Source organism: Populus alba, chromosome 6 (assembly GCF_005239225.2).
Source record: "Populus alba chromosome 6, ASM523922v2, whole genome shotgun sequence".
Lineage (NCBI taxonomy): Eukaryota > Viridiplantae > Streptophyta > Magnoliopsida > Malpighiales > Salicaceae > Populus > Populus alba.
This window is the reverse complement of record NC_133289.1, coordinates 24,711,228-24,783,316: the sequence shown is the minus strand read 5'-3', so window position 1 is coordinate 24,783,316 and position 72,089 is coordinate 24,711,228. Positions and strand designations below refer to the sequence as shown.

Sequence of the window (72,089 nt, the reverse complement as noted above, 5' to 3'; positions counted from 1 at the left end):
CGTTTTCATTGTCATTGAATTGTCGGAATGCCTAATATGCACGGTGCTCAATCTCAACAGGGAGATGACAAGGTTTTCCATAAACTAGCCTATAAGGAGGCATTCCTAAAGAGGTCTTGTAAGTAGTGCGATATGCCCACAAAGCATCAACTAGTCGTAGGGACCAATCTTTACGGTTTGGATTGACTGTTTTCTCTAAAATGTTTTTGATCTCCTTATTTGCCAACTCAGCTTGGCCACTAGTCTGTGGGTGATAGGGAGTACTGACCTTGTGAATTACACCATATTTTCTCATCAAAATCCCAACGGGCTTGTTACAAAAATGTTTCCCCCCATCACTAATCATAGCCTGGGGAATGCCAAAACGAGAGAAAATATTTTCTTTCAAGAATTTGACCACAACTCGATGGTCATTAGTTCGAGATGCAATGGCCTCCACCCATTTAGACATATAATCAACAGCTACAAGGATGAATTGGTAACCAAATGAACTTGGAAAAGGTCCCATGAAATCAATCCCCCAACAATCAAATATTTCTAAAACAAGAATGGGGTTAAGGGGCATCATGTTACGGCTAGTGAGGTTACCTAGTCGTTGGCATCGGTCACATGCAACACAGAAGCCATGGACATCTTTGAACATAATGGGCCAATAAGAACCACACTGCAAGATCTTGGCAGTGGTTTTCTTGGAAGAGAAATTCCCACCACAGGCTAATGCATGACAAAAATTAATGACACTTGGAATTTCATGATCAAGGATGCACCGCCTAACAATTTGGTCAGGGCAATATTTAAATAGGTAGGGGTCATCCCAAAAAAAAAGTACGCACGTTGCGCAAGAATTTTTGTTTATCAAATTTAGACCAATGAGAAGGAATCTGACTTGTGGCTAGGTAATTTGCTATGTCAGCATACCATGGAGAGCCAATGTAGGAAACAGTACCTGCACAAAATAAATTTTCATCAGCAAAGAATTAATTTATTGGAGATTCATCAGTTATGGTCTCATAGCTTGAAAGACGGGACAAATGATCAGCCACTACATTCTCTACTCCCTTTTATCTCGAATTTCAAGGTTAAACTCTTGGAGTAGGAGGATCCATCGAATCAAACATGGCTTGGCATCCTGTTTTGTGAGCAAGTATTTCAATGCTGCATGATCAGTGAAAACAATAACAAGAGATCCAACCAAATAAGACCTAAACTTGTCTAATGCAAAGACCACAACTAAGAGTTATTTTTCGGTTGTAGTGTAATTCAATTGAGCATCATTCAAAGTCTTGCTAGCATAATAAATGACATGAGGCTTCTTATCTTTTCTTTGCCTTAAAACAGCCCCTACCGCAAAATCACTAGCATCACACATCAGTTCAAATGGTAAAGACCAATCAGGAGCTTGCATGATTGGTGCAATGGTCAACAACCCTTTAAGCTTTTCAAAAGCTTCTTGACATTTTGATGTCCAATCAAATTGGACATCTTGTGACAACAAGTTACACAATCGTTTGGCAATGGTACTAAAAGAATGAATGAATCTTCGATAGAAACCAGCGTGTCCTAAAAAGGATCTCACATCTTTCACAATCCTAGGGGTAGGTAATTTTTGAATGACTTCAACTTTTGACTTATCCACCTCTATCTCTTTTGAAGAGACAATGTGACCTAAGACAATGCCATGTGTCACCATAAAATGACACTTCTCCCAATTAAGTACAAGATTGCTCTCTTCACATCTTTCAAGAACTTTTTCTAAATGCATTAGACACAACTCATAAGAATCCCCATAAACTGAAAAATCATCCATGAAAACTTCCAAAACATTTTCCACCATGTCACTAAAGATACTCATCATACACCTTTGAAAAGTGGCTGGTGCATTACACAAGCCAAAAGGCATTCTTCTATAAGTATAGGTACCAAAAGGACAAGTGAAAGTGGTTTTTTCTTGGTCTTCTAAAGAAATCTCAATTTGGTTGTAACCTGAGTATCCATCAAGAAAACAATACAAAGCTCTTCCGGCTACTCTTTCAAGCACTTGGTCTAAAAATGGAAGCGGAAAATGGTCCTTCCTAGTCACCATGTTCAACTTACGATAATCAATGCACATACGCCATCCAGTTTGGATTCTAGTTGGTACTAGCTCATTATTTTCATTTTTCACAACAGTGACTCCAGATTTTTTTGGGACAACTTGGGTTGGACTAACCCATTTTGAGTTTGCAATGGGGTAAATGATACCCGCATCAAGTAGCTTAAGCACTTCACCTCTCACTACTTCCTTCATGTTTGGGTTCAATCGTCTTTGCATTTGCCTCACAGATTTAGCCTCTTCTTCAAGATAAATTCTGTGTACATAAAAGAGGGCTAATTCCTTTCAAGTCAGTGATTGTCCAACCAATTGCTTTCTTGTGTTTTCTCACCACTCTCAAAAAGTTATTGTTCCTGCTCTATGCTAAGTTTTGATGAAATCACAATAGGATATGATTCATCTTCCCCTAGAAATGCATACTTAAGATCACTCGATAAAGGCTTCCTTTCTAGTTTATAAGGTTGGATAAGAGATGACTCAACTTTCACTTGGGGTGAAATCAAAGGCTCAAACGATGGGGTCCATTAACCTATTGATATAATAAGCATTGGATATAGATAAGTCTCAAGTTCTCTTACTTCCTCATCAACACATTCCAAAGAACAAAATATTTCATCATGAATTGAAGTTCTCTCCAATGGATCCTTGATCCACACGCTCTCAAAGTGTTCTTGACAAACTGTTTAGATCAAATCTACCTCTCTAATGTCCTCATGTTCACCAATTTGTTTGGAGACATTGAAAATGTTCATCTCCACAATCATATTCCCAAAAGACAATTTCATCACCCCATTCCTACAGTTAATTAAAGCATTGGATGTAGCTAGGAAAGGTCTACCTAAGATGACTGGGATGGGAGCATTAGAACCTTGAATAGGTGCGGTGTCTAACACTACAAAATCAACAGGAAAGTAGAATTTATCTACTTGGACCAACACATCCTCAACAATACCCCTTGGAATCTTGATTGACCTATCAGCTAATTGAAAGGTGATTCGAGTAGGCTTGATTTCTCCTAAACCTAACTGTTCGTAAATAGAGTAGGGTATCAAATTCACACTTGCTCCTAAATCCAACAAAGCTTGGTCTATCTTATGACTTCCAATAATGCATGAAATGGTAGGACAACCAGGATCCTTGTATTTGGGAGGGGTCTTAAACTGGATGATGGCACTAGCATGCTTAGTTAGAAAGGCTCTTTCTTTCACATTCAATCTCCTTTTGACTGTGCATAAGTCCTTAAGGAACTTTGCATAAGATGGGACTTGTTTAATTGCATCAAGGAGTGGAATGTTGACTTTCACTTGTTTGAACAATTCATAGATTTCCGAGTTTATAAGATCATGTTTAGGTTTCCCTAACCTCAGTGGAAATGGTGCTCTAGGAACAAATTCTAAATCACTCACTTTGACTCCAATTTTTCTTGAATCATCTCCTTTCTCACTCAACTCTTTCTCATTTATCTCGCCTTCTTTTTCACTCAAACTCTCATTTGTCACTTGTGTTTTGATTCCCTTTTCACTTTCCTTAGATTTCTCCTCCACAATACCTCTAGGAATCCCAAAACCTATAGTTTTGTCAACGATCTTTCCACTTCTAAGGGTGGTGATGGCTTGGACTTGTTCATGGTTTGAAGGTTCACTAAGTGAGGATTCACTCATGTGTACCTGACCTCTAGGATTTGGCATTGGTTGAGCTGGGATCTTTCCCTTCTCTTGAATGCTTAGTGATTGAGTCAACTTGGTTAGTTGACTTCGAATGTCATCTAAGGTCCTATTGGTCTGGTCTTGAAATTTGTAAGCTTGGTTGTTGATTCCTCCTTGTGTTTACATGAATTGTTGAAGAGTATCCTCTAGGGATCTCTTATGAGGTGGTTGGTACGTGTTATGTGTGGGAGAATGAAATGGTTGGGTTGGAGGTTGAAATGTTCGAGGTCTGAAGAGCCTCATTTCTCCATCAAATTTGGATGGTTCCTCCATCCAGGATTATAGGTCTCAGAGTAGGGATTGCCTACTTTGGTTTGAAAATGGCTTTCTAACATTACTCGAATCAGCAGTTTGGCCATATAAACTTCCTTGAAGGCTGGAATGGTAGGACACTCAGTTGTCCTATGCCTTTGCTCTCACAAACAACACAACTTTCCTCTTGTTGTTCACTAATGACACTTTTTTTAATCTCAAGAGACTCTACTTTTCGGCTAGCCATGAAGCTAATCTACGCATTGAGATCATTTGTCTCTTTTAATTGGAACTTCCACTTGATTGAGGAATGGTGTTTCTAGACTCAACATGAAGTGGGAGAGAAGTCTCTCCATTGCTTTTGTGTTTTAGCCAATTGATCAAAAAATCGTAAAAGGCTTCACTTGGTTCTTTGTTCAAAAAAAATCACGGCATTACACCATTTGTTGATACTAACGTTTTAAAATCTGCGGTGAGAGAGTCGTAGAAGAAACTCACATAACCTCTCACTTCTCAAAAACCGACATATGGTGGAGGGCATGCATTTAACATAGTCTTTGAAACTTTTCCCAAGCTTGGTGAAAATGACTCATTTGGACTACAAGAAAAATTCATCATTTGACGTTGTAAGGCTGCCATCCTATGAGTGGGGAAGTATTTTTTAAAAAATTCAGCTTGCATTTCTCTCCATGTACCTATAGACCTAGGACGCAAGGAGTTTAGCCAAAGCTTGGCTATATCCTTTAAGAGAGAATGGGAACAATTTAAGCCGAATAGTTTCCTCGGCTGCATGTTCTATCAATAAAAGTATTACATACCTCTTCAAAGTCCTTAATGTGTATATATGGGATTTTCAGAATCCATACCATGAAAATGTGGGAAGAAGTTGAATCATTCCCGGTTTAAAATTGAAAGCGTGTTGGTTAAGATGCAAAGATAATACACGAAGGTGTACGATTTGTCTAGCCGGGTGAAGAAATACTCTCTAAGAGTTCAAAAAATTAGGTTGATCATTGAATTGTGGAGGTCCATTACCTTGAACACTCCCTTCACCCTCTACATCTTCAACATTAGCGCATAATAAATAATAATAATAATAATAAATAACAACTATATGAATACGAAAGGAAAGGAAAAAAAAATTGCAAATAAAAGTAAATGAAACGTAAAAGATAAAGTAATAGCTCAAAATAAAAATACAACAAATTAAGAAATTCACTCTCCAACTAATAAGCAATATTAACAACAATAAACATTAAAGATAAGTATAACAAGCATGAATAAAGAGGCGGTAATACCAACCAAGCACTTCAACAATAAAATATAAGAGAAATAATAACAACAAAATAAATAAACAAGAGGCGTAATATCGGCCAAGAACTTTCAGACAATAAATATAAGAGAATAATAACAACAAAATAAAATAAACAAGAGGCGGTAAAACTAGCCTTATAATATAAAAAATAAATATTAGAAACTAACTAGAATAGATAATAAAACAAAAATGGTTGAACCAACCAAAATCCAACAATTAATAGTCCAAACCACAGTCCAATATCAAAAAGTTGAGGTCAATTGTTTTTTTTTTAGGCGGTAAAACCAGCCATTTGATTTTTTTTCATTTTCCAATAATCAAATATAAATTTGTTACCTTTGCTTGCTAGCTCCCCGGCAATGGCGCCAAAATTGCTTGACCGCTTTTTATGATCGACTTGTTTTAACTCGCAAGTGCACGAGTGTGCGATGTAGCAATTAACTCGGTAAGATCGAGGTAATATCCACAGAGAGCTAGATCTGGAAATTAAGCTAGGTAACAAAAAAACTCGAGAGAAATTAAAATTAACAATAACTTGGTTGAAAAATAATTGATGGATTTGTTTTCAAAGATGAAAAAGTGTAAATAGATTTTAAATTACAAGAAAAAGTAAGTCTTGGTCCAAATCAATTTTAATGGTGATGTATTGGTGATTTCTTCAACATATATAAGATAACTCAACCTAATATCAACGATGGTGATATTAGATCGGAAGATATTACAATGAAGTTTAAAAAGATGAAGATTGATTATTGCTTAAGAATGAATAGGTACTTTCATATTAAGTAAGACATGGAATCAAAGCAATCTCTATACCAAAAACTAAGGTTTGTGCATAAAAATTCAAGATTATAACATTACCTAAATGATTTCTAAAATTTCTTTGCAATAATAAAACATTCATGAAGAAAATAGAAGATAAACATTAAGATTCATTCATATCTTAAAGAACTCACCTCAATCACCATCATCCTTGATTTGGATCCAAGAAAGAGATTTAGCCAACCATGATATATATATAAGAACACTTTATAAACATGAAATAACTTGAATCAAACTGAAATAATGAGTTTTACAAACTAAAGAACCGAAATCTATAAAGAAGAACACAACACAATTTCAGTAAAAATTCGGACACAAATCTGACACTAACTTTGGACAGCAATTAGACCCTCTTAGAAGCCTCTTTTGGAGATGGCTATTAACACATATTTATAGGCCATTCGGTTATATTTCCATAGAATTAAAGAACAGCTCATTTGGACATCGGAGTAAAACGTTATGGGCAAAACACCAAAAGGTGTTCTGAAAAATCAAATTAGGCCAGCTTGGAGAACACTTTGGTGCACGTTTTTCTTCCTCCTTTATGAGCTGTCTCTTTCTTCTTTTTGACCCAAAATAATGTACAATGTCCCTCCAGCTTTCCATCCATGTGCTTGCCCTCTTGGATCAATGAATTGCCAAATAATCAAATGTTATTTGTTGTGTGGACATGTAAGATCATGGATTATGCTTGGGCTGATTTGGAGGCTGATTTGGGGCTGATTTGGGGCTGAATTTGAGCATCAAATAAGTATACAAATGTACCTATTATTTGGGCTAAGAATTGACATTGAAACTTGAGTGTTTGATGGTTGAAGTTTGACACAACATAAAGGCAAGTTTGGGCTTGAAATAGATTCATATGATATTCTTTTTTAGAATTGGAATAGAATTGATTTTGGGGGAAAATTTAGAGCACTTATTTGAACCAAGATTTGCTTCAATCTTCAACTAAATTTCTCTTCTCTTTGTTCCGAATTCTCTGAAATAATTCATTTAAGCTCCAAAAACCTATCGAAACATTAAAAAGAACTTCATTACTAAAAAGCACATCACTTATTATAAAAACCCAAATAAAAACAATAAATACATATGTAAAATAAAAGACTTAATGATACTTTTGATGCACAATCAACCAGAACCATAATCCTATGTGTAGCTAGGTCAATCTGGAATTCCATTTGGCGATTCCATTCAACCAAAGCTAAAAGCTTCATGTTGTGGTTAACCTAAGATTCCTTTTGGCAAACTCCTTTAACCAAAAAATATGTTCCTTCTTCAAGATGATAGGGTTTGAATTGAAGACTCTTCTTCGTTGATCTTCTTATTTCTTTGAGACTTTCCTAATTTTAGGGTTCATCTCATCTTTCTCCCGTTCCAGGGTCAAAACCATGATTCTTCGTTGTTCTTCAAATCAATAATTCTTTCTTTGTCCCCAATCTTTTTGGACTAACAAGAATTTTTCCTGCGACAAATCAAAAATATATGCAATGATTCGACATTAGATGACATGCATGCATCCTCACCTGATTTGAAATATAGGTCCCCCCCTCTTCAATATTCCATCATCACAGGGTGCCTTTATTTGTTATTCAAAGCTTTCTTTATTCTTTTAATGCACTGGCTCATTCGTGTGCTAGCCTTCCACTCGGATGTAAGTGCAGTGCCTATCATGGGTTGTCTATGACGATTACTGCTCTCGTTACTTCTCAAGCTTGACCATACTTCCAAGTGTGGTGTTGCTCGATTTATCCTGAAGGAGTTGAACAAATCATTCATCTCTCAGATCCTTTCAAGAATTGTCCTTTGATTGGTTGTGCGTGTTTTGCCATCACTCGTCAAGAGGTTTTCTAGTGTTTAACATCATTTTAGATTTCCAATCAGTCATGGACTTGCCCCCAGTTGAAACAATACTCCTCAAGTATATGTTATCATTAGTCTTATTGGAAACTATCCAATCATTCAGACATGCATCTCATAGCTTGTAGTACAAAGACTCATGGTTGTATGCTCAGTGTTCTTCTCAATAGATTCCCTTTAACTCTTCTAACCAGATTGTGAAAAAAAATGTCTCGGCCTCATCAATGATGCTGCTTTTATCACCCATACTCATGCGGTGAAGTGCTCATCTGGCTTCAAAACAAATTATCCCACAGTCAGTCTTAGGGGTGGGTGCCTTTCCGACATTCATTCAATGCAGTTATGTGATAACATCTGTCGATAACCATGTTTCAAAGGATGACAATATGAGATTGTTCTTCAAGTGCAGCATTGTTCCACAGTAAGTCTTGGTGGTGTGTATCTTTTCGCCATTCAATTACATTCATTCATGTATCCTCATCGATCGCTAGCCATTTTCAAAAGATGATGATATGAAAATGTCCTTTAGGTACATGTTTGTTTCTCCATTGCTGACAGGGTTCACTAGAGCATGGGCTATTTTGGAACGACATTGCCCCCAGTATGATCTAAATGTGCTCCTTCATTGAATATCTGTCTTTGAACATCATTGTCTTCAGTTCACTAATTCATCATTTAATCATCTCTCATTGCCTCATAGCTTATCTGTATACTGCTTGTTTTTCCTTTTCAGGGTTCACTGTATTGTCCTCAACTTCTCAAGGATTGTCGAGGACTTTAATGTCATTTCTATCAAGAATTTTAGAGACTCAATCGATGTTCTTTTATATCTGATAATCTTTCTTGTTTTGGAATCAACTCTCATATTTCAAAGATCATGTTTTTTCAAAGTCTAGTTGTTGAAATGAAATCAGAGAGATGTTAGTTTTGAAAAGATCTTTTGAAAAAAAACAAGCTTTTTGATCAAAGATCCAACACATGGTATTTGCAATATACACTCCTTTGATTGTCATGCATTTTGAAAACAAAAATTGACCCAATGTATGATTAAAATGGCTTTTTCCATGGTTCTTTGTGTTAATTTGGATCCTTGATATTGGGTATATCATTTGATGGTCTGTGATGAGGTGATCTTTTTTTTTCTATGAATTTCAAAAAAGAAGATGCTTAAGTCAAAACTCAGGCTTTATCGAGAAAGGTTGTTTCTCTTTTTATCACTTATTTTATCAACATGGATAATAACCAATAGCTTAATTCATGAAGTCACGACCCTTATGAAAAAGCTCTTCAAGTTTTGAGAGCGCCATTTATTGATTCAAATTGCTTGCTTGATTAAAAAGGGCTTTTAAAAGCATGTAACGCAGGCTATGATTTATGGCTATGAAAGAAAGGAATTTCAAATGCTCAAAAGGTGTTTGAGGGTTTCAAAGACCTAGGATCAACAATAACTGTTCACCAACTCTTTTTCTATTATTGTCTTTGTAAAGGAAACGACATATAACCTTGTTAACCCCAAAGATCAGACTTCTCTTAACATAAGTCATAATGCAAATCCACATTTCCTTGCTGAATAACCAACCTTAATCATCTGATAACATCAGAGGCTTTATAATGGATACCAAAAGTCACGTTCATAGCTTACTCTTTTTTCTGGTATTGACTTTTGTTGTGCCTTTCCTTGATTGAAAATTATTTTGCTCTTTCAAGACTTGATAGGCGTTCTCCATCCTTTATCTTTGACTTGCCTTTAAGCGAAGACAAATTTCAACTTTTTTTTTCCAATTCTTTTTCTTTCTTTTTTTTTGCTTTCTCATAGCCTTCCTCAAAATTTTCTTATATGCCCCCAGTCTATGTGTTTTCTTTTAGCCCTCTCTCAATCATTGGACTTTTGTCCTAAGCCTTCCCTTTTATCCCTTAATTATATCAATGTCTCCAAATATCTCTCTCATCTGCCCCTAGTGTGGGGTGTGATCCAAGTCAGGGTTTTTATGAAGAAAATATTATATCCGGCTCAAAATGGGACTACAAGGGATATAATCTTTAGAAAGTGAAGGGATATCAAAGATGACCTTTTCTCATTTCAAGCAAGGTCGGTTAGAACCAATAAATTTTGACCTCATCCAGTGTAATGATTGGGACTTGTAAGAATCATGATTCACGAGTCCATAACTACCGAATCCACTACACATCATTATGCAATACTGTTTAAAACCTAGCTACATGATGTGGTTTAATTTCATGTAAAGGGCTCAAAATTTGTTTGGTCACCTCATGTCATTTCAACAAGCATCGAGTCATTTCTGTAATCAAAACACTTTTAATCTTCAGGATTGATTAACCTTTGTCGCATGTTGGAGTTTGATCAAAATATTTTGTCAGCAACATCTTTTGATTTCAAAACAACAAAGAGACAAAAATATGACATGTTTCGTTAAAGGATGAGATGTGATCCCAAAACAAAATGCGAAACTCCATAACAATATGATTGACAGCTCATCATCATTCTTGAATAAGCTTTTCTGGCAATATCTGGGTTTTGCCAAGCATTTTCGATCACATGTCATTCTAAAGATGTTCGGGGAACAATATAGCCAATGACACCCTCCTTCACAGACTCCACTTGTCCCCTGCTCACCAACTTCCAGACTCTCTTCTTGAAATTCTTGCAACTGTTCAATTGAAATGGTTTGAGGGACTCCACCAATAACATCACATCTCTTATCTGGATTTATACCACCTAGAAACAGTGGTTGCATAGGAATTTTTTCGAAGTCAGGTAAAAAGTCTGGAATATGGCAGATGCTGGTAAATAAACTCACATGACAACTGTTCAATTGAAATTCTTGCAACTATTCCATTGAAATGATCGAGGACCCCACCATCACATCACATCTCTTGTCTGGATTATACCACATGGCAAATGGTTGTCTATCTTTGGCAAAGACATTGGAGTAGTCAATGATACAGCGAGACTTGGCTAGACCACATAATTAAGGTTTCTCACTGTCAGAGTCTTCTTTTGATTCATCTCTCATTGTTTCTCTGAAATCCTTGGCAGAACCTTCAATCTTTCCCATCTTGATAGCTTGTTTAATTTTTTGGCAATCCACACAACTTCCCGTCAATTTTCCAATGTTGTTGTAGTTGTTTTAGGATTGTTGGAAACCTCTCAATAGCTAGGTAATCATGGCAGAGCACAAAAACAAAAACATGGGGAATCACACGTTGTCAAAATTAGAAGGGAACCTGATGAATCTTAAACTCTTCTATTTCCTCCCTAATTCCTCACTGAAGGTGCAACAAATAGTCCAGGTTTGTCTTTTCTCATGTTGTTTAGTCCAGGTTTGTCTTTTCTCCCTACTTTTGCGTTGTAATGCTGATACTAGTAGGAGAAAATTATGGACAATCTGAAACCACTGCATCCCTTCTTGGATTTCCCACTTACAGATCCACAAACAGATTCCTGCCGAGAGATCTCTGCCACATTGAAGTTCAGTGTCTGATCACTCTTTTTAGACCAACATCATGTGCCGCTGAATAAGAACCAAGGTTGTCATTAGTTGATGACTGAAGGCATTGCTGTTGTTGTTCATGACTGAAAAGAAGAGGCAGCTTCAATTGGACGTGGACAAGTAGTGTTATCATAGAAGACTGTGCAGACATTCTCTTTCCATTTGATGCTCAATACTTGTTCAGGGAGATATGAGTCTAGCTACTTCACCTTCAACTTGATTTTGATAATGAGCCTCTATCTGACATCTTTCTTTGCTTCCATCATTTTTCTTCAATCGTGTGTAGCACAACTTATGTGGGGGAACCTACCTTTCAACCCGGTACATGCATGATAAATGTATGAACATGTGATCTATATGATGAACTCGCCCTTCGAGGGTGACATATGATCACAACTCTTGCATGATGAAACAAGAATCTTGATTCTTGCATAAACTCTACAATGAAAATTTTCTGAGCGACGATCATTGTGTCACCCACAAGTCTTGAGTTCAAGATGCTTCAAGAAGGGCTTGCTCAGATGCAAAGCAATGTATACGAAGAATGCATCCTAAAGACAAGTTCTAATCTTTTTAAGTGAGACAAAAGGTAGGTTTACTACTTGGTCTCTGACATGACCAAAAAATTGATGTCTTCTTCCAAGTGCAGGAGTGTCGAAGTAATAATAACCCGGCAAGACCGGGGTCGAACCACAGAGAGATTAATTGTATAAATTATAAATAACAAGACAACAACACAACAACAACAACAATAACAACAACAACAATAATAATAAATAATACTCAGTACGTGGCGTTGTTATACCTGAGAATGATCTAAAAGATCGGGTCACGGGTTTCCAGCCTATATACTAAGTTTATGAAAAGATCAAAGAGATATAATATATATATAAACAGAATGTAAATAACAATAATAATAATAATAATAGTATTAGTAGTAGTAGTAGTAGTAGTAGTAGTAGTAAGTAGTAGTAGTAATAGAAGAAGATGAAGAAATTAATGAGAACTTTGAGATGAAAAGATTAATGTAAGGATTAAACGATGATAACAACAAATGTCAAGGTTAGAGGATCCACTAATGTATTTTCAAACAAGTATAGTATAAAATCTTATTACTCAATTGGAAACCACGCATAAAGGAGGTTCCAATCAGATTATAAATTGTTAACATGATTACATTAGTTATCTTATTCGAATAAAGCTAATACTTGTAAATGTTGGCAGGCATTCATGATTATAACTTATGTTAACAACAAATCAAGTTCCTTTCATAGCTCAGGTGTCGGTTATACCATATAGTATGGGCTATGAAAGTGCCAAGTATTTGTTGTACCAAGTGTTATACAACATAAATCTAGATTAACCATTTAACAAGCAAAGTATTAAAAGTGAACAAGATAACAAATATAAAACATGTCAGTATCCAACGTTTAGGTCCATGTTAAGTTTATACTATACTTATTTTTACACCATTAGTGTACCCTTTTCACCTTGACATAATTAACTTAGCTAAACATAATGAAAGAAAGAAACATAAATGAACAAGATAAGAACATAAATGAGAAATAAGTTAACTAAGTAAAGGAAAGGAAATGAAGTGCATAAACTTGATATTAATGAAAGCAAAACATAAGCAATACAAAGAGAGAAAGCAAGAGCATGATCTTGATCTGGAAACCAAGATGCCTCAATACATGGTAAGTGCCTCCTTTTATAGGCCAAAATTTGGAACTATTGATTTGTTGACTAATTGATGAGTGGGTGGCCACATCTTGACTTGGTGACAATCCTTATCTTCTTGTCTGAACAAGACGTCATTGCTAACATCATAATTTGCCCATAATTCTCAAGAATGTTCTAGGAAATTGTCTCAGCTTTCCAACAAAAAAAAGATGAGGTCATTTGGACTTCTAGAACTCAAGATATGGGTTGAACACTAAATAGTGTCTGGGCTGCAGGACAGCTTCGGACTTCTTCGTTGTTCCAACAATTTGGACTTCAAAACGGCCTTTTTAATTATTGGGTTCCCATGAAAGTTGTAGGCCTATGTCTTAGCTTTCCATCCATATAAAATGGACCTAAATCCGAGATCTAGAGCTTCAGATATGATCCAATTACCGAATAGTGTTCCAGTTTGGACTGCACCAACATCTCTTTTTTAAGCTTCACCCTTCTTTATCTTCAAAATTTCAATAGTTGAATTCATCAATCAATCCTTTGACTTATGTGATAAGCCTGCATTTAAGATGAACATTTACCATTTATTAAGACATTTTATAGTATCACACTTGTTATTATAAAACATGCTTTAGTTAAGGATTTATTGATACTTCAAGTGCAAAATGATGATATAAAACCTTAATAAACATGCACTTTTAAGTACTAATCACACCCCCCAACCAGCTTATTACTAGTCCCTAGTAATCAAAGTGTTAAAATAGAAAAACAATTTGCAAGTTCCACAAAGCAAGGCATTCATCATTCAACTTCCATTAATCTATCTAGATAAACAAACTCTCATTAAATTTATATTTATGCTTCATACTTCTTAAACAAGATATTAATAAACCTTCTTTTTATGTGCTCATTATATGAAAACATAGATGATGGGGCTTTTGTTGGAAGAAAACAATATTATGTTCAAATGTTTAAGGTGAACTTCCTTAGGTTGGGATTATTATTATTACTATTTCTTTTTTTTTTCTTTTTGTTTTCTTTTTTTTTTCTCTTTTTTTTTATTTATTTATATGCACATACAACACAATGTATCTTTAACCCATGTAACGAGTTTTTAGCTAATGACTCCCAGAGCAGTTGGTCTTAGGGCATTACGTGTTGAGACACCCCTACGAGCTCGGATACGTAGATAATGCAATGTTTGATTCCCTTAAGCTTTTCTCCTTAACCCATGTAACAAGCTTTGGGCCAATAGCTCCCAAGTCAGTTGACTTTAGGGTATTAGGTGTTAAAACACCCCTTCGGGCTTAATTGCTTAGGTTAGGGAGGCTACGAAACCAAACTTATCTACGTTTTTTTATTATCATCAATATTATCAATTTTTTTTTTTTTGCAAATTATATACTATCCCTTTCCCTTAGTTGTTACCTTTAACAAAAGAACATAATTAATGTAATAATCCAACATGCATCCCACAATCATATGTTAAAGTGTGTGTGTGAAAATGAAGGTTTAAGAATACTTGTTAAATGAGTATATGAAGCAGAATCAAGTGATAACAATGCGAGAGTTTGTAAATATGAATATTTCAAGAAGTATTATGATAGACCTTGGTAATGATACTTACTAAGATGCGTCTCTAGAGTCAATAAAATTGACTCCATACTCTGCCATCCTAATAACAATTTTGTCAAATGGTTTTAATAATAGCAACAACAGTTAGTAAGTTAGTTTTTTTTTTTTTTACTTACTACTACCCTCTCCCCCCAACCAAAACGAGACATTGTCCTCAATGTCCTAAGGTAGAAAGATAGAGTATAGAAGACATCACCTGAAACAGCGAACAATGACAAACCTGAAACACACTTAAACAAATATAAGAAGTAACAAAACAAAATAATATGCTATTAATAAAACCAAAAGACACAAGGTTTCACAGATGAAGGCTCAAATCTAATCTAAGCTTCTTACGGCTTTCCTTAGTTGACCAATCTAGGCGACTCATGCAGGGATCAATGACAGGGATGAAAGATTGTAGTTGGTCAATCAATTGTTTAGCAGTAGCAGCAGAGATTATGATTTGTCGTGCCGAAGATGTTAGAAATTCCTGTTCCATAGCTTGATCAAGGAAAGACAATAACTTATCATAAAAACCATTGACATTTAACAAACCTATAGGTTTATGGTGAATGTGCAGTTGTGCCCAAGAGGAAATAAGAAAGATCTCTTCCAATGTGCCCAGACCACCTGGTAAGGCAATGAAAGCATCAGAATGGCTAAACATGACGTTTAGTCGATCAGACATTGTAGGGACCTGTAGTTCCTCTCCAATTGTTTTTCCAATGATGTCCCCAGTTGCTAAAGCTTTGGGGACAACCCCCAAAACTTGACTGCCTCCCAAAAATGCAGCCATTGACACACCTCCCATTAACCCAAGGCTACCTCCCACATACACTAAATGAATCTTTCTCACAGCTAGTACCCGACCAAGATGATTTGCTGATTCTAAGAACTCTTTTTCTTTCCCAGGACTGGATCCACCGAAAACACAAATATTTCTTATGTGATGACTTGAGGAACCTGCCATTTCTACACACTTCTATATTTGATGAATGTATGGGTTGAGTTAAAATGAAGGGAAGGAAGAGAAGAATTTATAGATGAGAAATTGAAAATGCAATCATACCACCTATATGTAGGCCAGCTGTTGTCTCACACTCTTTCTCTTTATTTATTTATTCTGACAAAGCATGTATGTACAGGTAGTTGTGATTGTGGCTCACATCTTCCCTTGGTTTTATGTCCAAGAACGGCTTAAACGCCCTCTATGGGTCGGGGATAGGCTTCCCATCCAGTTTTCTTAAAAACTGGCAAACAAGGTCTTTTTATGGAATTGTGGCCATAAATCATGAATTACACGATGCACATCTCCACTAGGATGCGTCTCAAGGGTCAATAAAAGATTATCTAAAGACCCCTTACTCAGGCCATCCTTAATGAATTGTATCTTATCTTCACGGTTTACAGATACCATTCCTAAAGAACGACATGTCGCATTACAAGTCCATCTGGCACATCTGTGACAGACTTTCAGTCGTTTTGCACGACGTTTCTTTGCAAAAGTGCTTGTACCTATGCTAGGCATGTGTGAAATGAAAGAATTAGAGGACTCACCTGATAATCGTACCTTTGCTTCAATTAGCCAGCGAATATCTTCAGGAATTCCATGATTCATTAGCAACCTTAAAATTTCACACCTAGCACGGTAAATTTTTGTAATCGCATTCTGAGGCAGAGCGGGAAAATACCTTTTCAACTTTTCAAGAGTGGTGTCCATTTTCAAAAGAGAATTAGAGAAGAGATTCAAAGAAGGGAAAAAGAGCTTAGAATTGTACAAATATATACAGATATCAGTTATTTAGGAAACTGAAAGAACCGACTTATGTCACGGAGTACCGTTATCCGCCATTTGACCGGGGTGAGAGAGAGACTAGCAAAACAAAAGATACACCAAAGCAAAACACAAAACAATGTGAGAAAAAGAATCAATCTTTATATACAGGATCAATCAATTCAATAGAGTCATTTTCAACTGAAAAATTATCAAAATAAACTTTCAAACGATGCCCATTTACCTTGAAAACATTGCCATTCTTTGGATTCTCAATATCACAGGCCCCATATGGATACACATGTTTCACAATAAAAGGACCGCTCCATCTTGATCTTAGTTTTCCAGGAAATAAATGGAGTCGAGAATTATAAAGCAAGACTTTTTTACCAACATTGAATGTTTTTCTCAGTATTTTCTTGTCATGAAACTCTTTAATTCTTGCTTTATGAATTTTTGAATTGTCATATGCATCATTTCTTATTTCCTCAAGCTCATTTATTTGCAATTTTCGCAGCTGACTAGCATCATCAAGGCTTGAATTGAAAGCTTTAATAGCCCAATAAGCTTTATGTTCAATTTCCACAGGCAAGTGACAAGGTTTTCCATAGACTAGTCTATAAGGTGACATACCTAATGATGTTTTATAAGCAGTTCGATAAGCCCAAAGTGCATCATTAAGTCTTAAAGACCAGTCTTTCCTATTAGGGTTCACTGTTTTCTCCATGATTTGTTTGATCTCCCTATTAGCAAGCTCTACTTGTCCACTTGTTTGAGGATGATAAGGGGTGACAACTTTGTGTGTGATTCCATATTTCTTCATTAAAGAAGCAAATGGCTTGTTGCAGAAATGTGTTCCACCATCACTTATTATGGCTCGAGGGATTCCAAATCGGCTCAAAATATTGTCTTTCAAAAACTTTATCACTGTTTTGTGATCATTGTTTCGACTTGGAATTGCCTCTATCCATTTTGAAATATAATCTACTGCGACTAATATGTACATGAAACCAAATGATGGAGGAAATGGACCCATAAAATCTATACCCCAACAGTCAAAGATCTCAATGACAAGAATAGGATTTAAAGGCATCATGTGACGTTTTGAAATAGATCCCAATTTTTGACAATTTTCACAAGTCTTGCAGAATGCATGTGAGTCCTTGAACATGGTGGGCCAGTAAAATCCACTTTGCAAGATTTTTGCAGCTGTCTTTTTCGACGAAAAATGACCCCCACATGCCTCAGAATGACAAAATTTAATGACACTACTTACCTCATTGTCAGGAATGCATCTTCGAAATATTTGGTCAGGACAATATTTGAACAAATACGGGTCATCCCAATAAAAGTTCTTCACTTCGTTCAAGAACTTTCTTTTGTCTTGGGTACTCCAATGAGCTGGCAATTGTCCTGAAACAATATTAGCAAACCAAGGCATCGTAAAAACGGAAAATAAAGATTCATCGGGAAAGTAGTCATCGATTGGTGTGATGTCAGATTTTGAATCTATTGTCAATCTTGACAAATGATCTGCAACAACATTTTCGGTGCCTTTCTTTTCTTTGATTGTGATATCAAATTCTTGAAGTAACAAAATCCACCGCACCAATCTAGCCTTAGAATCTTTCTTAGAAACAAGATATTTCAATGCTGCATGATCACTAAAAACAACAACAGGTGAGCCAACAAGATAAGATCTGAATTTATCACAAGCAAATACTACTGCAAGTAATTCTTTTTCAGTGGTGGTGTAATTCATTTGAGCACTATTTAAAGTTTTACTTGCATAGTAAATCACATAAGGTTTCTTATCTTTTCTTCGTCCCAAGACAGCACCCACGGCATAATCACTAGCATCACACATTATTTCAAAAGGTAATGACCAATCAGGAGGTTGAATGACAGGAGCAGAAGTAAGCAAGTTTTTAAGTTTAACAAAGGCTTCCTCACAATGTTCAGTCCATTCAAAAATATTATCCTTTGTTAGAAGGTTACTCAAGGGCTTAGATATTACACTAAAATCTTTGATGAACCTTCTGTAAAAACCAGCATGTCCTAAGAATGATCTAACATCCTTAACAGATTTTGGTGTTGTTAAGTTGGCAATTAACTCGATTTTAGATTTATCAACCTGAATTCCTTTCGATGAAACAATGTGACCAAGTACAATGCCGTTTGTTACCATAAAGTGACATTTTTCCCAATTCAGTACAAGATTCTTCTCTTCACACCTGCTCAAAACCTTTTCTAAGTTAGTCAAACAATCATCAAATGAATCACCAAAAACAGAAAAATCATCCATAAAAATCTCAAGAAAACGTTCAACCATATCACTGAATATGCTAAGCATGCATCTTTGAAATGTGGCTGGTGCATTACATAATCCAAAAGGCATCCTTCGATATGCAAAAGTACCAAATGGACATGTGAAAGTAGTCTTCTCTTGATCTTCCAATGCAATTTCAATTTGATTGTAACCTGAATAGCCATCTAGGAAACAATAAAATTCATGACCTGCAACTCTTTCTAGGATTTGATCCATGAAAGGTAAAGGGAAATGATCTTTTCTAGTCATTGAATTAAGTTTCCTATAGTCAATGCACATGCGCCAACCAGTAACAGTCCTCGTTGGAATTAACTCATTTTTCTCATTTGTTATCATAGTGACTCCAGACTTTTTGGGTACAACTTGGGTAGGACTTACCCATTTGCTGTCAGAAATAAGATAAATGATTCCATTATCTAGAAGCTTAATGACTTCATTTTTCACTACTTCTTTCATATTAGGATTAAGCCTTCGTTGCATTTCTCTAGAGGGTTTAGCATTTTCCTCCAAATAAATCCTGTGTGTGCAAATCAAAGGACTAATTCCTTTTATGTCAGCTATGGTCCATCCTAATGCATTTTTGTGCATTTTTAGAGTTTGTAATAACTTACCTTCTTGATGTGCATTAAGTTTGGAAGAGATTATTACCAGAAAAGTTTCATTCTCTCCCAAAAATAAGTCTTTGAGATTAAATGGTAACGGCTTCAAATCAGGTTTTGGTGGTTGCACACTTGAAGGTATGGGCTCAATTGATCGTGGTGGCAATTCTTCAATTTATGGTCTCCAATTGCATGCCTTTGATTCTTCCTGAAAATAGACCATTTGCAAATCATCAGATTCATCAATCTCAATTTCAATAGAAGTGGTTTGAAATTGATCATGAACTAATTTTTCAATAAAGTCCACTTCCTGTAAATCATTATCATCTCCAGGTTGCTTGTAAATGTTGAAAATATTCATCTCCAATGTCATGTTTCCAAATGATAGCTTCATCAGTCCATTCCTACAATTAATCAATGTATTAGAAGTGGCAAGAAATGGACGTCCTAAAATGACAAGAATTGAATTACATGCTTCAACAGGTTGCGTGTCCAAGACAATAAAATCCACAGGATAGATGAATTTATCGACTTGTACTAACACATCCTCAACTATTCCTCTAGGCACTTTTACAGATCTATCAGCAAGTAAAAGAGTTACAGAGGTTGGTTTTAACTCACCTAGATTGAGACTTTGAAAGACTGAATATGGAAGTAAATTCACACTAGCTCCAAGATCAAGTAAGGCTCTTTCAATTTTATGTTCTCCAATAAAGCAAGAAATTGTAGGACAACCAGGGTCTTTATATTTCAAAGCATTATTGTTCTAAAGAATGGCACTTACTTGTTCGGCTAAAAAGGCTTTCTTTTTCACATTCAGTTTTCTCTTCACAGTGCATAGATCTTTCAAAAATTTAGCATAGGAAGGAACCTGTTTAATAGCATCCAACAAAGGTATATTGGTCCTTACCTGTTTGAAAGTTTCAAAGATTTCAGAGTTGTGATTGACTTTCCTTTGTTTGGTCATGGCATGAGGAAATGGAAGTGCTGGCGGGGAATCAGCCTTTTCTTTGCAATATTCAGGTTCAACCCCTTCCTTACCCTCAGAGATAGACTCATCATCTTTCTCACAAGGTTCAAGAATAGGTTTTTCAATAACAGGTTTTTCAATAACCTTACCACTACGAAGAGTGATGACTGATTTGACTTGATCCATGTGTTGGCTTCCAGAACTACTTGCATTTTCATTGTATAGTCCCTTTGGATTTTGCTGTGGTTGAGAAGGAAACTTACCTTTCTCTTGGAAACTGAGAGCAGATGTTAATTTTGCAAGAGCATCTTTAAAATCTGTCATGCTTTGAGCAAGTTGAGTGTTGATTGTCTCTTGCTTTTCAATGAATGTATGCAATGTTTCCTCAAAATTTCTTCTAGGACATGGAGCATAAGGAGGTGCATATCCATGAGAATTTTGGAAATTATGGTGTGCTTGAAATGGTGGCTGTGAAGTTTGTGCATTGTTGCTATCACTCTTCCAACTGAAATTTGGGTGATTTCTCCAACCAGGGTTATACGTTTGTGAGTATGGGTTATGGTTGGGCCTTTGGAAACTGTTTAAAGCATGGGCTTGTTCATGGAGGCATTCCTTAAAAGAAGGCAAAGTTGGACAATCATTTGTTGAGTGTTCCTTGGTTTCACAGATTTGACACACAATCTCTTGAACAGATTTTAATTGCCCACTCTTTTTCAATTCAAGTGCTTTGACTTTTCTAGCTAAAGATGCAAACTTGGCTTGGAGGTCATGATCTTCCCTAAGGTTGTGCATACCTCCACTAGATGTATGAGGTTGAGTTTTACCTGATGCCTCATAAGTACCTGTGGTGTCCCAATTTTGAGCATTTTCGGCTAGTAAGTCTAGGTACTCCATTGCTTCATTAGGGTCTTTATCTTCAAAGGTTCCATTGCACATCAATTCAACCATTTGCCTATCTCTAGGTGTTAAACCTTCATAAAAATGTGAAACCAATCTCCATATTTCAAAACCATGATGTGGGCAAGTATTAAGCAGATCTCGATACCTATCCCAACATTGGTAAAATGTTTCTCCTGGCTTTTGAGTGAAAGTGATGATTTGTCTTTTGAAAGAGTTTGTTCTGTGAGACGGAAAAAACTTCTTTAAAAATTGTTGTTGCATTTCATCCCAAGCACGAATGGATCCTGGTCTCAAATTTTGTAGCCATGTTTTAGCTTTATCTTTTAATGAAAAAGGAAAAAACTTTAATCGAATGGTGTTCATGCTACAATTTGAGTGATTATAGGTATTACAGACCTCCTCAAATTCCCTTAAATGCAAGTATGGATTTTCTAGTTCTAAACCATGAAAAGAAGGTAGGAGTTGAATAATGCCTAGCTTGAAATTAAAATGAGATGCATCAGGAGGGAAAACTATGCATGAGGGTGCACTTGTTCTTGTAGGATTCATAGGGTCTCTAAGTGTTCTCATACGGTTATTCTCATTATTCTCATTATGAAGTGATTGATTATCTTCTTCGGCCATATTTTTTGAAAATGATGAGGATACCCTACATGCGTGCCTGATATAATGCATGATTGTGATAAGAATGCTTTGTTTATTGGGGATGGATGCAACCTTCTCGTGAATGATTAATAGCCACCACCTCATATACATAGGTTCTCTTGTCACATTGCTTTGTTAGGAGTATTGCCTTTCGAGTCGTTTGCTTGAAGCATATTCACCAAAACACAGATTTTGCACAAAAGATGGGCAAACACCCTTCTCATTAATGTTTGATAAGTGTAATATTTCCTAAAAAATACAACTTTATCCACATTCTGTAAGTGAGCCATTAACTTGTTCACAGTGCAATTCAGATTCTTGATTGGTGATAATTTCATAACATCGCTTTTAAGGCAATCTCCTTAGTCAATTGTGACAGTTCTGAATTTTTCCATATTCCATGATGGAAAATTTAGTAGTGGTGGTCATTTTGTTCACAAGTCCTGTAGTTTAAGAAGCATTGGGGTTAGACTTGTTTTAATGCAAAAGATATTATGGAGCATACACCCCAAATAAATCCTGTGTGTGCAAATCAAAGGGCTAATTCCTTTTATGTCAGCTATGGTCAATCCTAATGCATTTTTGTGCATTTTCAGAGTCTGTAATAACTTACCTTCTTGATGTGCATTAAGTTTGGAAGAGATTATTACCGGAAACGTTTCATTTTCTCCCAAAAATGAGTATTTGAGATTAAATGGTAACGACTTCAATTCAGGTTTTGGTGGTTGAACACTTGAAGGTATGGGCTCAATTGATCGTGATGGCAATTCTTCAATTTGTGGTCTCCAATTGCATGCCTTTGATTCTTCCTGAAAATAGATCATTTGAAAATCATCAGATTCATCAATCTCAGTTTCAATAGAAGTGGTTTGAAATTGATCATGAACTAATTTTTCAATAAAGTCCACTTCCTGTAAATCATTATCATCTCCAGGTTGCTTGTAAATGTTGAAAATATTCATCTCCAATGTCATGTTTCCAAATGATAGCTTCATCAGTCCATTCCTACAATTAATCAATGCATTAGAAGTGGCAAGAAATGGACGTCCTAAAATGACAGGAATTGAATTACATGCTTCAACAGGCTATGTATCCAAGACAATAAAATCTACAAGGTAAATGAATTTATCAACTTGTACTAACACATCCTCAACTATTCCTCTAGGCACTTTTACATATCTATCGGGAAGTAAAAGAGTTACAGAAGTTGGTTTTAACTCACCTAGATTGAGACTCTGAAAAACTGAATATGGAAGTAAATTCACACTAGCTCCAAGATCAAGTAAGGCTCTTTCAATTTTATGTTCTCCAATAAAGCAAGAAATTGTAGGACAACCAGGGTCTTTATATTTCAAAGCATTATTGTTCTGAAGAATGGCACTTACTTGTTCGGCTAAAAAGGCTTTCTTTTAATGGGGCGTGCATGATTCCTCGTTCCTGCATGGGGGAGCAGCTGTCCAGTACTGTTATTGGCTGCTAATGCTTCAATTTGCTTTGGCTGTAATTTGAAGGGTCCGCCTCTCTGCATGGTCCCGTTGCTGAGCTGATGAGAGATAATTCGTGGCTTGGGCATGCAGGGGTTTATTTCCCAGCCCCTGCATGATCTTCCATTTAATTGGATAGCGTGGGAGCTTCTGAGTGGCTCTGCTCTGTTGTCTAAGCGTGATGATTAAAGGGCTCTGCCCCCTCTTGATCGTGGCCTTGTTTGATTGCTGCTCCAGCTGTTAGTTGCTTTTGTTTCCTATTCATAGCTGAGCTATTGCCACCTATTCTCAGCTGCTAGTGCTTTATGGATGGCAGATATTTGTGTCCTATGGGTGGCAGACAGTTATTCTTTTCCTGGTTGATAAGCATTCATGTCTGCCTATGCTTTCCTTTCCTCGTTGAAGCTGCTGTCTGTGATTTCTTATCACGTTGGGGCTTCTCCCTTTCATCACGGGGGGTCCTCTTCTGATGGCTTATCGTTATTTATGGATCGTCTATCAACGTCCTGCTTATGTGGGTTTCTTTGCTGCATGGCTTCCTCTCATGCTCATCGGCTTGTCCGTCCTTGGCTCTAGTCCGTGGGTTCCTGGCTCCCGTCTTTTGATCCCATCTGCTAGATTGGAAGGAGTCCTGATTCGACTAGTCTCTTGATCTGGTGCTGCCGGGTTTGGACGGAGTTTTGGCTGCTGGTTTCCCTATCCGATGTTCTCATCGTTGGATTGTTGCTTGTTTTTTGGCTCTGTTGCCTGTTCAGATTCTAGGTTGTTCTAGAAAGTTTGTTCCCTTGGTTTTTTATTCAGCAAGCTTGACTTGCCTATGGATTGTACAAGGGAGTCTGTTCCCTTTGCTTTTGGTTCAGCAACCTTGTCTTGCTTATGTGTTAGTTAAGGGACTTTGTTCCCTTTTTCCTTGTATTGCTGGTCTCCAGCATGTACCGCAAGCTTGTCTTGCAAACACTTTTGATCTATACAATACTTACATTTGATCAAAAAAAAAAAAAAAAAAAGGCTTTCTTTTTCACATTCAGTTTTCTCTTCACAGTGCACAAATCTTTCAAAAATTTAGCATAGGAAGGAACCTGTTTAATAGCATCCAACAAAGGTGTATTGATCCTTACCTGTTTGAAAGTTTCAAAGATTTCAGAGTTGTGATTGACTTTCCTTTGTTTGGTCATGGCATGAGGAAATGGAAGTGCTGGCGGGGAATCAACCTTTTCTTTGCAATGTTCAGGTTCAACCCCTTCCTTACCCTCAGAGATAGACTCATCATCTTTCTCACAAGGTTCAAGAATGGGTTTTTTCAATAACCTTACCACTACGAAGAGTGATGACTGATTTGACTTGATCCTTGTGTTGGCTTACAGAACCATTTGTATTTGCATTGTATTGCCCCTTTGCATTTTGTCTAAAAAGGGTCTCTCGTTGTCCTAGTGATCACCCTCTTGAAGGCAATATAGGGGCTTAGTAGGCAATGAGATGACACGTATCCAACTATTACCAGTCTAAGCACTCAACAAAGAGTTGGGGTTTACACAAACTTAAGCTTGTGTGTGCTTTAAAAAATTACAATATGTGATGCATGAGACAATTCTACAAAATGCATGGATAAAACAAAAATAAAATAAGACAAAATGCAAAAACATAAACACATCAAATACACAAAGCTTAGTACAATAATGTCGAAAACAATACCTTCCCCAGTGGAGTTGCCATTCTATCGCACGTTAGAAAATCCATGCGGCATCGAGCTAGCGATCCTACATTTTCTTGTTTTGCTTTGATTCATTGGGAGTCGCCACCTAGTATTTAATTGAAGGCTACTAGGAAACCCGGGTGTACTGGTCTCGTCAAAGATTCATGAGTAAGGGACTAATTATGGTTAGGGAAGGTATTAGCACCCCTAACACACCCTACCTAAGGTAAGCTACTTCGCGGACTTGATGTGTTAAAGAAGTTTTAAAAATTCTGTTCATTCATCGAATTTTAGAAATACAACTTACATGTAAGTTCATAATTCTTTATCCGTGAGCAAATCGGAATATTAAATTCTTCTTTATTCTTGCAATTTTATCATATAAAAAAACATTCATAAAAAAAATACAAACCACACATTCACTTTCAAGCTTCGTGGACCTGATGTGATTTTAAAATAAATTTTTAGTCCAATTCTAAGGCTTTGATAAATCAGTTATTAGTTCTCAGAATATATGTAGATACATGTTCTACATTTTCATGGAAAATACAACATGATTTTATCTGCCCTTTAGATATTTGTGCATATAAATTAAAATATTAAATTCATTTTTTTTCTTTTGATTCAATAACATACATAAAAAAATACAGACACACACACAACTCTTCTTCTATTATTATTTTCTCTTTCTTTTCTTTTCCTTTTTTTTTTTACATCCACACTTTAAAATACAAATTCAAAACAACTAAACAAAATTACATTAATGAATTTAAAATTTACAAAAATAGCCCCTAAAACTCAGGAAAACAATTCTAGGAAGCATTCTGGGTCTGCCTGAACAGTGGCGGCGTGCTACTCCACGCGTCGCTGCCGATAAAGGCCGAAAACCAGTGGATCGGGAATGCCTTCTTCTTCCCGGTCTTCCTCCACCGACGGTGAGGGTCACCGTCACCTGTAACAATAAGAAAAGCGCATAAAAAGCAGTCGGTTTTAGTTTTTTTATTTCTTTTATTTTCCAGATCTGCCTCTCTCTTCTCCTTCTTCGACTTCACGGCGGGCCAATTTGTTATGGGTTTCGTCTTCTCCTCTACTTTGGATGGCCGGTCTGGTGGTTGGGCGACGACGACTGTGCAGCAGCTGGTGGCTGGCTAAGGTCTGTTGGGGGAAGAAGGCGGACCGATTTGGGATCTGTGGGCACCACTGTGCCGGGCTGCTGTCGGCCGGTTATGATGGAGGCCGGTCACGGTGCTGAGGTGGAGATATCGCCGAGGAAGGCCGGTCTGCAATTCTGGTGTCGCTTCTCTAGCACCGGCGGTGGAAGGGTTGAGGAAAAACTAAGAGAGAAGATGGACGATGGAGGGGAAAGAGAGGCTAGTTCGGTTTCCAAAGGAAGAGGGGGGTGGCCAGAGATGTGGCTGGAAGTCAACACGTCGGGTGGGGGCTGTTAGAGGCTGGTATGTGGCTGTTGGCAAGCCAGCCGGGAAAAAGGAAGAAGGAAAAAAAAATCTAAAGGGAGGGGGGCCTCTGGCGGCTGCCTTTGGTGAGGGAGAGGAAAATGTTAAGCTTTTAGGGTTTCTGTTTTTTGTGTTGCCTCTCCCCCCAAATCTCAAAATTACCCCCTTTGATTGTAAGTTTTGGACCTATATTTATGTTGGTGGGAGAAACCACTGGTGGTGGCTTTGAAACACTTAGAGGGGATAAAACACAAAATTTTATTACAAGAATAAAAAGCTTACGATTACACAAAAAGCATACAATACACACCCTCTCTTTCTCTCTAGTGTTCATCTCTATTCTCTCCACACAATATAACATAAGTTAAGCACTCTATTTCTACACGAATTCAAAACAAGAAAATTCAACCTTCAAGTGTGAAGGCGGCTGGCGGCAGTAGGTGTGGAGGCGGCTGGCGGCTGGTCGGTAACAGCTGGTGGCTGGTTGGGCGGTGGTTGCCTTCCTTGACCTTCTAAATTGAGTTTAAGTTCAACAAATCTCCCCTTTAAACTCAATCGAGAGATATCATGCCAAGCATGGACTTTAATCTGATAAATACTTCTCCTTTTAATGGCTTTGTGAAGATGTCTACAGCTTGATCATTTGTTCTGCAAGATATCAGTTGGACTTCTTCATTCTTCACATGTTCCTAGATAAAGTGATGACGTGTATCAATGTGTTTGCTCCTCTCATGATACACTGGGTTCTTTGCCAATGCGATTGCTGATCGATTGTCAATATAAATCTCCGTAGGATTTTCTTGAGGAAATCCTAAAAACTTCAGCATATTCCTTAACCATATTGAGTGGCATACGACTGAGTTGGCAGCAACATACTCAGCTTCACAGCTTGATAATGTTACAATCGATTGCTTCTTGGATGACCATGTGAAAGATGTGTCTCCCATGAAAAAGACAAACCCTGTTGTGCTTTTCGTTTCATCCAAATCTCTACCCCAATCACTATCCGAGTAGCCTACAAGATTAAAGTCTTTACTTGAGGTATAAAACATACCTTCATTCATTGTACCTTTGATGTAGCGAAGAATTCTCTTGGCTGCATTCAAGTGAGAGTGGTCTGGTGTCTCCATGTATCTGCTGATGAGTCCGACTCCGTAGAGTATATCTGGTCTGGTACATGTCAAGTACCTCAAGCTTCCTACTAAGCTTTTGAAGTAAGTTGGATCAACATTTCCAACCTTACTCTTCCTCAATTCTACTCCATTCTCAACTGGAGTTGATACCAGATTGCAGTTTTCTATCTTGAACCTTTCAAGAATATCTTTGGCGTAACCGCTTCGGGATACAAAAATCCCTTCTTCTTTCTGCGTTACTTCCAAGCCAAGAAAATGGGACATTAGACCAATGTCAGTCATCTCAAACTCCTGTACCATGCTTCGTTTGAAGTCTTCAAACATGGTAGGATTGTTGCCGGTGAATATCAAATCATCAACATATAGGCACGTAAATAAGATGCTGCCACCTGATCCTTTCTTCACATATATTGCATGTTCGTATGGACATTTTTCAAATCCATTATCTCGAAAATACCTGTCAATTCTAGTATTCCAAGCACGCGGAGCTTGCTTCAAACCATAGAGAGCTTTCTTCAACTTGTATACTTTGCCTTCATTTTCAGCTTCAATGTAACCAAGTGGTTGTTCAACATAGATCTCTTCTTCTAGGAAGCCATTCAGAAATGCTAACTTCACATCGAGTTGATAGATCTTCCATTTATGTTGTGCAGCTAGTGAGATCATCAGTCTGATTGTCTCTAGCCGGGCTACTAGAGCAAATACTTCTCCATAGTCAATGCCTTCTCTCTATTTGTAGCCTTTAGCCACTAATCTGGCTTTGTATCTTTGCACTTCTCCGTTTGCATTCTTCTTCGTCTTGTAGACCCATTTGACACCTATTGCTTTCTTGTTTTCTGGTAGATAAGTCAGCTTCCAGGTATCATTCTTCTCAATGGCATGTATTTCTTCATCCATTGCTTTTATCCATTTCTCTTCTATGATAGCTTTATTGAAGCTTAATGGATCACTATCTGCAAAGAAACAAACAAAGTTGTATCTTCCATGACTTGAGTGGCATCGTACAACTCTTCAAGATTTCTCATCCTTCTTGGTCCTTCTGATGAGGATGTTGATGGTGGTGTTGATGATGATGCTTCTGGTGTGTTCCTCCTTTTGAATACAGGGAATCTATGTACCGAACTTTGTGGTTCAGCTGCTGGCACAATCGGTTCTTCTATAAGTACTATTGGTACTTCTTCACCTTCAAGGATCAAATCAGTGTTGATCCATCTGACTGCTTCTTGATCATCATTCCATTCCCAAGATTTATCTTCTTCAAAGATAACATCTCTACTCATAATTACTTTCTTCGTGATGGGATTATACAGCTTGTATCCCATCCTTCTTTCACCTATCCGACAAAGATGCATTTCTCACTTTTATCATCGAGCTTTGTCCTTCTTGCATCTGGGATCTTTGCATATGCCACACAACCAAAGACTCGTAGATGAGTAACACTTGGTTTGTGACCACTCCATGCTTCTTCTGGAATGACGCCTTGCAAACTTCTGGTTGGGCAGCGATTCAACAGATACACTACACATGATACAGCTTCAGCCCAGTATTGCTTGGGCAACTTCTTGGCTTTGAGCAGACTTCTTGCCATGTCAAGAATCGTTCGATTCTTCCTTTCAGCTACACCATTCAGTTGTGGTGTATAAGCTGGTGTTGTCTGATGTCTGATGCCTTGTTGTGTATAGAAGGCTTCAAAGTCATTTGCTGTATATTCTCCACCTTGATCAGATGTTACGGTTCTGATCATGTAGCCATTTTGCTTCTCCACAATTGCTTTAAAATCTTTAAAACAATTGAATGCTTCTGACTTCCTCTTCAGAAAGTATATCCACGTCTTTCTGCTAAAATAATCAATAAAAGTGAGGAAGTACCTATTTTGTTCAGTCGACATAGGCGTTATTGGGCCACACACATCTGTGTGCACTAACTCCACTGGCCTCTTTGCTTTCCAGTTGACTTCTTTGGCAAAACTGGATCTAAGATGTTTGCTGAGGACACAACTCTCACAAACTTCATCTGGATGATCAATGTGAGACAAACCTTTGCCCATCTTCTTGCTTGCTAGCATCTTTAGGCTTGTGAAATTCAGATGTCCAAGCCTTAGGTGCCAAATCCATTCTTCACTGTTGGTGATGGCACTCAAACACCTTGCTGCATCATACTGGATGTTCAAAGGAAACATCCTATTCTTGGACATTTTCACATAGGCAATTAATCTCCAATTGTTGTCTCGAATTGTCAGATGACAGTTCTTCGAGTAAAAAGTATAACTCCATAAGTTGACCTAAGCTGATCAGGTTCTGCTTTATGGCTGGTACATAATAGACATCGGCGATGTAGCTATGATCACCGTTCTTCAACTTGATTGAAATGTTGCCTTTACCTTTGAATTATCTCTAAAAGTAACTAGACCGTGTTTGGTCTCATCTAGATCACTAAATAACTCTCGGTAGCTGCACATGTGATTTCTAGCTCCAGTATCTAGATACCATATATCCTCCTGTTTCTCACCAAGTCCTTGTTGGACAAGTAATGCAGCTGCTTCTGTGTCATCCTTCTCTACATAGTTGGCTTGCTCATGTATCTCTAACGGAGCTTTCCTTCGGCATTCAGTGCTATAGTGCCCAAATTGATTGCAACTATAACATTGGATATTCCTCTTCTCACGGTTATTGTAACCGCCTCCTCTTCCTCTAGGAGTGAATGTCTGTTGTCCTCGACCTCCTCTGGTGGTGTTTCTACCACCTCTTCCTCTAAAGCTTGTATTCCAAGATCCTCTTCCTTGGAATCTCTGAAATCCTCCTCTGGATTGTTGACTTCCTGCTTGAGTGGTATATCCACTTGTTGAAGTCTCCCCTTGCTCATATCTGCCTTTGAGAGACAGCTTTGCTTGTAAGGCATGCTCAATAGCCTTATCTCCATTTCGCTTTACAATCTTCTGTTCATGAGCTTGCAAAGAACTCATAAGTTCATTAACTGTCAACTTGTCCACTTCCTTGGACTCTTCAATTGCGACAACAACATGATCAAATTTTGGATCTATGGATCTCAAAATTTTCTCAGTAATTCAAGTATCTATGATGGCTTCTCAATTTCTCCTCATCTGATTGACTATCACCATGATCCTTGTGTGATAATCAGAAATAGATTCTGAGGACTTCATTTGCAATAATTCAAATTCACCTCGTAAAGATTGAAGACGAATCTTCTTGATTCTGTCAGCACCTTTGTATTTCTGTTGGAGAGCCTCCCATATATCATGTGATGTTTCAGCGGAAGCTATGATCTCGAATGTATCTTCATCAAGACCTTGATAGATGATGCTCTTTGCTTTGTTGTCTTTCTTTCTGTTGACTTTCAAGGCTTGCTTGTATGCCTCTTGTAAATCATCTTCTGCTTCTTTGGACTCTGGTTCATCATAACCATAGTGTACAATATCCAAACACTCTTGTGAACCAAGGAATGCCTTTAATCTGATGCACCAACTATCATAGTTGTCTTTGGTCACCTTCGGGATGAGTCTTTGTGTACTTTCTGTGGTCATTTTGCTCTTTGAATGACTATATCACCTTTCTAGAAGCTGAATTTGACCAAACGAACACTATAGATCGATCCAGAATCGTCCAAATAGTAGGGAACCGGTCTGACTTTGTAGAAATCGGGTAAGAAAATGGGTGAACTAGTCACAAAACCAATTCTGTACGGTGGGCGGTTCGCTGGGATCGAATCGGGAATATTCTGTCGGCTCGGCTGCGGCTCGGCTGGTGGCTCGGTTGAACTCGGCTTGCGGCTCGGCTAGTACGCGTCTTAAACGGCTCAGCTCGACTCAAATATGGCGTTTGTGGCTCACCGCGGTCTCCGATCAGGCTGATTCTTTCACCAGTGAGCTCGTATGGATGAGCTCTACACTTAGATTGATCAAAAATTGTTTTTGACAACTTTGAAAATTCGGGTATATCCCAAAACACTTCTGTTTTCTGACGAACGGGGCTCTGATACCAATTGTTGGTGGGAAAAACCACTGGTGGTGGCTTTGAAACACTCAGAGGGGATAAAACACAAAGTTTTATTACAAGAACAAAAAGCTTACAATACACACCCTCTCTTTCTCTCTAGTGTTCCTCTCTATTCTCTCCACACAATATAACACAAGCTTAGCACTCTATTTATACACGAATTCAAAACAAGAAAATTCAACCTTCAACTGTGAAGGCGGCTGGCGGCAGTAGGTGTGGAGGCGGCTGGCGGCTACGGCTGGTGGCTGGCGGCTGGTCGGTGACTGCTGGTGGCTGGCTGGGTGGTGGTTGCCTTCCTTGACCTTCTAGATTGAGTTTAAGTTCAACAATTTATAGGAAAAATGTTGCTTGGGCTTCCAAATTGGTCCCTCAACTTTCTTTTTTTTTTGTAAAACTTTGATTTTTCTTAAGTTTTTTGTATTTTTTGAAAACGAGTAATATCAACGTCGACTCAATGAGAAAAATTAATGGTTTTAAAAATAACATGTGAAAAGTTGAACGTGTTCCATAAACCTTTGAAAATTTAAATTCTTTTTTAGACAACGTTGAAAATGCTAAAAACGATGCAAACATATTAAAAATATATTTTATTGCATTTTTATTGTTTTTCGCTATTTTTGGATTTTCTGAAAATTTTAGTAAAAAATTGGGTCAAAAATTGAGTAACAACACAAGCCACGCTCAACAAGAAGGGTTCTTAAGAAAAATATTTCTTAATAAGTGGTTAAATATGGCTAAAAAGCTCTCCTCGTCAACTCGAAGTTGCTTTGTCAACGTAAATTTCAAGTGCCATCATTAGTGGAAATTGAAAATTGAATGAAATGCACAGTTTCAGAAAGACAAGTACAATGATGACTAAAGGGTATGGTCAATAGACTAAAAGACAAGTGCTTTATTGATAGGTAAAGGAAATTCCAAACTATCCCAAAACACTCGAAGCTATCAAAAACACCAAATCAATCTCTTCATTGGATACGAGTTCCTTTCTTTGCTTTTAAAAATCAATCATTACAAGAACCTTCATTTGTTCTTTTGGAGTTCAGGGCTCATCGTCATTTCATGGACCACTCAGAGATCATAAAGTTGTAGCTAGAAACAAGTTCAATAGCTACATATTTGTTGTTACTCATTTTTTAAAGCCATACGTGCTAATGTAGATGGTGTATATCCCCTTTAAATTGAAGGCAGGAGTTTAGTTCAGGGTTGTTGGGAGATTGATAAAAACAAAGGAAAAGGAAATGTTTTTCAGACCGTGTTTCAGCTGGCATCTGCTCTCCTGATCCTTCCCCTTTGCTATCAAAATTGTCAGGATTTTTAGGCTAATTAGGGAGTCTTTAAAATGATAAATTCGTCCTTTTCTATCTGGTTTCTAAGGTTGGATAAATCCCTCAGAAGCTGCACTAAAAAACTAGCTCTGCCGTTGTCGCAATTTTTTGTTCCAACTTAGGCTTTGATCTTGATCTAGTTCCATGCAATATCTGACCATCCCAGCTATATTTTTTCACTCATGACATGTTGAAATTGACCTAAACTTTTTATTGGATCCTAGGCTTGCTATTTTTTATGGCAGACTCTTAGTCAAAGTAGGATGCTTGGCATTGTCAGTTTCCTGATTTAGATAAGGGGATCCTTTTTTTTTTTTTTTGATCAAATGTAAGTATTGTATAGATCAAAGGTGTTTGCAAGACAAGCTTGCGGTACATGCTGGAGACCAGCAATACAAGGAAAAAGGGAACAAAGTCCCTTAACTAACACATAAGCAAGACAAGGTTGCTGAAACCAAAAGCAAAGGGAACAGACTCCCTTTGTACAATCCATAGGCAAGTCAAGCTTTGCTGAATAAAAAACCAAGGGAACAAACTTTCTAGAACAACCTAGAATCTGAACAGGCAACAGAAGCCAAAAAACAAGCAACAATCCAACGATGAGAACATCGGATAGGGAAACAGCAGCCAAAACTCCGTCCAAACCCGGCAGCACCAGATCAAGAGACTAGTCGAATCAGGACTCCTTCCAATCTAGCAGATGGGATCAAAAAGACGGGAGCCAGGAACCCACGGACTAGAAGCCAAGGACGGACAAGCCGATGAGCATGAGAGGAAGCCACTGCAGCAAAGAAACCCACATAAGCAGGACGTTGACAGACGATCCATAAATAACGATAAGCCATCAGAAGAGGACCCCCCGTGATGAAAGGGAGAAGCCCCAACGTGATAAGAAATCACAGACAGCAGCTTCAACGAGGAAAGGAAAGCATAGGCAGACATGAATGCTTATCAACCAGGAAAAGAATAACTGTCCTGCCACCCATAGGACACAAATATCTGCCATCCATAAAGCACTAGCAGCTGAGAAATAGGTGGCAATAGCTCAAACTATGAATAGGAAACAAAAGCAACTAACAGCTGGAGCAGCAATCAAACAAGGCCACGATCAAGAGGGGGCAGAGCCCTTTAATCATCACGCTTAGACAACAGAGCAGAGCCACTCAGAAGCTCCCACGCTATCCAATTAAATGGAAGATCATGCAGGGGCTGGGAAATAAACCCCTGCATGCCCAAGCCACGAATTATCTCTCATCAGCTCAGCAACGGGACCATGCAGAGAGGCGGACCCTTCAAATTACAGCCAAAGCAAATTGAAGCATTAGCAGCCAATAACAGTACTGGACAGCTGCTCCCCCATGCAGGAACGAGGAATCATGCACGCCCCATTACAGCCAAAGCAAATTGAAGCATTAGCAGCCAATAGCAGCACTGGACAGCTGCTCCCCCCATGCAGGAACGAGGAATCAAGCACGTCCAGCACACTGAACTCCCGCCTATCAAACACATTCATGCAGACACATTCCTGCATGTTCATGCAGAAGGGAAGAGAAGAGAAGCCCAATGAACAACATTTCCCATGGTCATTAGGCTGCACGCCACCACAGAACATAACCACCGGAGGCAGCCCCAGCAAAGAATCACAGAGGCAACCACCAATTATAATAGAAGTCCAAGAGATACACTAGCTAATCAGGAGAGCTCACTCTCCTCCAAAATAAGAGCAAGTATTCATCCAATGCTCAGGACACATGGAATGTAAGGCCACGACAGACCATGCAGAGGCAGCAGAAGAAGATCTCGCTCAGGGGTTAGAACAGACCACGACAACTTGCTCTCCCATCTTCACGAGGAGTCACCAGGCAACGTTGATGAGAAAATGATTTTTCTCATGGAAACGAAGCACCATGAAGAAAAGGATTTGAAATTTTCGAAAAACCTGTGCAGGAAGGGCACTTTTTCCCTCAAATATTCTCTTGTTCCTTTCATCCCATATCAAGTAAACTATCATGCTGAGAGAGACTCGTCGCATTCTAGCTTCCAAATTCTTCCCCCTGGTTGACAGTCCCGCACAGCACTCTTTAGGGTGGACATGCGCTTTGTTTATTTCTCAGCCAGTCTTTAGGTGTTGTTTTCCACAAGGAGAATGTCCATCGGCAGCCAAAGAACAGATGCTCATGGCTCTCCTCGTCCTGCCTACAAAAGATACAGAATGTGTCGGTGTGGACAGGGGATCCTTTTTGACCAACTAGGTTGCAGCCAATTTCTGTACTTCAAAATGATTTTTTTTCTCATTCTTAATCCTTCATCAAAGTTGTAGTCCTAGACGCATAGATAAATTTGGGCTTTCGAATCGCTTGATTTCGATATTAGGAGCTCAAGATATTCCTGTTTGAATATTTGACGAGAATTCTGCCGCGAACAGGATCCTGACCAGAGTTGCACTAAAAACTCTGCTTCCATCATGATTTTTCTGGTTGTTATTCTTAGGTTATACTCACAGTCATATCAGAGTACTCGGCATTTGTTAGTTTTTTGAATCAGATCAGGAGACCATTTTTTACCAACCAGATTGTAGCCCAATTTTGTTCTGTAAAACGATTTTATCTCACCTCAAATCCTTCATGAAAGTTGTAGTTCTACATGTGTAGATGAATTTGGGTTTTTTGAATCACTTGATTTCGATATCAGAAGCTCAAGATATTCATGTTTGAATATCTTATGAGGAAGCGAAAATTCTGCCGCAAAACTTTTCTGCCGCAGGAAGGATTTCTGCCCCCAAGTTTGCAAGACTGAATTGAAAAAAAAAAAAAAAACTGAAGTAAGGGAGTTAATTGCAGATAAAAATTGAAAAGAAATTTTGGCTGGGTTTTGGGAAAAAAAATTAAAAAAATGGATAGGATTCAGCAAAAGACAGAAAAATCTGCCACCATGAATTACGTGGCTGCTGCTGTATTTCTTTTTCAGCAATACAAACGACACCGTCATACATTACTTCGCATTTATTCTTTTCTTTGTTCAGCTGAGGAAAGCAGCGGCACCGTTTTGAAACAGCCCCTATGGCACTGTTTATGTGCATTGTTCAGAACGGTACCGTCCCTCTGCAACCGTTGCCTGCTAATTTTTGAAAACCTCTCGTCCTTGCACCCTCTCGTCCCCCCTTTTCACGCAAAAATGTACAGCTGCAAGCCTGCAACTCATAGCTCCAGTCCAAGGAAATCGTTTTGCCCCTCACTGTGCCAGCTGTGAAACAAGACGTAAAGAGGAGCCTCATCATCATCTAAGGGCTGAGATTGTTTCCTACCAGAGGCGGTGGAGATGAGAGAATGTGAGGGTGGTCTCCAGTTCAGGCATATATATGAGACTGCTTGGTAAAACTAGGAGAGGGGAGAGTTTAAAGACAGAGAGAAAAAAAGAGGAGGCAGGGGAGAGTAAAAGAAACATAGAACTACACTAGCTGAGGTTAGAGAAGCCGAAAATCATTGAGAGCGGGAGGAGATTACCTTGAGTCTATCCTACTCTGTCGAACCGGGGTTGACAAAGACTCTAAGAGGTCTTCGAAAAGCTCCCAACGGTAGAAAAAGAGGAAGGCTTGCTTCGGGTCATTAGAGGCAAAAAGGTGGAGCTTTGCCATCAGCTACATATTCATCTTCTGCAGGATCTGCAGGTATTGAGCATATGTAAAGCTGCTGGTTTGTTTTTTGTTTCCTTTAAAAATCTGTTTCTACTTCTATTTCGGGACGTCATTTTCCATCAGCAACAAAGTTATATGCTTTCTCATTGTTACATCCAGAACTTTGAGTCTAGATTTCTATTTACCGTTAAGAGCTGCGTTTTTGTTGTTTTTTTTTTTGTTGTGAGGGACTGCATGCCCACTGTTTTTGTTTTCCATGTTTGCAAGCAAAATCTGCAGGTATAGTTTTCAGCCTCTGTGTTTTTTTTTCTGCTATGCTACAACCCTTGCATGTGTGTTTCGTCATGTTCCAGAATCTTTTCTTTCCTTTGCTCTGGATGGTTGTGTTCTGTTTAAAAGAAAGGTGGCATGCTTACCCCCGATCCATCCATGGTTACTAGTTGTTTTCCTTTTGCTTATATTAAAAGCTAGATATGCTTTTATGTTATGGTTTTTACAAGGGACCGTGATTTTTTAAAGGGCTCCATCATCCATCGCCCACTCTGATTAGTGTCTCTTGAGTGGGATTTGTATAGGAGGTTTTTTCACACAGATTGAGTTTTCATCTATAAAGAAAAACGTGAGAGGGGTTCCTCTGCATTTGAGGTTTCTCTTGGCAGGTGTTTGGTTCACATTGTCATTCTTGTTTTATGTGGAAAAGGATGTTGGTAGCAGACCATGGGTCTGTAGAGAAAGAAAGATAAAACAGAGAATAGAGAAAATGTAATCTTTATATGTTTATCTTTGTAATTGATAATAGTACAACAGAAGCTCACATATATATACATTCTAAAGTAATTAGTTACGAAATATTATTACAAATATAATTTCAATTTTGAAATCATGATTAGTGTAGGTTCATCAATGCAGTAGAATATCCATCATAAACAAGAAGCTTACAGTTACAAAGTTTGAATCTTTGTAACTGTAACTCTTTGGTCTTCAATGTCAGTTACATGTCTGTCAGTTACAAAGTTTGAATCTTTGTAACTGTAACTCCTTTGGTCTTCAAATGTTTGTTATCTTCTTTATGCTTAACATGTAGTTATGGTATTTAACATATCTAATGCAAAGGCATGATGTTTGGATTGTTTCCTTCAGCGTGATACAAACATGGCAGAGCCTGAGTTTAAGAAAAGGGGAGAGGCAGGTTCATGGGTTCTGTTATAGGATGGGGTCTCGAAGTTTTGATTTTCATGTGTATACAAAATTACTCTTTTCTGTTGAAAATAGTGGGCCACGCTACTTATGGACCGAAGTTTTTTTTTAATGAGATTTGGCAAAGTTCTTTCCCCTACCGGTTCCTGCGGCTCTGGTTTTTTTACACGCATTGTTTAAGTCTTGCATTGTTAGAAATATATGTGATGGCAAAGTTCTTTCCCCTACCGGTTCCCCTAATGTTTGTGTTTTAATATAATAAAAAAATATTTTTTTAGTGTGTTGCATTACGGCCAATACCCTAACATGTTTTTTTTTAAAACAAATATTTTGAAACTTTCAAAAGTGTGTTTTCGCATGGATTTCTTAAACACAAAACAAAAAATTTATTTCCTTGCATCTTGGATTTTTAACAACATGTTTGTAAATTCCAAAGGGTGTTGGCCAATATTCCAAAAAATATAAAAATCTTATTTTTAGGAATTCGTCTTCATTCACTATTAATATTTGGATAAAGAAATCTCAAGAGGGGTAAATATCCAAAATATTACTAGGAATAATTTGTTATTATTCATTATTAATGTTTTGGATAAAGAAACCCTAAAGGAGTTAAATATCCAAAATATTATTAGGAATAATTCGTTATTATTCACCACGGATGTTTGGATAAAGAAACCCCAAAAGGGGTTAATATTCAAAATATTATTGGGAATAATTCGTCATTGGTCACTATTAATACTTAGATAAAGAAACCCCAAGTGGTAAAATATCAAAATATTTTTTTAGGAACAACAAAAGTCATTATCCCTTAATAACACAAGGGCAAATAACCTATGAAAGGTAAAATGTCCAAAATATTGTTAATAGGAATACGACTTGTTTTTTATTTTAACGGAAGGGTCAATTTATGCCTAAAAATTTTATTTAGAACAATTTAATTACGTATCCTTGAAAGAAGCCTCAATTATAATTAGGGACATTTCAAATTTTGATTCCACAATTTAAGAGTCCCTTCAATTATAATTAGGGCAAAAATGGGTTTTTAAAGCCCCTTGAATTTCCTTAGATTTCTAAATTTTTTTTCTTCTTTCTCTTGCGATTTACGAGTTGCGAACACTTGGAATACTAAGGGGAAAATGTGCTCTTAAGCACATTGAATCTCCTTAGATTTCTATCTTAGTTGTATCCAAATTCATAAATTTTGAATTTGTTTCAAATCAAACATAGACTTCAAGAGATCTGCACCGTTTCTCTTTGGAACTCTACTGACATATCTAAAGGTATGATCCGTATTGGCCAAGGGTTTCTTCCCTTAGACTTTGAACCCAAGTTCGTTCATCAGAGCAGACTTATCTTAGGAAACTGATGGGATTAGAGAACATCAACACCATAGCAATTACAAGGCAAACCAAACACCAAGCAGCTTACCTTAGGTAGGGCGTACTAGGGGTGCTAAAACCTTCCCTTTACGCAATTAGTCCCTTGCCTTAGAATCTCTGAAAGACCAGTTAGGTTTCCTAGTGACCATAATACTAGGTGGCGACTCCCTTTTCACAAAACAAAGACCCCAACATCAATCCCTGCTACCAGGAAGGGTCGCCTCGACGTCGAGCTCTCGCGAGTGTACGACAGGATGGCGACTCCACTGGGGACCCTTGGACTAGGCTTGGTAGTTTGTTTGTTTATGCTATGTATTATTGGTTTTTGCATTCTTTTTGCTATGAATGGTTAAATACTCTAGCATGCATCTTTGCATCTTGTCATGCATGGTATATTGGATATGGATATAGATTTTATTGCATCCTGTCATGCATCACTTTTTATTATTATTATCTTTTTGAGAGCACACATATTAAACTTTAAGTTAGGTGGGGGACTAGCAGCTTGCCTTATGACTTTAGTCAAGGTTTAAGTTTGTGTAAACCCAACTCTTTGCTGAGTGCTTAGACTGGTAGTGATTGGTATACGTGCCATCTCACTATCTACTGAGCCCCCATATTGCCTTTACGAGGGTGATCACTAGGACAGCACGAGACCCTCTGTTAGAGACCAAGTAGTAAACTTACCCTATGTCTCGCATAAAGGAACTAGAACCTATCTTTAGGGTGTATGCTCCATAATATCTTTTGCATTAAAACAAGTCTAACCCCAATGCTTCTTAAACTACAGGACTTGTGAACAAAATGACCACCACTACTAAATTTTCCATCATGGAATATGGAAAAATTCAGAACTGTCACAATTGACTAAGGAGATTGCCTTAAAAGCGATGTTATGAAATTATCACCAATCAAGAATCTGAATTGCACTGTGAACAAGTTAATGGCTCACTTACAGAATGTGGATAAAGTTGTATTTTTTTAGGAAATATTACACTTATCAAACATTAATGAGAAGGGTGTTTGCCCATCTTTTGTGCAAAATCTGTGTTTTGGTGAATATGCTTCAAGCAAACGACTCGAAAGGCAATACTTCCTAACAAAGCAATGTGACAAGAGAACCTATGTATATGAGGTGGTGGCTATTAATCATTCACGAGAAGGTTGCATCCATCCCCAATAAACAAAAGCATTCTTATCACAATCATGCATTATATCAGGCACGCATGTAGGGTATCCTCATCATTTTCAAAAAAATATGGCCGAAGAAGATAATCAATCACTTCATAATGAGAATAATGAGAATAACCGTATGAGAACACTTAGAGACCCTATGAATCCTACAAGAACAAGTGCACCCTCATGCATAGTTTTCCCTCCTGATGCATCTCATTTTAATTTCAAAGCCAGGCATTATTCAACTCCTACCTTCTTTCATGGTTTAGAACTAGAAAATCCATACTTGCATTTAAGGGAATTTGAGGAGGTCTGTAATACCAATAATCACTCAAATTGTAGCATGAACACCATTCGATTAAAGTTTTTTTCCTTTTTCATTAAAGATAAAGCTAAAACATGGCTACAAAAATTTGAGACCAGGATCCATTCGTGCTTGGGATGAAATGCAACAACAATTTTTAAAGAAGTTTTTTCCGTCTCACAGAACAAACTCTTTCAAAAGACAAATCATCACTTTCATCAAAAGCCAGGGAGAAACATTTTTACCAATGTTGGGATAGGTATCGAGATCTGCTTAATACTTGCCCACATCATGGTTTTGAAATATGGAGATTGGTTTCACATTTTTATGAAGGTTTAACACCTAGAGATAGGCAAATGGTTGAATTGATGTGCAATGGAACCTTTGAAGATAAAGACCCTAATGAAGCAATGGAGTACCTAGACTTACTAGCCGAAAATGCTCAAAATTGGGACACCACAGGTACTTATGAGGCATCAGGTAAAACTCAACCTCATACATCTAGTGGAGGTATGCACAACCTTAGGGAAGATCATGACCTCCAAGCCAAGTTTGCATCTTTAGCTAGAAAAGTCAAAGCACTTGAATTGAAAAAGAGTGGGCAATTAAAATCTGTTCAAGAGATTGTGTGTCAAATCTGTGAAACCAAGGAACACTCAACAAATGATTGTCCAACTTTGCCTTCTTTTAAGGAATGCCTCCATGAACAAGCCCATGCTTTAAACAGTTTCCAAAGGCCCAACCATAACCCATACTCACAAACGTATAACCCTGGTTGGAGAAATCACCCAAATTTCAGTTGGAAGAGTGATAGCAACAATGCACAAACTTCACAGCCACCATTTCAAGCACACCATAATTTCCAAAATTCTCATGGATATGCACCTCCTTATGCTCCATGTCCTAGAAGAAATTTTGAGGAAACATTACATACATTCATTGAAAAGCAAGAGACAATCAACACTCAACTTGCTCAAAGCATGACAGATTTTAAAGATGCTCTTGCAAAATTAACATCTGCTCTCAGTTTCCAAGAGAAAGGTAAGTTTCCTTCTCAACCACAGCAAAATCCAAAGGGACTATACAATGAAAATGCAAGTAGTTCTGGAAGCCAACACATGGATCAAGTCAAATCAGTCATCACTCTTCGTAGTGGTAAGGTTATTGAAAAAACCTGTTATTGAAAAAACCTATTCTTGAACCTTGTGAGAAAGATGATGAGTCTATCTCTGAGGGTAAGGAAGGGTTGAACCTGAATATTGCAAAGAAAAAGGCTGATTCCCCGCCAGCACTTCCATTTCCTCATGCCATGACCAAACAAAGGAAAGTCAATCACAACTCTGAAATCTTTGAAACTTTCAAACAGGTAAGGACCAATATACCTTTGTTGGATGCTATTAAACAGGTTCCTTCCTATGCTAAATTTTTGAAAGATCTATGCACTGTGAAGAGAAAACTGAATGTGAAAAAGAAAGCCTTTTTAGCCGAACAAGTAAGTGCCATTCTTTAGAACAATAATGCTTTGAAATATAAAAGACCCTGGTTGTCCTACAATTTCTTTGCTTTATTGGAGAACATAAAATTGAAAGAGCCTTACTTGATCTTGGAGCTAGTGTGAATTTACTTCCATATTCAGTCTTTCAAAGTCTCAATCTAGGTGAGTTAAAACCAACCTCTGTAACTCTTTTACTTGCTGATAGATCTGTAAAAGTGCCTAGAGGAATAGTTGAGGATGTGTTAGTACAAGTCGATAAATTTCATCTATCCTGTGGATTTTATTGTCTTGGACACGCAACCTGTTGAAGCATGTAATTCAATTCTTGTCATTTTAGGACGTCCATTTCTTGCCACTTCTAATACATTGATTAATTGTAGGAATGGACTGATGAAGCTATCATTTTGGAAACATGACATTGGAGATGAATATTTTCAACATTTACAAGCAACCTGGAGATGATAATGATTTACAGGAAGTGGACTTTATTGAAAAATTAGTTCATGATCAATTTCAAACCACTTCTATTGAAATTGAGATTGATGAAATCTGATGATTTGCAAATGGTCTATTTTCAGGAAGAATCAAAGGCATGCAATTGGAGACCATAAAATTGAAGAATTGCCACCACGATCAATTGAGCCCATACCTTCAAGTGTGCAACCACCAAAACCTGATTTGAAGCCGTTACCATTTAATCTCAAAGACTTATTTTTGGGAGAGAATGAAACTTTTCCGGTAATAATCTCTTCCAAACTTAATGCACATCAAGAAGGTAAGTTATTACAAACTCTAAAATGCACAAAAATGCATTAGGATGGACCATAGCTGACATAAAAGGAATTAGTCCTTTGATTTGCACACACAGGATTTATTTGGAGGAAAATGCTAAACCCTCTAGAGAAATGCAACGAAGGCTTAATCCTAATATGAAAGAAGTAGTGAAAAATGAAGTCATTAAGCTTCTAGATAATGGAATCATTTATCCTATTTCTGATAGCAAATGGGTTAAGTCCTACCCAAGTTTGTACCCAAAAAGTCTGGAGTCACTGTGATAACAAATGAGAAAAATGAGTTAATTCCAACGAGGACTGTTACTGGTTGGCGCATGTGCAATTGACTATAGGAAACTTAATTCAATGACTAGAAAAGATCATTTCCCTTTACCTTTCATGGATCAAATCCTAGAAAGAGTTGCAGGTCATGAATTTTATTGTTTCTAGATGGCTATTCAGGTTACAATCAAATTGAAATTGCATTGGAAGATCAAAGAGAAGACTACTTTCACATGTCCATTGGTACTTTTGCATATCGAAGGATGCCTTTTGGATTATGTAATGCACCAGCCACATTTTCAAAGATGCATGCTTAGCATATTCAGTGATATGGTTGAAACGTTTTCTTGAGATTTTTATGGATGATTTTTCTGTTTTTGGTGATTCATTTTGATGATTGTTTGGACTAACTTAGAAAAGGTTTTGAGCAGGTGTGAAGAGAAGAATCTTGTACTGAATTGGGAAAAATGTCACTTTATGGTAACAAACGGCATTGTACTTGGTCACATTGTTTCATCGAAAGGAATTCAGGTTGATAAATCTAAAATCGAGTTAATTGCCAACTTACCAACACCAAAATCTGTTAAGGATGTTAGATCATTCTTAGGACATGCTGGTTTTTACAGAAGGTTCATCAAAGATTTTAGTGTAATATCTAAGCCCTTGAGTAACCTTCTAACAAAGGATAATATTTTTGAATGGACTGAACATTGTGAGGAAGCCTTTGTTAAACTTAAAAACTTGCTTACTTCTGCTCCTGTCATTCAACCTCCTGATTGGTCATTACCTTTTGAAATAATGTGTGATGCTAGTGATTATGCCGTGGGTGCTGTCTTGGGACGAAGAAAAGATAAGAAACCTTATGTGATTTACTATGCAAGTAAAACTTTAAATAGTGCTCAAATGAATTACACCACCACTGAAAAAGAATTACTTGCAGTAGTATTTGCTTGTGATAAATTCAGATCTTATCTTGTTGGCTCACCTGTTGTTGTTTTTAGTGATCATGCAGCATTGAAATATCTTGTTTCTAAGAAAGATTCTAAGGCTAGATTGGTGCGGTGGATTTTGTTACTTCAAGAATTTGATATCACAATCAAAGATAAGAAAGGCACCGAAAATGTTGTTGCAGATCATTTGTCAAGATTGACAATAGATTCGAAATCTGACATCACACCAATCGATGACTACTTTCCTGATGAATCTTTATTTTCCATTTCTACGATGCCTTGGTTTGCTAATATTGTTAATTTTCTTGTTTCAGGACAATTGCCAGCTCATTGGAGTACCCAAGACAAAAGAAAGTTCTTGAACGAAGTGAAGAACTTTTATTGGGATGACCCGTATTTGTTCAAATATTGTCCTGACCAAATATTTCGAAGATGCATTCCTGACAATGAGGTAAGTAGTGTCATTAAATTTTGTCATTCTGAGGCATGTGGGGGTCATTTTTCGTCGAAAAAGACAGCTGCAAAAATCTTGCAAAGTGGATTTTACTGGCCCACCATGTTCAAGGACTCACATGCATTCTGCAAGACTTGTGAAAATTATCAAAAATTAAGATCTATTTCAAAACGTCACATGATGCCTTTATATCCTATTCTTGTCATTGAGATCTTTGACTGTTGGGGTATAGATTTTTTGGGTCCATTTCCTCCATCATTTGGTTTCATGTACATATTAGTCGCAGTAGATTATATTTCAAAATGGATAGAGGCAATTCCAAGTCGAAACAATGATCACAAAACAGTGATAAAGTTTTTGAAAGACAATATTTTGAGTCGATTTGGAATCCCTCGAGCCATAATAAGTGATGGTGGAACACATTTCTGCAAGAAGCCATTTGCTTCTTTAATGAAGAAATATGGAATCACACACAAAGTTGTCACCCCTTATCATCCTCAAACAAGTGGACAAGTAGAGCTTGCTAATAGGGAGATCAAACAAATCTTGGAGAAAACAGTGAACCCTAATAGGAAAGACTGGTCTTTAAGACTTAATGATGCACTTTGGGCTTATCGAACTGCTTATAAAACATCATTAGGTATGTCACCTTATAGACTAGTCTATGGAAAACCTTGTCACTTGCCTGTGGAAATTGAACATAAAGCTTATTGGGCTATTAAAGCTTTCAATTCAAGCCTTGATGATGCTAGTCAGCTGCGAAAATTGCAAATAAATGAGCTTGAGGAAATAAGAAATGATGCATATGACAATTCAAAAATTCATAAAGCAAGAATTAAAGAGTTTCATGACAAGAAAATACTGAGAAAAACATTCAATGTTGGTAAAAAAGTCTTGCTTTATAATTCTCGACTCCATTTATTTCCTGGAAAACTAAGATCAAGATGGAGCGGTCCTTTTATTGTGAAACATGTGTATCCATATGGGGCCTGTGATATTGAGAATCCAAAGAATGGCAATGTTTTCAAGGTAAATGGGCATCGTTTGAAAGTTTATTTTGACAATTTTTCAGTTGAAAATGACTCTATTGAATTGATTGATCCTGTATATAAAGATTGATTCTTTTTCTCACATTGTTTTGTGTTTTGCTTTGGTGTATCTTTTGTTTTGCTAGTCTCTCTCTCACCCCGGTCAAATGGCGGATAACGGTACTCCGTGACATAAGTCGGTTCTTTCAGTTTCCTAAATAACTGATATTTGTATATATTTGTACAATTCTAAGCTCTTTTTCCCTTCTTTGAATCTCTTCTCTAATTCTCTTTTGAAAATGGACACCACTCTTGAAAAGTTGAAAAGGTATTTTCCCGCTTTGCCTCCAAATACGATTAATAAAATTTACCGTGCTAGGTGTGCAAGATTGAGGTTATTAATGAATCATGAAATTCCTGAAGATATTTGCTAGCTAATTGAAGCAAAGGTCCGCTTATCAGGTGAGTCCTCCAATTCTTTCATTTCACACATGCCTGGAACAGGTAAAAGCACTTTTGCAAAGAAACGTCGTAAAAAACGACTGAAAGTTTGTCACAGATGTGCCAGATGGACTTGTAATGCAACATGTCGTTCTTTAGGAATGGTATTTGTAAACCGTGAAGATAAGATACAATTCATTAAGGATGGCCTGAGTAAGGGGTCTTTAGATAATCTTTTGTTGACCCTTGAGACGCATCCTAGTGGAGATGTGCATCGTGTAATTCATGATTTATGGCCACAATTCCATAAAGAACATGATCGACTTAGTCTTGGGAATCTGACTAAAAAAGACCCTGTTTGCTAGTTTTTAAGAAAACTGGATGGGAAGCCTATCCCCGACCCATAGAGGGCGTTTAAGCCATTCTTGGACTTAAAACCAAGGGAAGATGTGAGCCACAATCACAACTACTTGTACATACATGCTTTTTCAAAAATAAATAATTAATAAAGAGAGAGAGAGAGAGAGTTTGTGAGACTACAGCTGGCCTACATATAGGTGGTATGATTGCATTTTCACTTTTTCATCTATAAATTCTTCTCTTCCTTCCCTTCATTTCTACTCATCCCATACATTCATCAAATATAGAAGTGTGTAGAAATGGCAGGTTCCTCAAGTCATCATATAAGAAATATTTGTGTTTTCGGTGGATCCAGTTCTGGGAAAGAAAAAGAGTTTTTAGAATCAGCAAATCATCTTGGTCGGGTACTAGCTGAGAGAAAGATTCATTTAGTGTATGGGGGAGGCAGCCTTAGGTTAATGGGAGGTGTCAATGGCTGCATTTAGTGTCAATGGCTGCATTTTTAGGAGGCAGTCAAGTTTTGGGGGTTGTCCCCAAAGCTTTAGCAAATGGGGACATCATTGGAAAAACAATTGGAGAGGAACTACAGGTCCCAACAATATCTGACCGACTGAATACCATGTTTAACCATGCTGATGCCTTCATTGCCTTACTAGGTGGTCTGGGCACATTGGAAGAGATCTTTCATATTTCATCTTGGGCCCAACTGTACATTCACCATAAACCTATAGGTTTGTTAAATGTTAATGGTTTTTATGATAAATTGTTGTCTTTCCTTGATCAAGCTGTGGAACAGGAATTTCTAACATCTTCGGCACGACAAATCATAATCTCTGCTGCTGCTGCTGAACAATTGATTGACCAACTACAATCTTTCATCCCTATCATTGATCCCTGCATGAGTCGCCTAGATTGGTCAACTAAGGAAAGCCGTAAAAAGCTTAGATTAGATTTGAGCCTTCATCCGTGAAACCTTATGTCTTTTGGTTTTATTAATAGCATATTATTTTGTTTTGTTACTTCTTATGTTTGTTTAAGTGTATTTTAGGTTTGTCATTATGCGTTGTTTCAGGTGATGTCTTCTATACTCTATCTTTCTACCTTAGGACATTGAGGACAATGTCTCGTTTTGGTTGGGGGGAGAGGGTAGTACTTAAAAAAAATAATAAAAAAATAAGAAAAAAAATAACTTGCTAACTGTTTTTGCTATTATTAAAACCATTTGACAAAATTGTTATTAGGATGGCAGAGTATGGAATCAATTTTATTGACTCTAGAGACGCATCTTAGTAAGTTTCATTACCAAGGTCTATCATAATACTTCTTGAAATATTCAGGCTTACAAACTCTCACATTGTTATCACTTGATTATGCTCATATACTCATTTAACAAGTATTATTAAACCTTCATTTTCACACACACACTTTAACATATGATTGTGGGTTGCACATTGGATTATTACATTAATTATGTTCTTTTGTTGAAGGTAACAACTAAGGGAAAGGGATGGTATATAATTTGCAAAAAAATAAAAATAAAATAAAATAAACAATGATAGTATTGATGATAATAAAACGTGGATAAGTTTGGTTTTGTAGCCTCCCTAACCTAAGCAATTAAGCCCGAAGGGGTGTTTTAACACCTAATACCCTAAATTCAACTGACTTGGGAGCTATTGGCCCAAAGCTTGTTACATGGGTTAAGGAGAAAAGCTTAAGGGAATCAAACATTGCACTATCTACGTATCAGTATCTGCAACCCGAGTTGTTAAGATCGTAGGGGTGTCTCAACACCTAATGCCCTAAGACCAACTGGTCTGGAGTCATTAGCCTAAAACTTGTTACATGGGTTAAAGATACATTGTGTTTTAAGTTGTATGTGTATATAAATAAAAAGAAAAAAAAATCCCAACCCAAGGAAGTTCACCTTAAACATTTGAACATAATATTGTTTTCTTCCAACAAAAGCCCCATCATCTATGTTTTTATTGAGCACACAAAAAGAAGGTTTATTAATATCTTGTTTAAGAAGTATGAGCAGGAATATAAATTTAATGAGAGTTTGTTTATCTGGATAGATTAATGGAAGTTGAATGATGAATGTCTTGCTTTGTGGAACTTGCAAATTGTTTCTCTATTTTAACGCTTTGATTACTAGGGACTAGTAATAAGCTAGTTGGGGGGTGTGATTAGTACTTAAAAGTGCATGTTTATCAAGGTTTTATATCATCATTGCAATAAGATTACAAAATAGTCCTTAAAACTCCAAAAATTGCAGGGAAGCCCTTCTGCACCACCGGAACAGTGCTGGGAACAGTGGCGGCGCGTCTTCCCACACGCCACCGGTTCACGCGCCGCCGCTGGAAAACCTGAAAAACAGAGGCGCCTGGAGCGGCTTCTTCTCCTCTTCAATTTTCTGTCGGCGGTGAGGGTCCGGTCACCTGCAAAGACACAAAAAAACACAAACAAAGCAGTTGATTTTAGTTTTTTTGTTTCAGATCTGTTTTTTAAAATTTTTTCTTCTACCCGTTTTGGATCTGCTCATTTCTGTTTTCTCTCCTCCTCCGGTGCTAGATCTGGCAGTTGGTGGATCTGTGGCCGGGCATGGAGATCGGAGGAGAAGGGAACTATTGGGCGGTTGGAAGGAGATGAAGAAGACGGCTGGAGGCAGTGAGCTGGGTCTGTTGAATGGGGCAGGGGACATTGCAGTGACTGATGATGGGGAACCAGGCAAAAGAGTCAGAGCAGTAGCAATGTCCATAACACTAGCTGCAGATTGAGATGATCGAGGTGAAGGGATAGCAGATCCTGTAGAAACATACAAGGGTCGGAGCTCCTCAGGCGTGTGGGCAAAAAAGCAGACTTGTCGGTTGCAGCTTGTGCCATCTTTGCAAAGCCGAGTTTGATATTGAGCTGGGTGGAGCCAACACTCAAAAACCCCATGTGCATATTCACAAATGTCCCCACGCCTACAGGCATGTTTATGAAAATCAGGGCAGGGCACACAGCTGTAGTGGAACTTTCGTGGATCTCTTCTGCATGCATTCTCTCCTGGGTGAACAAATGGACATTCAGTCCAGTCATGGGAGTATGCACGAGAACATGGGCGAACCTTAAAAGAGAACATGCGGAACTCATCAGTTGCATAGATGTTGTTCTTTATGTCAGGAAGAGATGGATCAATAGGGTATTCTTTTTTTTAAGGCCGAGGGCCGCCGGCTGGCTTTTGTTGATTGGGAGTTGGGTTTTTCTCTCATTTCTTGTAGGGAAGATGGAGAGGGGCTGTCTTGGTTATAGGGAAGCAGTGAAAACCGGCTGCTGGGAGCAGGAAAAATGAGGGCATCAATGGGGGCTTCCCTTTTGTTTTCTGTTGAAGGGAGCAGAAGATCCGCCCGGCTGAAGGGAGAAGAAACCGAAAATCAAAACCCCCTTCAGCCAGGGGTTTCTCTCGTTTTTCATCAAGGGCTAGGGGCTTCTTGGCTGAGAGCGAGAGGGTCTTGATGGCTCTGAAATGGCCGGGTTTGTTTCTTTTCAGGAAAGGGGGGAGCGGCTGTATATTGATGACCGTGAGAGGGAGTGTCTGTGGTCTCACTAGCGGTGAAAATCGGCTGAAAGGAGAGTGAGGCAGATGAAGGAGAGGGGCTTCGGTGGAGAGGAAGGCTAACAAAAAAATCCAGCAAAGGTGGGGACAGCAGCCCTTTTTTCTTGTTAGCTGGCTCCGATGGTATGAGGGAAAAGAGATGGCTGGGGGCTTGCTTTGTCAAAGCATAGGGGGCTGTTTCAGGAGAAAAAATCACAGGTCAACGGGGAGGGTTAGTGTGTTGGAGAAGAAGAAAAATCTCATCCGGGAGCGGCTCAGGGAGCCCCAAAAATAAAAACCAGCGGGGGGCGGCTGGTGTGAAGGAAAGAGTTTTTTTCAGGGTTAGGGTTGCTGTGTTTTTCTCTTTTGAAAGTGTCAAAATTACCTCTCTTTACAAAATGACTCCTCCCTAGCTTTGAGTTAAAAGCTGCTATTTATAGGCAAAATATTTTTTCGAGCTTCCAAATTGGTCCCTTAATTTTTATGTTCAATTCACTTGGTAAAAATTAAATTTGGTCTTAAAATTTCAATCTTTTCAATTCAGTCCAAATTAAGCTCCCAAACTTAATTTTTCACCAATTAAGCCCCCAAATTAATTTGACCCATTTAAAGTATAATTAAGTCCTTGCACTTAATTAAATCCTTCAATTGGACCTAAATTAATTCTTAAACATAATTAAAATTTAATTTGGCCCATGATTAAATCAAATTGGCCCATTAAAAATTTAATTATGTCATTGGACTTAATTTTTATGCAAATTCATCCAATGATCCTTTAATTTGACCTTCAAATTTGCATTTAATTTGTCCTTCGATTTTTGCCTATTTTTTCAGTCCTTTTTTATCAACTTTCTCCACATTGTCAGCCTTTATTTTATTTTTTGGTTTTTATTTTGAAAATTTGGGGAATGACCCAGAATTGGGTTATGACAGTTGCCCCCCTCTTTACAATGCTTATGATAGAAAGTCTCGTAGGAGACTTTAGATAGTAAGCGTTGTAAAGAAGAAAAAAAGATGAGATATGATTGACTCATCTTGTTGAGGAATGATGAATCCTCTTGAGGGCTAAAAAGCGCAATTAGAGTAAAAATTGGAAGATTTTTTTTTTTTTTTTAAATTCAAAGATTTTGAAATGCTCGAATTGTCATGGGTGACCTACCTAGGAGAAAAACACGAAGATGTTTTAAAGTGGTGAAAAATACAGAGATTTTTCGAAGTGGTGAGAAATGCGAAGATTTCTCAAAAATGGTGAAAAATACAGAGATTTTTCAAAGTGGTGAAAAATGCAAAGATTTTTCAAAGTGGTGAGAAATGCGAAGATTTCTCAAAGCGGTGAAAGATGCAAAGATTTTTCAAAGTGGTCTTATTGTAATGGGCGACCTGCCCAGATGAAAGGTTTTGAAAAATACAAAGATTTTTTCAAATAGGTGAAAAATGCAGAGATTTTTCAAAGTGATGAGAAATGCGAAGATTTCTCAAAATGGTGAAAATTTTTGGAGGTGATGAGAAATGCAAAGATTTCTTAAAAATGGTTTTATTGTTATGGGCAACCGGCCCAAATGGAAAAAGTTTGAAAGTGAGGAGAAATGCAATGATTTCTCAAAAATGGTTTCATTGTTATGGGCAACGGGCCCAAATGGAAAAAGTTTGAAGATGGGGAGAAATGCAAGGACTTCTCAAAATAGTGAAAAATACAGAGATTTTTCAAAGTGGTTTTATTGTTATGGGCAACCGGCCCAAAATGGAAGATGAAAAGAATTTTGAAAGAGGTCCAATTATAATGAGTGACCTACCCGGGCGAAAAAGCAAAAATGTCTGAAAGGGACGGCATGATAGGACTCGATGGGGAGCGAGGGTTGAAGAGTGCACTCGAAAGGAGGTAAAGTTTGAAAACGCACTACCTAAAGTGGTGAGGGCTTAAAGGAGCATTCTAAAGGAGGTAAGGTTAGAAAACGCACTACCTAAAGTGGTTGAAGGCTCTAAGGCGCAACTAAAAAAGGAGGTAGGGTGAGAAAACACACTACCTAAGATGGTTGGGGGCTCTAAAGCGCACTAAAAAAGAGGAGGTAGGGTCAGAAAACACACTACCTAAGATGGTTGGGGGCTCTAAAGCGCACTAAAAAAAGAGGAGGTAGGGTCAGAAAACACGCTACCTAAGATGTCAAAGGCTCTAAGGCGTACTCAAAAGGGAAGGTAGGATCAGAAAACACACTACCTAAGATGGTCGAGGGCTCTAAAGCACTTGAAAGGAGGTAAGGTTGGGAAACGCACTACCTATAAGGTGATCGAGGGCTCAAAGGTGCATTCGAAAAGGAGATAGGGTTGGAAAATGCACTACCTAAAGTCGTTGATGGCCCTAAGGCGCACTTAAAAGGAGATAGGGTTGGAAAACGCACTACCTAAAGTGGTTGAAGGCTCTAAAGCGCACTCAAAAGGAAAGGTAGGGTCAGAAAACACACTACCAAAGATGTGATGGCCCTAAGGCGCACTTAAAAGGAGGTATGGTTAGAAAACACATTACCCAAGGGGTGAGGGCTCAAAGGAGCTCTCAAAAGGAGGCAGGGTTGGAAAACACACTACCTAAAAGGTTAGGGCTCGAAGGCACACTAAAATAAAGAGGTAGGGTTAGAAAACACACTACCCAAGGGGTAAGGGCTCGAAGGAGCTCTCAAAAGGAGGCAAGGTTGGAAAACACACTACCTAAGCTAGTTGATGACCTTAAGGCGCACTTAAAAAGAGGTATGGTTAGAAAACACATTACCCAAGGGGTGAGGGCTCAAAGGAGCTCTCAAAAAGAGGCAGGGTTGGAAAACACACTACCTAAGAGGGTTAGGGCTCGAAGGCACACTAAAAAAGAGAGGTAGATAGGGCTAGCAAGCACACTATCGAAATGATGAGGACTCAAGAGCCCACTCAAAAAGGGGTGACGATGAGACACCGACCTGTCGAAAATGAAAGAAATGCATCATGATCAATATGCATGTATACTTACCTGAGAAGTATAGGTCCCCTTTTCTTCATGGAGTTCTCCTTTTCTTAAAAGTTTGAGTCTCTGATAGTAAGTGTCACACCCCCCACAAAAATTTATAAATTAAAGAAGGCACGACATCGGTTGGCGATTTTCGTAGTGTTCTGATGATTTGGTTCTTTTGGAGTCGCCACCTAGTATTTGGTCACTAGGAACCCTAACTGGTCTTTCAGAGATTCTAAGGCAAGGGACTGGTTGCGTAAAGGGAAGGTACTAGCACCCCTAATACGCCCTACCTGAGGTAAGCTGCTTGGTGTTTGGTTTGCTCTATAGTCTATGGTGTTGGTGTTTTCTAATCCCGTCAACTCGTAAATCGCAAGGAAAAGAGAATAAAAAAAACGAAGAAAATTTCACAATTCTTAAAAAAACAATTACTTTTCACGACTCGTAAACCGTGGAGAAAAAAAATTTAATTTTTGAAATGTTCTCGATCGCAACCAAAGCTTCTTTCAAACATGTGCGTTGATTTATTACTCCCGATAATATTTTGGATGTTCGTCCTTTTAAGGATTTCTTCATCCAAACATTAGCGGTGAACAATAACCACAACTTCTCCTCCCAAAATAAGATTTTTATAGTTTTTGGAATATTGGCCAATACCCTTTGGAGTTTTACAAACAGGTTGTAAAATCCACAAATGCAAGAAAATGATTTGTGTTTAAGAAATCCATGCGAAAACATATTTTCAAAAAAACTTCCAATATTTTTTTTTATATATAAAAAGAACATTCAAAACATGTTAGTGTATTGGCCGTATGCAACACGCAAGAAAATATTATTTTTTTTTTACGAAATCGGGTATTTTTAATATACTGAATTTGTATCTCCACAGCATAAAAATACAAACTAATATTAAGTCATTTTTAAAAAGATGTACAAAAAAATCAATAATATTTTTAAGGAATTTTTAGAATTTTTTTTGAAAGCAAAAAAAAAAATTTATCTTTGAAAATTTCAGGTGTCTCGACTAAAATCAGATATTTCGAATACTGATTTTATACCTCCACAATATAAAAAAAAAAACAAAACCCCTTAAAAAATATATATATATGAAAGGAAAGTAACAACATTTTTTTTTAGATTTTTCAGATTTTTTATAAATATTTTATATATATATATATATAACATATACACATATATATTATAATTTATAATAATATATAATATATTATAGGGCTGGGCCGGCCCAAATGAATGGGCCAGGCTCAGCCTCAAAAAAGAGACGGGCCGATCTCGGCCCGAATGACATTGGGCCGATCTCGGCCCGAGAAACAAACGTGGGCCGATCTCGGCCCGAAAAACTCCTACGGTCTGGGCCAAGACCGGCCCAGACTTGCAAGGCTGGGCCAGCATCGGGCTGGCCCAGCAGCCCCAGGCCCAGCGGGGGAAGAATTAATTTTCTTCCCCCGCCTCCTGCATGCAGAATGCATGCAGGAGGCAAACCTGCAGAAGACACAAAAATGGGGGGAAGAAAATGTACCTGGCGTGGAGGAGGTGGTCGCTGGCGGTGGTGTGGCTCGTGCACGGTGGCTCCGGGCGGCGGCGCTGCGGCTGTTTCCAAGTGTTCGGTTCGCTCTTCTCTCTCTCTCCTCTCTTTCTCCTCTCTCTCCCGATCCTCTCTCCCCTTCGGTCTCCTCTCTCTCTTCGGTCTCCTCTCCTCTCCTCCCTTCGGGTTCTCTTCTATATTTATAGGGGCAGAACGGGTGGGAGACCATGGTTAGTGCGCCTTCAATCACGCAACGGCTGGTCGGCTCTTTCGGCGGTGGTGGGGGCGAGGAGAGAGACGCGGGAGAATTTTCGAAATTTTTGCCTTCGGTTCTGCTAAAACAGGGGAAAGGAAGAAGATGAACAGTGTCGTTCAAAACGACACCGTTCTGGTCTTTTTTTTTTTTTTTTTTTTAATGAAACGGCGTCGTTTTGGGTAAAACGCGCCGTTTCATTTAAATGGCTAAACTTCAAATCAGTCCCTCAAATTCGGTCCCCGCCCCTCTTGTTGGCCGCCTTTTTCATTTTGGTCCTTGGCCTCTGATTTATGCAATTGAGCCCCTAATTGATCAATAAACTTCCAATTTCTTCAATTAAGCCCCTGAAACAATTCCAAACAGACCCCTCTATCTTTGCGCCTTCTCCAAATTGGTCCCTGGTTTCGGATTTTCTTAATTAAGTCCCTAATTGGCCCTTAAACTTCAATATTTATGCAATTAAGCCCTGATTTGACCCAATACATTCCTAAAAAATATATTTTGGCCCCAGAACTTACATTTCTCCAAATTAAAGCCCAAATTGACTTAAAAATCAATTTTTCTTGGAATCAAATCTCTTATAAATTCAATTCAAATAAAAATCCAATTAAACCCATAAACATCCAAATTTGGGCTTCTCTCCTCAAAATTCAAAATTTCCTTCTCAATAGGGTTCTCATCCTTCAAGAATATTGTCAAGAATCCAATCTTTGTATCTTTATACTCCTTGACCAATTTTCTGACCATTTTCCGGGCGCTTCTGCCTCTTGTCATTTTTCTAACCTTTTTTGGCTATTTATTTTATTTTTCATGGGGACCCAAAAATGGGTTACAACAGATGCCCCCTCTTTATAATACTTACGGAGCATGGATTTTGCGCAGTAAGTGTTATAAAGATAAACCCGAAACGGAACTCCCGAAACTGATCCGGTCAAAGCTTGATTGATCTGAAACTTTGTCCTTTATAACAATCCTCCTTAGCCCAAAAACTATGATCAAAACTTAGTCATCTCGAGATCCTTATCCAGCGATCCTCTGAATTCTTACATGGAAATCCATCCGAGATCCCATCTGGTGATCTCCTTTAACCTGGAATCCCAACCGGCGATTCCTTTACAAAAAAAAAAAATGTGTGTATGGTCTCATTATGATGGGTGACCTGCCCGAGTGGAAAGGGAAAGAGTGGTCTCATTCTTTGGGTGACCTACCCAGGGGGAAGAATGGCCTCATTCTTATGGGTGACCTACCCATAAAAAAAAATGGAGAAGGGTCTCATTGTATGGGTGACCTACCCAAGAAAAACGATGGTCTCATTGTATGGGTGACCTACCCAAGAAAAATGATGGTCTCATTGTATGGGTGACCTTCCCAAGAAAAATGATGGTCTCATTGTATGGGTGACCTACCCAGGAAAAATGATGGTCTCATTGTATGGGTGACCTTCCCAAGAAAAATGATGGTCTCATTGTATGGGTGACCTACCCAGAAAAATGATGGTCTCATTGTATGGGTGACGAACCCAAGAAAAGTGATGGTCTCATTGTATGGGTGACCTACCCGAGAAAAATGATGGTCTCATTGTATGGGTGACGAACCCGAGAAAAATGATGGTCTCATTGTATGGGTGACCTACCCGAGAAAAATAATGGTCTCATTGTATGGGTGACCTACCCAGGGGGAAGAATTCTTAGTAAACTCCATGCTTTTTCTAAGAAATGGTTTCAATATGAGGTCCCTTCTGGCGGCCTTCCTTGATGAATGTCGAAGTACGAGATCCCTTCTGGCGATCTCAAATAACTTGGAATCCCATCTGGCGATTCCTTTTATTCAAAGCTGAAATATGAGGTCCCTTCTGGCGACCTCCATCGAAATACGAGATCCCTTCTGGCGATCTCCTTTAGCCAAACAACTTGGAATCCTATCTGGCGATTCCTTTTATACCAAAGCTGAAATTTGAGGTCCCTTCTGGCGACCTCCATTGATGAATATCGAAAACGAGACCCCTTTTGGCGATCTCAAACAACTTGGAATCCCATCTGGCGATTCCTTTTATTCAAAGCTGAAATATGAGGTCCCTTCTGGCGACCTCCATCGAAATACGAGATCCCTTCTGTCGATCTCAACAACTTGGAATCCCATTTGGTGATTCCTTTTTTACCGAATGCTATCGATGTCGTTCTTCCTGCTGGCAGGGTTTGAAAACCATTATCTTCTCTTCTTGTTGTTCTAGAATCATCTCAATGATTCTTTCTTCGTCCATAATCTTGTTGGAATGCGCTAAGATCTCCTCCTGTAACGATCCAAAAAATATATATGCAATGATTTATGATTAGATGCAATGCATGCATTTATACCTGGTTTTGAAACATAGGTCCCAGCCTCTTCTTCTAGTTCATGAGACTCCCTCTTAACATGAACTTGCTTTTGAAGTCGTATGCTGGATTTATCTCTCGTGTTGCCTATCATATTCTTGGAGAAGAAGTCTTTGACTTTCTTCAAGTAGTCCTTTTCTCAAAATGTATGACTTGTATTTGCCTCTCTGTCATGCTTTTGTCAAATGCTTTAGCTTGGTTTTCGTAAAACTTTTCATAAAACATCTCGTCTTGCCCCCAGTGTAGGGGTGCGATCCTAGTCTAGGTTTTTATATAGAGAAGAAATTCATTTCGACTCAAAACAAAACCACCAACAAAAAACTCATTAGAGAGTGAAAGGACAACAAATTGTGTTTTTTTCAAAAATGCACATTGTTTAGGATTGATAAACTCTATTTTTGTCTTGAAAGAAAATTTACAGGTGATGTATCAATTCATTATGTTATCCAGAGGTGAGGCTGTATTTCAAGGGTAGCTTTTCTTAAGTTTCATATTAAACCATTTTATTGATACTTTATTTGTAACCACTCAAACTTGTTAAAAAAAATGCATAAACTCATCATTTATTTAAAGAAAAGGTAAGCTCAAAGACAAACACAAAAATATGGCTGACAATATGAGCTCTGAATGCTCACTAGAGAAAATAAAAGTAAAGACAAAAGCAAATGACAAAAACATGCTAAGGCAAATAAAGTTGTTTTACATTTTGAAAACTACGAGAAGCTCCTGGGTCCACCCGTTCTGAAACTTCTTCTAGTGTGTGGAAAGTCAACCGAGGCAATGCTTCATCTTCCTTCCCCATTTGCGTTTCCTTGTCTTCTCCTTTGATCTCGCCTTCTTCATTATTGACGATTCTTGACCAAGGTTTTCCAACCCTTTATCCCCTATCACTTTTGTCATGTGGCGATGGATTTGAACTGATATTGGGTGTATCTTCAAATGACACCCATCCTATCTTGATGAGCTTCAACAACTTGTTCTTGAAACCATAGCACGTTTCAAGGCAATGCCCGGGAATACCAGCATGGTACTCGCAAGTCAACTCGGGCTTATACCAGATGGGGAATGGTGGTTGTAGTGGTAATGTAGGGATAGGAGCTATTTGTCCAATGCTCAGTAGTTTGGCATATATGTCCTTCAGAGGCATGGGTAATGGCGGTAGTTGTTCTGAAACGTATCTTGGGTTTGGTCTTTGGTGGTTGTTTTGGGTGTTTGACTGGCCATTTGCTCGATTAGGGGAAAAAGGTTTGTTAAAGTTTATGTGGGCCACATGGGAGGTAGGTATTTGTGGGTTATATGAATCCGTTATCTTGTCATTGGACCCACCTTCGAAGTTGTTAACGGGACCCTTCAATTTTCTTCCGAAAAAACCTTTTGTCTCCAATGGCTCAATTATGCGTCCAGCTTTAATCCCTTGCTCTATTCTTTCCGTTATGCGTACAACATCATAGAAATGTTGAGAAGAGCTACCCATTAAATGCTCATAGTAGGGTGCCTTGAATGTATTGGCGAACAAAGCCACCATCTCCGTTTCTATCAAAGGGGGTTGCACATGCATGGCCTCGTCCCTCCATCTTTGCGCATAAGCCCTTACTGATTCTTGGCTTCTCTTTTCCATTGACATAAGGCTCATTCGATCTGGAGCAATTTCCAAATTGAACTTGTATTGCTTAAGGAAAGCCTCAACTAAATCCTTCCATTTCTTGATCTTGGCATTATCCAGCCTCATGTACCAACTTAGCGCCGACCCCGATAGACTGTCTTGGAAAAAGTAGATCAGTAACTTATCGTCATGAATCACCTCAGCCATCTTATTGCAATAAGATCGAAGGTGAGTGTTTGGGCATTCCAACCCAGTGTACTTTATAAACTCCGGTATCCTGAAATCTTTTGGTACCGTGATGTTTGGTACCAAGCATATTTCAGACGCTCGCATGGGGTCAAACCAGTCATTTCCCTCGACTGCTCTTAACCTTTCTTCCAAGGCTGATATCTTATCATCGTTCATAAATCCGGTGGACCTATTATCGGAAGGCCCATCTGTTGTGACGTGAGCTTGAGGGGGCTGAATGGGAATGGCAGGTGCAAAGTGCTGCTCCATCATTGAATCTGCCCCCAAGTTCTGAGATACCCCCGGGACATGAACTGACTGTGCTCCTATAGGTGGTTGGGTAGACATTCCCTCCCCGTTCTTGGCTCTTAAAAGTTGCTCAAGCAGATTGGTCAATCGAGAAACTTCATTTTTCACAGATTCCAACTCGGTCTGGTAGTGCGACTCTAAGTGAGCTCTTTCTTCGTTTTCCATTCTTGATCTGGATCGGGTTTGGTGGACTCTGGATGTGGGACCTATGTTTCACGATCTGGCGATGCATGCATAGATGTATGAGAAAAAAATGCATGATTGTGATAAAAATGCTTTATTCATTGGGTATGAATGTATGACTTGCAAAAGATATTATGGAACATACATCCTAAGGATAGGTTCTAGTTCTTCTACGTGAGACATAGGGTAGGTTTACTACTAGGTCTCTAAAAGAGGGTCTCTTGCTGTTCCAGTGATCACCCTCGTAAAGGCGATATGGAGGTCCAGCAGATAGTGGGATGGCACGTGTACCAATCACTATCAGTCTAAAACACTCAGCAAAGAGTTGGGGTTTACACAAACTTAAGCCTTGACTCAAGTCATAAGGCAAGCTGCTAGTCCCCACTTAAACTTAGAGTTACATGTGTGTGCCCTCCAAAACATAATAATAATAATAAAGTGATGCATGACTATGGCATGTATGATAGAATGTAAAGATATATGCTAAAGCTTTTAAACAAAACATCATAAGAAAACAAAAACCAATAACATATAACATAAACAAACAAACAAATCAAGCTTAGTCCTAACATCCCCAGTGGAGTCGCCATACTGTCACACCCCCCACAAAAATTTATAAATTAAAGAAGGCACGACATCGGTTGGCGATTTTCGTAGTGTTCTGATGATTTGGTTCTTTTGGAGTCGCCACCTAGTATTTGGTCACTAGGAACCCTAACTGGTCTTTCAGAGATTCTAAGGCAAGGGACTGGTTGCGTAAAGGGAAGGTACTAGCACCCCTAATACGCCCTACCTGAGGTAAGCTGCTTGGTGTTTGGTTTGCTCTATAGTCTATGGTGTTGGTGTTTTCTAATCCCGTCAACTCGTAAATCGCAAGGAAAAGAGAATAAAAAAAACGAAGAAAATTTCACAATTCTTAAAAAAACAATTACTTTTCACGACTCGTAAACCGTGGAGAAAAAAATTTAATTTTTGAAATGTTTCTCGATCGCAACCAAAGCTTCTTTCAAACATGTGCGTTGATTTATTACTCCCGATAATATTTTGGATGTTCGTCCTTTTAAGGATTTCTTCATCCAAACATTAGCGGTGAACAATAACCACAACTTTCCTCCCAAAATAAGATTTTTATAGTTTTTGGAATATTGGCCAATACCCTTTGGAGTTTTACAAACAGGTTGTAAAATCCACAAATGCAAGAAAATGATTTTGTGTTTAAGAAATCCATGCGAAAACACATTTTCAAAAAAACTTCCAATATTTTTTTTTATATATAAAAAGAACATTCAAAACATGTTAGTGTATTGGCCGTATGCAACACGCAAGAAAATATTTTTTTTTTTTTGACGAAATCGGGTATTTTTAATACTGAATTTGTATCTCCACAGCATAAAAATACAAACTAATATTAAGTCATTTTTAAAAAGATGTACAAAAAAATCAATAATATTTTTAAGGAATTTTTAGAATTTTTTTGAAAGCAAAAAAAAAAATTATCTTTGAAAATTTCAGGTGTCTCGACTAAAATCAGATATTTCGAATACTGATTTTTATACCTCCACAATATAAAAAAAAAAAAAACAAAACCCCCTTAAAAAATATATATATATGAAAGGAAAGTAACAACATTTTTTTTTAGATTTTTCAGATTTTTTATAAATATTTTTTTATATATATATAACATATACACATATATATTATAATTTATAATAATATATAATATATTATAGGGCTGGGCCGGCCCAAATGAATGGGCCAGGCTCAGCCTCAAAAAAGAGACGGGCCGATCTCGGCCCGAATGACATTGGGCCGATCTCGGCCCGAGAAACAAACGTGGGCCGATCTCGGCCCGAAAAACTCCTACGGTCTGGGCCAAGACCGGCCCAGACTTGCAAGGCTGGGCCAGCATCGGGCTGGCCCAGCAGCCCCAGGCCCAGCGGGGGAAGAATTAATTTTCTTCCCCCGCCTCCTGCATGCAGAATGCATGCAAGAGGCAAACCTGCAGAAGACACAAAAATGGGGGGAAGAAAATGTACCTGGCGTGGAGGAGGTGGTCGCTGGCGGTGGTGTGGCTCGTGCACGGTGGCTCCGGGCGGCGGCGCTGCGGCTGTTTCCAAGTGTTCGGTTCGCTCTCTCTCTCTCTCCTCTCTTTCTCCTCTCTCTCCCGATCCTCTCTCCCCTTCGGTCTCCTCTCTCTCTTCGGTCTCCTCTCCCTCTCCTCCCTTCGGGTTCTCTTCTATATTTATAGGGGCAGAACGGGTGGGAGACCATGGTTAGTGCGCCTTCAATCACGCAACGGCTGGTCGGCTCTTTCGGCGGTGGTGGGGGCGAGGAGAGAGACGCGGGAGAATTTTCGAAATTTTTGCCTTCGGTTCTGCTAAAACGGGGGAAAGGAAGAAGATGAACAGTGTCGTTCAAAACGACACCGTTCTGGTCTTTTTTTTTTTTTTTTTTTTTAATGAAACGGCGTCGTTTTGGGTAAAACGTGCCGTTTCATTTAAATGGCTAAACTTCAAATCAGTCCCTCAAATTCGGTCCCCGCCCCTCTTGTTGGCCGCCTTTTTCATTTTGGTCCTTGGCCTCTGATTTATGCAATTGAGCCCCTAATTGATCAATAAACTTCCAATTTCTTCAATTAAGCCCCTGAAACAATTCCAAACAGACCCCTCTATCTTTGCGCCTTCTCCAAATTGGTCCCTGGTTTCGGATTTTCTTAATTAAGTCCCTAATTGGCCCTTAAACTTCAATATTTATGCAATTAAGCCCCTGATTTGACCCAATACATTCCTAAAAAATATATTTTGGCCCCAGAACTTACATTTCTCCAAATTAAAGCCCAAATTGACTTAAAAATCAATTTTTCTTGGAATCAAATCTCTTATAAATTCAAATAAAAATCCAATTAAACCCATAAACATCCAAATTTGGGCTTCTCTCCTCAAAATTCAAAATTTCCTTCTCAATAGGGTTCTCATCCTTCAAGAATATTGTCAAGAATCCAATCTTTGTATCTTTATACTCCTTGACCAATTTTCTGACCATTTTCCGGGCGCTTCTGCCTCTTGTCATTTTTCTAACCTTTTTTGGCTATTTATTTTATTTTTCATGGGGACCCAAAAATGGGTTACAACAGTAAGCTTTGATGGCTTTTGTCCCCCTTGCTTACTCGAGAAATATCTTACAATCTGGGCCTCTAAGAAAGACTTGATGTCATCATTTGTTTGTTCTCCGCCCTTTTTATCTTAAGGGTTGCCAATTTTGCCCAATAGTTTCTTCGAAAGGGAATCATGGAGCAAGCTCTACCAGATGTTTTTGATTGCCCCCTAGCTTGATCATGCCCCCAAGTATTCAATTCGGGTTTGGGGATGAGGCTATGTGAAGGAAGGTTTGGTTTTTGACAAGGAGTTATTTTCATGCAAATTTGTTTTTGGAATTTCAAAGTTATTCCGGACACAGAAATCATTTTGACATTGATTCAAAGCAAACTCATCCTGAAGAAATTCAAGTGATTCCTATAGAGAGGTTTTCAGAAGTGATGAAAACTTTTTTGTTTTGCTTTTGGTGAGCATGTGAAGAACATGAAGTGACATCTGGTTGGTCACAAAAAGGTTTAAATTTCAATTTGTGGGTTATTGAGAACCGCTGGTGAAAATGTGAAGAACACAAAGTGACATCTGGTTGGTCACAAAAGGTTTAAATTTTAATTTGAGGGTTATTGAGAACCGGTGGTGAAAATGTGAAGAACACAAAGTGACATCTGGTTGGTCACAAAAGGTTTAAATTTCAATTTGAGGGTTATTGAGAACCGTTGGTGAAAATCTGAAGAACACAAAGTAACATCTGGTTGGTCACAAAAGGTTTAAATTTCAATTTGAGGGTTATTGAGAACCGTTTTCAAAGCATTTATTTTATTTGCATGAATAATGAATTTGTTTTGCATGAGAAAGCACTGTCTACCGATCCAGATTGCTTGCCTTTGATCAGAAAGGGCTTCATTAGGCACGTAATGTAGGCTTGGGCTTTTGGCTATGAAGAAAAGGATATTTATAGGCTCAAAAGGTGTTTAAGGGACTTTAAAACTAAGGATCACTAGTGCTTATATCCCAAACTCTTTTATTCATACATTTATGGACCTTGGAATTGATTTGTAAAATGGTCCACGGTGCCCCCCAGTGTTGGGCTTAGGCTCTTTCTCTTTGTTTTTGTTTTCTTCATTTGATTTTGAGCATCATTGCATTGGCCTTGTTTTTTTTTTTTTTTGCTCAAAATTTTTGGATCTTTTGGATTTTTTTTTCATGCCCCCTAGCTTTGATTGGGCACATTTGATGATTGAGAATTTTCTTTTATGCCCCCCAGTATGGTTTGGGCACTTTCATCGTTGAAGAATTTTTCATGCCACCAAGAGTTATTTGGACACTTTCAATCATTATGGATTTTTTTGCTCTTGCCCCCAGTGTAGGGTGTGATCCTAGCCAAGGTTATTTTTCAAGAAAAATTTATTAGGCTCAAAAAGGGACTGCAAATGATATATTTCAGCCTTGTGAAAGGATTATCAAGGATGGCCTTTCTTCATCTCAAATGCATGCATTTAGGATCGGTAAGCCTTGCTTTCATGTGAGTATACAGAGTGATTTCTCATTATTCATGCAAATAAAATCCAGCTTTTGGAGTCACTTCATGGTGTTTTTTTTTTTGGGTTTTCTAGGTGTATGGTTACCTCTCTAAGGAATCACCTGAATTTCCAGAACTCGTTTGTTTCGGACAAACATCAACATGATTTCTGTTTTTGTACTAATCTTTGAATTCCCAAAAATCCTTATGAAAACATGGGTTTTTTAAGGGAAGAAAGAAAACACCAAAGAATTAGTGGTTTTGTGAGTGAAGGGTGTGCTCAGTATGTTATTTGCATGAACACAAAAAGACACATGATTTTATTAACAGGAAAGGCTCATTTAACAAAGAAAGTCTTGTGGCATTATGAGCCAAATTGCCAACAAGATTAAAATGGGTTAAAACAAACATGATCAAGCAAAATGCAATAATTGGGTAGGCTCCATCTTCCCATTCTATAGCAGAACTTTGTCCTCTATCCTTAAAAGTGTGCATTGCCTTCTTCACATCTTGCTCTTGCCATTGGTGCTTTGAGGTTTCTAGAGCATTCCGCCTCTAGTGCATTCACGGATCCACTACCTGAAGCATGATTGGGTAGAGGGTTCAAACTCATGTTTGGAGTTCCTTCGAGGGTGACCCATCCGACTTTAATCGGATGCATAAGCCTCTTCTTAAAGGCACTGCAAGTATGAATGTTGTGTCCCGCGGCGCCAGCATGGTATTCGCAAGTAAGGTCGGGCTTGTACCAATTGGGGTAAGGTGGTTGTAAAGGTGTCAAGGGTTCAGGAGCTATACGCCCAATGCTTAGTAGCTTTTGATACATCTCATTTAAGGGCAATGGTAATGGAGGTAATTGTTCTTGGGTTTTTTGGTGTTTGGTTTGAAACTCAAGTTTTCTGGTAGGGAATGAAGGGTTGAAATGATGTTGGCGATTTGGGGTGAAGTGTGGTAGTTTTGGAATGGGTTTTTCCTACCCATGTAACCACCTTCAACATAGTCGACCTCTTTCCTTTTACCCTCAAAGCCTCTTTTCTCAGTGGGCACATATATTCTACCACTTTTTACCCCTTGCTCAATGCGCTTTGTTACTGCCACAACATCAATAAATTGCTGGGCCGAACTACCCATCACATGCTCGTAGTATGGGTCCTTGAGTGTATTGGCGAACAGAGTGACCATCTCTTTATCTAGGAGCGAAGGATGTATTTTAGCAGCTAGGTCTCTCCACCTTTGAGCATATTCCCTTATGCTTTCCTTGTCCCTTTTCAGAGACTTTAACTCTTCTTGGAAATGGATGCTGTGGCGAGCACGCTCTTTATCTCCAATGTTTTTTCTCAAAATTGGGTGTTGTAGACTTGTAGGGGACCCACTTTTCATTCTGGTGCATGCATGACAAATGTATGAACATGTAACCTATATGATGAACTCGCCCTTCGAGGGGTGACAACATGGTCGTAACTCTTGTATGATGAAACAAGAATCTTGATTCTTGCCCAAACTCTCCAATGAAAATTTTTCGAGTGACGACCAATGTGTCACCCACAAATCTTGAGTTCAAGATGCTTCAAAAAGGGTTCGTCCCGATGCAAATAAATAATAGCACATACAACCTAAGGACAAATTCTATTCATAATGTGAACATGGGTAGGTTTTCTACCTGGTCTCAAAAGGGTCTATAAACTGCCCAGTGACCACCTCACATGAAGGCAGTATAGGGGTTTACAAGGAATGGTTGGGGCATTGTGTGACCGCCATTACCGAGTAAACACTCAACTCATAGTTGGATGTTTCACAAATTTGAACCCCGACTGAAAGTCATGAGGTAGACTGCTACTCCCCACCTAACTTAGATGCTTGTGTGTGCTTTTCAAAATAAATACAAGTGATGCATGAAACAATTCTAAAAATGCATGGATAAAATAAAACAAGACAAAAATGGCAAAATTTAAACACATCAAGTACACAAAACTTAGTCCAAAATTGTCAGAAACAATACCTCCCCAGTGGAGTCGTCATTCTATCGCACGTCTAAAAATCCCGCGCGCGGCATCGGCTGGCGATTTTTCTCTCGTTGTTGCATTGCTTGAATTGGTTCGTTAGGAGTCGCCACCTAGTATTTAATTGAGGGTCACTAGGAAACCCTGGTGGACTGGTCTTGGTCAGAGATTCGCGGGTAAGGGACTGATTGTGGTTAGGGAAGGTGTTAGCACCCTTAACGCACCCTACCTAAGGTAAGCTGCTTCGTGGACTTGATGTGTTAAAGAAGTTTTAAAAATTTTGTCTTTTCATCGGATTTTAGAAATACAACTTCCGTACAAGTTTGTACTTATACACCGTGATCCAATCAAAATATTAAATCCTTCTTTATTCCTGCAATTTTATCATAAAAAAATTCACAAACAAAATACACACCACATTCAAGCTTCGTGAGCTTGATGTAATTTTTAAAATAAAATTTTTAGCTCAATTCTAAGGCTTTGATAAATCAGTTATTAATTCCTAGAATATATGTAAAAACATGTTCTTACATTTTTTCATGAAAAAGACAACATGATTTTATCTATCCTTAGATATTTGTGCATGTAAAATTAAACACTTACTTCTTTTTCTCCTTTTTTATTTTTATAATTCAATAACATAAAATAAAAAAAGAACACCAACACACACACACACACACTCTTTTTTATTATTATTTTCTTTTCTTTTCTTCTTTTTTCCTTTTACATTCACATTTACACAAAATACAAATTTAAAACAAATAAACAAAAATTACAATAAGATTTACAAAATAGTCCTTAAAACTCCAAAAATTACAGGGAAGCCCTTCTGCACCACCGGAACAGTGCTGGGAACAGTGGCAGCGCGTCTTCCCACGCGCCACCGGTTCACGCGCCGCCGCTAGAAAACCTGAAAAACAGAGGCGCCTGGAGCGGCTTCTTCTCCTCTTCAATTTTCTGCCGGCGGTGAGGGTCCGGTCACCTGCAAACACACAAAAAAACACAAACAAAGCAGTTGATTTTAGTTTTTTTTGTTTCAGATCTGTTTTTTAAATTTTTTTTTCTTCTGCCCATTTCGGATATGCTCATTTCTGTTTTCTCTCCTCCTCCGGTGCTAGATCTGGCAGTTGGTGGATCTGTGGCCGGGCATGGAGATCGGAGGAGAAGGGAACTGTTGGGCTGTTGGAAGGAGATGAAGAAGACGGCTGGAGGCAGTGAGCTGGGTCTGTTGAATGGGGCAGGGGACATTGCAGTGACTGATGATGGGGAACCAGGCAAAAGACTCAGAGCAGTAGCAATGTCCATAACACTAGCTGCAGATTGAGATGATCGAGGTGAAGGGATAGCAGATCCTGTAGAAACATACAAGGGCGGGAGCTCCTCAGGCGTGTGGGCAAAAAAGCAGACTTGTCGGTTGCAGCTTGTGCCATCTTTGCAAAGCCGAGTTTGATATTGAGCTGGGTGGAGCCAGCACTCAAAAACCCCATGTGCATATTCACAAATGTCCCCACGCCTACAGGAACCTTTACGAAAATCAGGGCAGGGCACATAGCTGTAGTGGAACTTTCGTGGACCTCTTCTGCGTGCATTCTCTCCTTGGTGAACAAATGGACATTCAGTCCAGTCATGGGAGTATGCACGAGAACATGGGCGAACCTTAAAAGAGAACATGCGGAACTCATCAGTTGCATAGATGTTGTTCTTTATGTCAGGAAGAGATGGATCAATAGGGTATTCTATTTTTTAAGGCCGAGGGCCGCCGGCTGGCTTTTGTTGATTGGGAGTTGGGTTTTTCTCTCATTTCCTGCAGGGAAGATGGAGAGGGGCTGTCTTGGTTATGGGGAAGCGGTGAAAACCGGCTGCTGGGAGCAGGAAAAATGAGGGCATCAATGGGGGTTTCCCTTTTGTTTTCTGTTGAAGGGAGCAGAAGATCCGCCCGGCTGAAGGGAGAAGAAACCGAAAATCAAAACCCCCTTCAGCCAGGGGTTTCTCTCGTTTTTCATCAAGGGCTGGGGGCTTCTTGGCTGAGAGCGAGAGGGTCTTGATGGCTCTGAAATGGCCGGGTTTGTTTCTTTTCAGGAAAGGCGGGAGCGGCTGTATATTGATGACCGTGAGAGGGAGTGTCTGTGGTCTCACTAGCGGTGAAAATCGGCTGAAAGGAGAGTGAGGCAGATGAAGGAGAGGGGCTTCGGTGGAGAGGAAGGCTAACAAAAAAATCCAGCAAAGGTGGGGACAGCAGCCCTTTTTTTTTGTTAGCTGGCTCCGATGGTATGAGGGAAAAGAGATGGCTGGGGGCTTGCTTTGTCAAAGCATAGGGGGCTGTTTCAGGAGCAAAAATCACAGGTCAAAGGGGAGGGTTAGTGTGTTGGAGAAGAAGAAAAATCTCATCCGGGAGTGGCTCAGGGAGCCCCAAAAATAAAAACCAGCGGGGGGCGGCTGGTGTGAAAGAAAGAGTTTTTTTCAGGGTTAGGGTTGCTGTGTTTTTCTCTTTTGAAAGTGTCAAAATTACCTCTCTTTACAAAATGACTCCCCCCTAGCTTTGAGTTAAAAGCTGGTATTTATAGGCAAAATATTTTTTCGAGCTTCCAAATTGGTCCCTCAATTTTTGTGTTCAATTCACTTGGTAAAAATTAAATTTGGTCTTAAAATTTCAATCTTTTCAATTCAGTCCAAATTAAGCTCCCAAACTTAATTTTTCACCAATTAAGCCCCCAAATTAATTTGACCCATTTAAAGTATAATTAAGTCCTTGCACTTAATTAAATCCTTCAATTGGACCTAAATTAATTCTTAAACATAATTAAAATTTAATTTGGCCCATGATTAAATCAAATTGGCCCATTAAAAATTTAATTATGTCATTGGACTTAATTTTTATGCAAATTCATCCAATGATCCTTTAATTTGACCTTCGAATTTGCATTTAATTTGTCCTTCGATTTTTGCCTATTTTTGCAGTCCTTTTTTATCAGCTTTCTCCACATTGTCAGCCTTTATTTTATTTTTTGATTTTTATTTTGAAAATTTGGGGAATGACCCAGAATTGGGTTATGACAGAAGTAAGAGGGTTCATGGGAAGATTAAATTACATTGCCCAGTTTTATATCCTGATTAACTATGACTTGTGAACCAATCTTTCGTTTGTTAAGGAAAAAGAATCCTAGAAATTAGAATGAAGAGTACAAAGAGGCTTTTGAGAAAATCAAGCAGTACCTGCTGAATCCACCCCTGCTTGTTCCTCCTATACCAGAAAGGCCGTTGATATTGTACTTAATGGTAACTAAAACAACAATGGGATGTGTGCTTGGACAACACGATGAAACCAGAAGGAAGGAAAGGGTCATTTATTACCTAAGCAAGAAGTTCACGGAATGCGAGTCTAGGTATACTGTGTTTAAGAAGTTGTGTTGTGCACTAGCATTGGGCTGCAAAGAGATTACATCAGTATATGTTATATCATACTAAGTGGTTAATTTCCAAATTAGGCTCCTTGAGGTACATCTGTGAAAGACCCTATCTATCAAGCTGAATTGCAACATGGCAAGTTCTACTGGCTGGGTACGACATAGGAAAGTCGATCACCTAGCCTGTTAAACTTGGATTTCCTAATAAAGATGTGCTTTCAGTCCAGGAAGGGAAATCAGATTGGTGGATTATGTACTTTGATGATGTTGTGAATATATGTGGTAATGGAGCGGGGGCAGTGCTAATCCCTCCTAATAAGAAACAGTATTCGGTTTAAGGTAAGTTGCAGTTTGGGTGCACTAACAACACAGCTAAGTATGAAGCTTGCATTCTCGATTTTAGAGGCTGCGTTGGAGCTAAACATCAGAAAGATAGATGTGTATGGAGACTCAATGTTGATCATTTTCCAAGTTAAAAGGAGAATGACAAACCAAGGAAGAGAAGTTAAGGCCTTACCAAAAACACTTGTCTAAACAACCCGGAGAATTTGAGGAAATAGAATTCACCCATCTAGGAAGGGAAGGAAACCAGTTGGCTGACACTTTGGCCACACTAGCTTCTACGGCTAGAATAGATTTTGGGTACAAGGTACAACTGGTACATATTGATAGCAGGATGATAATAAAACTCTGCATTAAACGGAAAATCAAGCATTCCAATTCCTTGCCATATTGGGCAAACAAAAATGACAAGAAGATTATTTAGAAGATGGTAGTCACCTACAAGAATTGGCATGAGATGTTGCCATTTGCCCTTCGTGCGTACTACACTACAGTCTGAACCTTAATAGGAGTGACATGACCAAAAGATTGATGTCTTCTCCCAAGTGCAGGAGTGTCGAAGTAATAAATAACCCGGCAAGACCGGGGTCGAACCACAGAGAGGTTAATTGTATAAATTATAAATAACAATACAACAACAACAACAACAACAACAACAATAACAACAACAACAACAATAACAGTAATAATAATATTAATAGTAATAATAATAATAATACTTAGTAGTAATACTAATAATAATTATAATAGTAATAATAATAGTAGTAGTAGTAGTAATATTAATAATAGTAATAGTAATAATAAAGAGAGCTTTGAGATGTAAAATTGATGTAAGGATTAAACAATGATAAAAACAAATGTCAAGGTTAGAGGATCCACTAATGGTACTTCAAACAAGTATAGTATAAACTCTTATTACTCAATTGGAAACCACATATAAAGGAGGTTCCAATTAGATTATAAATTGTTAACATAATTACATTAGTTATCTTATTCGAATAAAGCTAATACTTGTAAATGTTGTCAGGCATTCATGATTATAACTTATGTTAACAACAAATCAAGTTCCTTTCATAGCTCAGGTGTCGGTTATACCATACAGTATGGGCTATGAAAGTGCCAAGTATTTGTTGTACCAAGTGTTATACAACATAAATCTAGATTAACCATTTAACAAGCAAAGTATTTAACAAGTTGAGTGTTGATTGTCTCCTGCTTTTCAATGAATGCATGCAATGTTTCCTTAAAATTTCTTCTAGGAGGTGGAGCATAAGGAGGTGCATATCCATGAGAATTTTGGAAATTATGGTGTGCTTGAAACTGTTGCTACCCAATTTTTGACCCATGTTTTTGATATATTTTCAAAAAATCCAAAAATAGAGAAAAACAATGAAAATCCAAAAAATATGTTTTTTTTTATATATTTTCATCATTTTAGCATTTTCAACGTCGTCTAAAAAAGGAATTTAAATTGTTAAAAGATTTTCAAACGTGTTTGACTTTTCACGCGTCATTTTTAAATCATTGATTTTTCGCATTTGAGTCGACGTTGATATTGCTCGTTTCAAAAAATACAAAAAAATAAGAAAAATCAAAATTTACAAAAAGAAAGAAGTTGAGGGACCAAGTTGAAAAACCTAGCAACATTTTTGCCTATAAATACTGGTCTTTAACTCAAACAAAGCGGGGGCAATTTTGACAACTTCAGAAAAAAATACAAAACTAACCCTAAACCCATTTTTTTCAAGACAAGCCGCCCCCCCTTCCCCTTTGGTTTGAATTTTTTTCCTGTAGCCGCCGACCACAAACACAACCCAAACAGAGCAGCCCCCAGCCGGTTTGAATTTTCTGCTTCCCCTTAGCAGCTAAACAAACACAGCCCCCTCCCCGGTTTGAATGATTCTCCAATCCCCGGCCGTTCCTTTCCCTTCTCAATAGCAGCGCCTCCCAACTCTGTTCCCAATTCCCAACCAACGAAAGCCATAGCCGATCCCCCATCACCAGATTTTTTTTCTTCTTCTCAGCCACTTCACAGCCCCCCTCCC

General features: G+C 38.3%; 1 protein-coding gene and 2 pseudogenes across 1 annotated transcript; 1 reads left to right on the top strand and 2 right to left on the bottom strand.

Moving 5' to 3' along the window:
* Window positions 1-3,753, bottom strand: part of LOC140955713 (uncharacterized) — a 4,124-nt pseudogene extending 371 nt beyond the window's left edge.
* Window positions 3,754-16,096: 12,343 nt separating this feature from the next.
* On the bottom strand, window positions 16,097-21,473 carry LOC140955724 (uncharacterized). Its single transcript, XM_073409998.1, has 6 exons — window positions 20,599-21,473; window positions 20,340-20,442; window positions 17,900-19,460; window positions 16,872-17,422; window positions 16,411-16,522; window positions 16,097-16,272 (listed from the first exon to the last, which is right to left on the bottom strand). The coding sequence occupies exons 1-6, from the start codon at window positions 21,471-21,473 to the stop codon at window positions 16,097-16,099; spliced, it is 3,378 nt and encodes a 1,125-aa protein (XP_073266099.1).
* A 16,485-nt stretch (window positions 21,474-37,958) lies between these two features.
* Window positions 37,959-45,935, top strand: LOC118058170 (uncharacterized; annotated as a pseudogene).
* Window positions 45,936-72,089: the final 26,154 nt, after the last annotated feature.

Excerpts from the sequence above, each read along its gene's own strand:
- LOC140955724 (XM_073409998.1), bottom strand. The coding sequence starts at position 21,473 with ATGGTTGAATTGATGTGCAATGGAACCTTTGAAGATAAAGACCCTAAT. Across the intron at positions 17,423-17,899 it reads CATTCCTGACAATGAGGTAA|TTGTCACCCCTTATCATCCT; the intron begins GTAGTGTCATTA and ends TCACACACAAAG. Across the intron at positions 16,273-16,410 it reads AGCAAAGGTACGATTATCAG|GAATGGTATCTGTAAACCGT; the intron begins GTGAGTCCTCTA and ends GTCGTTCTTTAG.